The sequence below is a fragment of the Bos grunniens genome, chromosome 29 (assembly GCF_055505025.1).
Source record: "Bos grunniens cultivar Pamir isolate PY7600 chromosome 29, Bosgru_T2T1.0, whole genome shotgun sequence".
NCBI lineage: Eukaryota > Metazoa > Chordata > Mammalia > Artiodactyla > Bovidae > Bos > Bos grunniens.
Window position 1 is genome coordinate 13,746,888 of NC_141193.1, and position 63,871 is coordinate 13,810,758.

The 63,871-nt window shown below is 48.3% G+C and overlaps 1 protein-coding gene across 20 annotated transcripts; it reads right to left on the reverse strand.

The window, feature by feature from the left end:
- Positions 1 to 5,005: 5,005 nt before the first annotated feature.
- On the reverse strand, positions 5,006 to 50,725 carry CD6 (CD6 molecule). 20 transcript variants are annotated; one of them, XM_086383067.1, is made up of 13 exons: positions 50,492 to 50,725; positions 18,434 to 18,502; positions 17,127 to 17,477; positions 16,266 to 16,577; positions 15,245 to 15,547; positions 13,678 to 13,743; positions 10,934 to 11,074; positions 10,490 to 10,585; positions 9,143 to 9,265; positions 7,495 to 7,566; positions 7,005 to 7,271; positions 6,617 to 6,721; positions 5,006 to 6,099 (listed from the first exon to the last, which is right to left on the reverse strand). In XM_086383067.1, the coding sequence occupies exons 1-13, from the start codon at positions 50,550 to 50,552 to the stop codon at positions 6,035 to 6,037; spliced, it is 2,031 nt and encodes a 676-aa protein (XP_086239193.1). In that variant the 5' UTR covers positions 50,553 to 50,725; the 3' UTR covers positions 5,006 to 6,034. The 20 variants fall into 20 exon arrangements, with proteins under 20 accessions (XP_086239193.1, XP_086239200.1, XP_086239196.1 ...); XM_086383074.1 differs by having other exon boundaries at positions 6,617 to 6,718; positions 7,005 to 7,205; positions 50,492 to 50,694; XM_086383070.1 differs by having other exon boundaries at positions 6,602 to 6,718; positions 7,005 to 7,205; positions 50,492 to 50,694.
- Positions 50,726 to 63,871: the final 13,146 nt, after the last annotated feature.

The following is a 63,871-nucleotide window of genomic DNA, read 5'->3' on the forward strand; positions in this document are numbered from 1 at the left end:
CTCCGAGAGGGTCTCAGAGAGGGGCGGAAGTGGAAACCACAGATGGGTCGATAGGGAGGGATGGGGAGCTGGGTGGTGGCTTGGCAGATGTGCGTCCAAGGTGAGGTTTGCAGTGGAAAAGGTTAGGAACCAGAAGGTAATGCCCTGGCCAGGGCTGGGAAGCCTGAGCTTGCGGTCCTGAGAGTGGTCTCAGAGCCTTGAAACCACGTTGATGTGGCCCAGAGAGCAGGCAAAAGCTGCAGAGCCTGTTGGATAAACCAGCCCAAGGGCCCTTCTGGCTTCATCCCTGGGCTGACCCAGATCAGGAGGACATAAATGAACCTTGGGGAAGAATGATAAGATGCTCACCTAGGCATTCTGATATGTAAGCACAGAAATGAGCCACAAAAGTGTGGACCTGACCACTTCAGGAGGCCACGTGGAGCCTGGCCACACCATGATGGGCTGGCAGCTGTGGGGAAAACTCAGAAGCATCCCGAGCCTCAGTTTTCTCAGCCTAAGATGGGGATGACACTAATACCCCACAGAGCTGCTGTGAGCACGAATGACTCAGTACCTGTAATACACTCTGAATGGTGCCTGACTCAGAGTAAGTACTCAGGGATGGAAGCTCTTATTAATGTCACTGTTCTAGTCCATCATGGCTGGAGGCTGCTGTGCTGAGAAATCACCTCACGTGTGTTTGTGACCACTCTCCAAATCGTAGAATCCTTGTCCAAATCATAGAATCCTTCCCCATCCCTGAGTCCCAGACACCAGAGCTCCATGGCTACCTCTCAAACCCACCTGCACATTGCAGCAGTCATCTTTCTAGAGCATCCATCTCATTAGATCAGTTTCCTGCCTTAGAAACTACTCAGGATCCCCCAGTGCCTTTAGAACAATGACCAAACTCCTGGGCAAGTGTCACAGACCCTCTGAGATGCTCTGCAGTGGCCTTTCCCACTTACGCATTCCCTGCCCTCCGGGCTTCAGCCAGCATTCACCACACATTGTCATTCTCTTCTCTGTCCAGCAAACTCCTATACATCCTTTAATAGCCTATTCATTTGTTCCCTTTTTGTCATGCTACCCCCAACAAACTTTGGTTGTTCTGGTGGCTTCTTTCCCTCTGTTCACATGGCCCTTGGTAGCAAAGTGCTGGAATCCTGAATGAGGCAGAGGTTGTATGCCTGGGTAGCACGTGGGTCACAACTTGATTATGGTCAATGTTACTTTTGAAAAATCCCTTGAAAAGTTAAAGAAGCAAAGTGCTTAGAAGTGTGTATAGAATGCCCTTTTTTTTTATAAGGTTGTGGGGCAGTGGGGGAATTAAGAGGTATTCCTATTTGCTGGTGTTTGAACCAGAGAAATAATAGCCTTTACTTGGGGCCTGGGTCGGGGAGAGGGTAGAAGGTGGGTAACAAGATTTTAATGATATGCATTTTATGTTGTTTGGAATTTTTAACCATGTGAATATATTTACTATTTAAAAGAAGGAAGGAAAAGTGAAAGGAAGGAAGGAAGAAGGGAAGAAAGAAACAAGGGGAAAGAAAATACAAGCTCCCACAGGAAGGTTCCTGCATTTCAGTTCTCCATTGCTGCCTCCAGCCTAGATGGAGGCAGGTTGGATCAACAGAGAAGCTTCGGGCTTTCATTTCAGGCCCATCACGTGTGAAAAATGTGAATCATTAGCAACCGAGATCCCATCCAGTGTGGCAAGATGCCACACTCAGGGAATGATTTCAGGGTCTGAGAGAACAGAGTCCTGGCTGCCACATCTCTCCTGCCTCCTGGGTGCTTGTTCACTGAGGGATGTTCTGGGTTCCTTATTCTTTTTCTTTCTCTTTTGCTGCTGAGTAGAGACATTTAAGTTCCTGTGGTTTTAAGTGTGCCCATGATGCGCCCCCACTGTGCAGGGTGGTGGTTTCACCTCGGGGCTTTGGAGTCAGGTAGAAAAGTTGTACTACCTGCCAAGCTATGTGACCTCTGGCTAATCACTTAACCTCTCTGGTCTGGGCCCCAGTTTCTTTATTTATAAATTAGAAAGGATACTAACTTCTCAGAGAACTCTTATGAGGATTATAAGAAATAATACATGCTTGGCACATAGTAAGTGCCACTCACTGTCATCTTTATCACCATCATCGTCACCGCCACCACACCCATGGGATATACTGCAGTTAATGATCCCTTTGTCTGTCTCCCTCAGGGAAGGCCTAGGTTTCATTCCTCTCTGTGCCCCAAGGCCAGCATAGAGTCTGTTGCCTATGGTGCCCAGACTGTGAGTTATCCCATCCCTGAGTTTAGCATCCAAGCACCCAGCAGGTACCTCTGCTGCTGGTGGACAGACGGGCTGGTGTCTCCAGATCTCAGAGCTCAGCTGGTGCTCTGTAACCAGCAGTGTGGCTCCAGGCGGGTACAGGGACAGGTTTCTGCCGGAAGTGCCATGGTTAATGCTCAGACTCTGAAGTCAGATGGCATGTACTGAAATCCTAGCTCTGCCACTTTTTGGCTGTATGACTTGGACATTTTACTTAACCTCTCTGGGCCTCAGTTTTCTCATCTATGAAAGAGAGTTGATGTGAAAACTGGTGGTCTTCAGCCTCTTCTCTTCACAGGCTGGGCCAGCCTCTACCTTGAAAGACACCCAGTTTCTTGCTCTGTCTTTGCTTATGCGATGCCGTCAACTTGGAATGCTCATCCGTCTCCACTCCCATGGCTAACTCCTACCCATCTTTTATGACCCAGCTCAGCATCACTTCCCCAGAAAGCCTTCCAGGATGGCCACCCTCCAGCAGGGACAGGGGCTCTCCTGGGCCCCATGCGTTCCCTGTGCCTCATTCTCTCCCTGTGCTCGCAGAGCTGGAAAATTGCTGGAACGCCTCCATTTCAGATATAGCCCCTCCTCCAAATCAGTGTTTCTGAAATTGGGATTCAGATCCTCATCCACTTAACATCTTTGTATTTCTTCTCCCAGATCCTTGAGGTATATACAGGGTAAGGTCTCTAAAGTGTGTGAGTGTGTTAGTCACTTCGTTGTGTCCGACTTCTTGCCACTCCATGGACTGTAACCCTCCAGGCTCCTCTGTCCATGGGATTTCCCAGGCAAGAATATTGGAGTGGGTTGCCATTCCCTTCTCCAGGGGATCTTCCCATCCCAGGCATCAAACCTAAGTCTTCTGCATTGCAGATGGATTCTTTATGATCTGAGCTACCAGGGAAGCCTGGTCTCCAACGAGTGTGTAGGGCTTCCCTGGTGGCTCAGTGGTAAAGAACCTGTCTGCCAATGCAGAAGACATGACTTTGATCCCTGGGTCAAGAAGATCCACTGGAGAAGAGAATGGCAACCCACTCCAGTATCCTTGCCTGGAGAATTCCATGGAATAGAGGGTAGCACACTTGATTATGATGGTGACTCCCCTGCCAGGCTTCCACTCCTTCTGGTCAGTGCGGGATGTCATTCATCCCAGCCTCTTCAGTTCCAGCTCAAGGTCTGACTCTGTAAGGAATGGTCTGAGTGCCCTGGAGGCATAGAGATGGGGGAAGGGTCTTCCCTGGGAGGAGCTCCCCTCACCCAGCCCAGGAGCAGGAGGGTTTGTGGGTCATGACACCAGCCCTCAAAAAGTCCCTGTCACGTGTGACCCTGGTGGTCCCAGGCTGCCTGAAGGCTGGGAGAGAGCAAGGAAGACATGTCTCACAGTTTCCCAATTTCTCTGAGACTGGTGTGTGTGTGTGTGTAGAAAGGAGGGGCCCGAGGATAGGGAGGTGGCCCTGGTGAGAAAAGAGGGAGAACTCAGAGGTAGCACCCTCTTCCTGTCTGAGCCCCAAGGGACAATGCCTGGGAGGAGTCAGGGCCAAAGTGTGAGTCAGCCACTAACTCTCTGAGTGACCCTGGACAAGTCCCTTCCCCTGGGAGGGCTCAACATCCCCACCTGTGAAATGAGAGTGAGACAAGTCTCCTCCAGCACCAATGCACTAAGACCCCATGAAGACCACGAGAGGGGTCTTCTCATCCCCTCCTCCTTCTTTCACAGAGATCTCTTGCCTCTACTGGCGAATCTACCCATTCGATTCATCTATTGCCAATAGGGAACATCTATTGCCAAGCTTCTAACCTTGCCACCACCTATGTGGTGCCTTCTGCTGCCGTGGATGCGGACGAACTTTATAGCAAAGGCTCAGAGATGTTGAGTGACTTGCCAGAGGCCACACAGCCAGGGCAGTGTGGAGCTAGGATTTGAACCTTAGCTGTCTGCCAAAAAAACTTTCTACAAACCGACCTGGGAGTCTGACCCTGCCCACCCCAGCACTGGCTCCTCCCCTAGGAATCCCCCACCGCCCCAGAAGGGTTCAGAGGGCCTGAAGAGGGGGCCCCTTCACAGCAGCAACCACATCCTGTGACGGTTGCCCTGGAGAGTGCCAGCTTTCTCTGCACCTCTGGGACAGGTGAACAGAAAACAGGCCTGCCCAGCCCCTCAGTGCAGGAGCCACTGAGTGGCCTTCTGCTCCGTCCCCCGGCTCTGGGAGCACTCAGAGAAAATCTGACCCCAGCCATCTCCCCGAAGGCAGAGCTGGGCATTCACTGGTGCAGCTGGGCTAACACCTCAGCCTCTGAGCAGCCTGGGATCCATGCCTTTTCCAGGCAGGTCTGAGGTAAAATCTACTCGTCCTCCCCTGCCTCAGAAGCTTTTGGAAGCCAGATCAAAATTTGTCCCACTGGGGAACAGTGTCCCCCTGGCCCCACTGATCCAGGGCTGGTTGGCAGATCAGGGAGGCAGGTGATATGAACTCGCAGGCGTCTGTCCATCTCCTCCAGGAGAGCAGGCCCTGTGTCTGCTGTACCCCTAGCACTTTTCACGGTGCCGGGCCACAGTACATTTCCAATTTGCCCTGACATTTCCACCTCAATGGACAGAGCTGTCCCCACCCAACACACACACACACACACACACACATACACGTACACACATACACACACAGCCTGAGTTCTGTGAGTTCAAGGACTTGTCACTGCACGCCCCAGTCTCATTCAGCAATGAGTTTAATCTTGGGATACTCAGAACAGGACACCAGAAGCTGGCTCTGAGCCCTCAAGCCTCTCCCTGGAGGCTGCCTGGATGCATTTACAGCTCCAGGAGTGACATTGATGACAACGTTCATCGGGGACGCTCCCATCAATCCAAGCAGACAGGTGGGGACCCAGGGCCTAGTGCAGCCTCCGGGCCCCTCCTGGAAGACGTCTCTATGCTTCTGCCCCCACGGGGGCTGGGCCCCACTCTGGGCCTCTGGGGATAGAGGTGAGGCCTGGACAGGACCATCTTTGTAAACTGTAGGAGGCTCAGAATAAGAATCTGCTGTCCAGGGATGGTCACTGCAGAACAGAGCTGTGTCCCTGGTGGGCTCCAAGCATCTCTAGAGGCAGGGCTGGCCTCTAGCCCCAGCCCTGGTGGTTGGGGAGGGGCAGTCGTCCTGATTGCTGTCAGTTGGCTGTGCCCAGGACGGCTGGACTCCTTGCTAGATGCAGGCACCAACCTGAGCTTAGCCTGGGTCAGCTGATGCCCCCCTCTCCAAGCCCCAGCACCCACCTGTCAGAGCAACACCAGCCCAACAGCTCCTGCATGTGAGGCTCCCCTGCCTCCAGCAGTACCTTTGAACCCTGAGTTGTCAGACACTCAGGCAACCAAAGCCCCAGACACACGAGAACTGGAAGGGGCCCCAGGAATCATCCAGCCTAGCCCCTCCACATGCTCTGCCAAGAACTGGCCCAGACTCTGCTGTTGCTCACCCCCAAGGCAGAGAGCTCACTACCTCTCAGGGGTAGTGCCTGTGGTGCCCTGGGGCTGCTGTTTGGGCTGGAGGAGGGCTGTGCTAGTAGGTTCTGTTGATGGATGGAGGCTAAGCTGTAAGAGGTGTGGACTTTCCTTTCCTGTCTCCAGGGGAGGACTATCAGCCCCTTGGGGATGATCGGGGAGGATGGGGGGTGGGGCATGGAGCAGAGGGAGTATGCAGAGCAGGAGTCTGGAGAGAGGGAGCACACAGAGCTGAACCCGGGCTAGGCTGCTCCGATATCATCATATTCTTCATCAGAGGAGGAGTCAGGCTGGGGAGCATGGGACCCTGTGTGAAAGGGAGGCTCAGGTCAGCGAGAGGCCCAGTCATTGCCCCTGCTGAGCAGGGACAGAGCTGAGCGGATCTGGACCCACCTCGTTCTCCCCCATGATGCTATATGAGACCATCTTATCATCTTGTTCGTGATTACTGCCCTCGATAGAATGTCAGTCCTGAAAGCAGAGTCTTGTAGAGCAGGGTTGTGGTCCCTAAGTGCTGGGAGCCGCTCTGTGACCACCATCTCCCCCATGGGGCCATCTGGCTGCTTCTGCTTGAATGCTTCCACTAATGGGGAGCTCACTTCCTATTAAGGTATTCTCTTTGAATCTCTCTCCATCCCACCTTCATTCATTTTCTCTACCTCCTCAAATTCTTTTTTGTTAAAAACAAAACAAAAAAAAAAAAACCTTACTACTTTTCTTCTTTTCCCCTTGAGCTGATGTATCCAGAGGTCCTCCATTAATCCACCCTCCAGTCCCTCTCCGTGTCCCCTCCCAGGATCCTTCCTCACCCCCGCCACTGGCACCTGGACATCCAAACTGCTCAGCAGAAAGGGGCTGGGGCGGCCGCTGGTAGTTCTGGTACCACTCGCCAGAGGAGGTGCTGGAGCTGTCATCAGCTGAGGGCCCTGCTGGAAAACCCCAGAGCCAGTCACCCTCTGCCAGGCTAGTTCACAAAGTGCCAGAGCTAGAAGGCCCTCAAGACTCGGTAAAGTCCTCAGCTTGACAACTGAGGAAACAAAGGCCCAGAGAGGGCGAGAAACTTGTCCACGGTCACAAAGCAAGTGGCTGCTGAGCAGGGACTAGAATCCTGAACTCAGCCTGGCTCAGGGCTTCCAGCTTTACACGTCCTCCAGTCGGGTCACACATAGAATAGGAGGCTGGAGGAGGTACACAGTCCTGGGCCTACCTTACCTGGAATAGTTGCCTGGGAGCCAGCCAGCTCCAAGTTGGGGGGCTGCTCCAGGAGGGGGTTCCTCTCTGATGAAAACACTTGAGAGCTCCACAGAGGTCGCTTGCTGCTGGGGCTATTACAGTACATCTCCCCCGAAGATGTGCTGGAGCTGCTTTTGCTCCTTGGAGGATGTGGAGGAGGAGGGTCCAGGGAGGGAGGGTCTGCAATGCAGTGTTCAAGGTTGGCAGGTGGGACCTCGGAGGCATGCACCTCTTCCAGTCCTGGGCCTGAAAAAGAGAATGGTGATCAAGAAGATGCAGTGCAGTAAGAGGGCTTTAAGTTAGACCTGAGAAAGAACTTACTGCCAATGGGAATTGGTTAAAGTCAGGAAGGACCTGTTGAGGGAGATTGCACCGATGCTTCTCGAAGTGAGTGAGCTGCTAGGTCCGGAGGCAGTGCTGGAATCCTAGTCACCTCCCTCCCTCCACATGCCTCCCCAGGCTGACTCACCTTCCTCCAGTGGGGGCATCTGGAACCTGTTCTGCTGGGCCTCCTCCTCTGTGAAGCGGTGCCGCTGGGAATCTACAAGCAGAGGTGGCGGTGAGGAAGGAGGTGGGGAAGCCTCCACCTCCTTGACCAGAGGAGCCCAGAGCAGAGGCTAGTGTTCTGTGGGATTCGGGAGGCTGAACAGGGCAGGAGGACCACCCTGACGTATGGAGGGGCTTAGTCTCTTTCATCTGATCCCAGGCTCACATCCTAATCCAGGCAGACCTTGAACCTCAATCTTAAACCAGCCCGGGGACAGGCTGCTTCTGGCCAGAAAGTGGAGCTTTCCCAGAGCGGAAGCCGAGGGTCTGGAATCTGCATCCTGGGCTATGGTACCTCCATTTCAGAATCAGAGAGATGCAGATTCACAGCATCTTAAGGACTTCAGTGTCATGAATCTGGGAGTCAGCTCTTTCAAACGTGTTACTACTGACTTTTAGTCTCGGTGTCATATTAATAGCATTTTGGACTTGCAATCTTTGATCTTACACGACTGGGCTCAGAGTCTCAGATTCTAAGGACACTCCTCTGTGGCTCCCCAAGGTTGGTCCATGGCCCCTCAGACTGGAATCATCCACATTGCCCCTCCCGAGGCCCTGGTTCAGCTGGGGGTCCAGGGGGAGGCAAAGATGGCTCCTGTCCCCGGTGTCCATCCTGCCCACCACGCAGTAAGAGATCTCTGGCCTTCATCTGGACACTCAGCTGCCCAGGGCAAGAGCTTTGTCTCCCTGCCTCTCTTGTAGCTGCTGGGTTTAAGTTCTGGCAGGTAGAAAGTGAGTGGGAGCCGTGTGGGTGTCCCTGGCATGCTGCTTTACAGGTGGGGCATGCCTTGCCTCCCCATTGCCTCAGTCTAGAATGCAGACATGGCAGTGAGCCATTCTGGACCATGAGGACAGGGCAACGTCTTAGGGACTGCAGAGCAGCAGGAAAGGAGCCTGGGCCCCTCCAGCTTATCCGGATGATGTCATTTGGAGGCTGTGTCCCACACAAACAAACTCTCATCCTAGCTTATAAAGTAGGTCACAGGTGGGGCTCAGGAAATTTTGATGAGCTCCCAAGGGATTCACAATAGCTGTGAGAGTCTCTGCTTTCCTCCGACCTCCTTGCATCACGTGGGCTCTGCCTGAGCACTGTTCTTCCTCCTCCTACATCCCCAGCAGGCAGAGAGCAGAGCTGGAGAAGCCAGCTAAGGGGTGCGAGCTGGGCTCATGGTGGAGGTGGGAGAGGAGGTGAGATTGAAGGAGCAGAATGGGACACAGAAGGGGTGTGAGCGTGCGAGAAGCCATCTGAACCGGAGTCCCTCATCTTGTACAGAGATGCAGCCACATTTAGGTGAATGTCGACGGACTGATTTTGAGACCCTGCATGGTCACAAACACCAGAGAAAAGGTAATCCAAGGGGAAATGCCTTGAGATGTCTCCAGGGTCACAACACACTTGGAAAACATCAGTGCAGGACCACTGAGAGTCAGTCCAGTGGTCACAACAATGGAGGTGCCACCCTCGACAAGCAGGAGTCACTGAGGGGAAACCTACTGCAGTTCCCCAGCCAGCTGGGCCCTCTCCCTGGAGCCGGAAGGTGGGCCCTCGGAAGTCGGGCCCAGGCACTCACTGTAGAAGGTGGTCAGGGCCACAGGAGGCTGGGTTCTGAAGTCATAGTGCTCATAGTCTGAGTCCGAGCTGGAATTCGAGTCTTCGGGGGGCGGGGCCTGGACCTGGATGGGCAGCTTGGGAACTGGGGAGAGAACAGAGTTGAGGCATAGCAAGGCAGAGCACAGAAAGGAGCAGAGAGAGGCGGCAGGCAGCATGGATGGTGAGGACCAGAGACGGAGGGGCGGGGAGCATGCCAGGCAGCCCACCTTGTGCAAGACTGTCAGGCCTGGGTTGTCTAAGCTCCCCCCATCCATTTCAAACACAGGAAACTAAATAACAATTTTTTTTTAATTTAACAAACACATAGTAGTCACTACAGGCCAGGCACTATTCCAACATTTACAAATATTGGGATGTCCAAAAAGTTCATCCAGGTTCTTCCATAAGATCTTACAGAGGGCTTCCCAGGTGGCTCAGTGGTAAAGAATTTGCCTGCCAATGCAGGAGATCTTATGGGAAAAAACCCTAATGAACTTTTTGGTCAACCCAATATTATCTCATTTAGTGCTCATAATAACTCTGTGAGGCAGCTACGTTAGGGTCCCCATTTTACAGCTGGGGAAACTGAGGCACAGAGAGAGTCTCACATAGCCCAGAGAAGAGGCAGTGTGGGCTCTTAATCTCTACACCATGATATTCAGTGAGTGGCCGCTCTGAGCTTACCCTTGTGCTAGGTTCTGTGTTCATATTCTCTTCTCAAATATAAGGATCCTGTGTGCAAAGAATCTTTATAATATTTCTCTGAGTTTTGTATTGGTTTTGTGTCATCGAACTCTTTCAAATAAAGGTGATTTAATACTTTCATAACACCATGGGATTAAACTCGAACGCCTTCACAAGACTTTGAAGAGATATACATCAGTATATCATTAAAGATGGATGACTGATTCCTTTTTTTATTTGGAAAATATGAAATACATTTATGTTCCAGGAAAACTTTGATGGGGCTCTGCAGACAGGCTGATTCTGGGCAGACTGTTAGAAGAGGTGATGATGTCACAAACCTACTGGCCAATTAGCAGAACAGAGCTCTCCTTGAGAACTAAGGTCCAAAATGCCTTGGGCCTGTTTTGGTCCAGAATTCAAAAGCCTAGAGCTCTAGAATGAGTGCACTGGAAAGTCATCTGCCCACTGAGGCCCAGACTGAGGCTAGACTTGTTCAAGGTCCCATGAGCATGCGTGGGCTGGCCCAGGTCTCTTCTCCAGCTGGGGCACTGCTTTGACCTAAGCAGTACTGACCCTCCAAAAAGTATTCCCTTTTTGACCTCCCCTGCCCTCCCCAACCCCAGGATAGGCGACATCCTACCTTCTTTGGCAATGGTGATGGGGACCTCTTGATAGTTTTCCATCCCTGCCGGGGTGGTGGTGGGTGAGTGCTGGTGGTTTACCACAGCGGGGAGGGCTGAGGGAGGGGAGGCAGAGATTCTACAAGTCACTTTGTGTGCCTTTCCAGTCTTCCTGGTTCTTTTCTGATAGAGACACTTCCCTCCCACCTTCCCCGCCCCCATATGCCCCTAAACACACACATATACAATGTGGTCCTCCCGTGGACCACTTCTGAAGGGCATGCTGGGAAAATCCTTCCCATCAGGAGGTGCTTCTTGGGACCAGGGCTGGATGGCCATTGCTGGATCACCTTCACTCCTGCTGGTGACCCCCATGGCTCACATCCCCCTGGGAAGACTGCACCTCAGGTCTGCTTGTTTTCATCCCTGGGCATTTCCTGTGGCTCCCAGGACTCTGCACCTACCGTATTTTCCTTTCATTCTCAAGAGGATGATGGCTATGAAAACAAGTGAGATGAGAAGGAGAATTCCCAGAACGATGCAGGGGATGAGGAGCATTAGCTCTCGAGATTCCCAGTCCTTCGTTTTCACAATCACAGAAGAGTCTGGAAGAAAGAACCCCAAATCAGGGAGAAAGAGGAATGGACATGGACTTTTCCTTGTCTGTTTTACCTCTCCTTCCTCTTTGCACCTGACCCACTTCCCTTTTGGACCTCTCCTCTTCCTCCCTTCTTTTTTCCCAATTTTCCGATCTGCTTTTAGGTGCCCTGTATATAGTGTGTGTTCAGTCATGTCTGACTCTTTGTGACCCCCTGGACTATAGCCCACCAGGCTCCTCTGTCCATGGGATTTTTCAGGTAAGAATACTGGAGTGGGTTGCTATCTCCTCCTCCAGGGGATCTTCCCAAGTGAAGTCGCTCAGTTGTGTCCGATTCATTGTGACCCCATGGACTGTACCCCGACAGACTCCTCCGTCCATGGGTTTCTCCAGGCAAGAATCCTGGAGTGGGTTACCATTTCCTTCTCCAGGGGATCTTCCCAACCCAGGGATCAAACCCACATCTCCTGCGTCTCTAACACTGGCAGGCAGATTCTTTATCACTGTACCACCTGGGAAGCCCATCTGGTATATAGTAGGTGCCTGAGAAATGCATACTGAATGAGTCATTGAATGAAACTTTCTCCTGGCCACCAGCCCACATGGATCTGTCTCTGCTCAATAATCACTGAGCACCTACAATGTGCCAGGCACTAGACCTGAGGAGACAAATAGGACAGTAGTGTCACAGGCCTTGAGGGTCTCTGTCTCTGTCTAATGGGAAGATGGATGGACAAGCTGACTCAGTCCAATTCAGTGAGATGCCTGGTGTGATGAAAGTATGGACAGGTGTGCATCCCTCCAAGCGACACTGATTCTCTGTGGGTTAGACCATGGCTGGATTCCCAGAGAAGGTGGCTCTGAGCCTCTGCAGGCAGGGAACAGATCATCAGGAGAGAGAGATCTCCTTCCCTTGGCCCAGATGCATCCCCCCTACTGGAGGTGCACTCCCTGAGGGCAGGAGTGAGGGCCAGAACTCCAGAACTTCCGGCCCTGAAGCCCTGGTGTGACTGTTTGCCTTCCCCTCCCTCCTGGCCCCACCCCTGCTGAAAATAACGCAGAGCAGAGAATGGATGGAGGCCACAATGAAACCCTAACCCTCATCACCCCAGAGACATGAAGCATCTCCTGCTCAGTGCAGAAGGCCTGGGGTGTGCAGACTGCAGGGCTGGAGGAAGGGGAGTGACAGTAACATGGGAGGCTGGGGGGATGAGCTCACCCAGGCCCCCTGACTGGCAGCAGTGTCTGCTCCCACTAGGAGGATCACCCCTCTCCCCGTCCTCACTTTCTCCCCTCCTCTTGAAAATGGAGCAGTTTGGGCCAGGGTGGGAACTGGATGTAGCAGCAGGAAGAAGGTACAAGGCAAAGACTGGGCTAGGGGTCTGGGGGAGACCTGTGAACATGAGCCAAGAGGGTCAGGGGCTGAAGGAGGGGCTGCTGGATCATGGGCTGGAGTGTGGTCCTTGGAGAATAGGTCTCCATAAGTGCTTTGCTCCTCTGAGGGTAGCGTGGTCCCCTACCCCAACCTCAGTAATTAAAAGTGTGAGAGGGTACGTGTAGGGGTCCTGATAGGAGCTCACCCTAAAGCTTTTCATTCCCTCTCTATGCCTTATCCATAGCCAGGTTCTGTGGCAGGACTTGATGGCCTTCTGTCCCCTCCCCAAGCTACCCATTGCCTCTGGAGAGGATCTGAAAGAGGGAGCCAGGAGCAGAGTGAGGAGTAAGCCTATGAATGAGGGCTGACCCCTGTGCTTATCCTGGAGCTGCCAAGGGGCTCCACACCTGGACTAAATCAATAAACAAGAATAACTGATGTCCAGGTAGTGCTTACTGTGTACTGAGCCCTGTTGTGAAGTGTGCTCTTCACCAGAAACTCACAGCAACAATACTAGGTGAGAAGTACTGTGATTCTCATCTTCATTTTGTAGTCTAGGATCTGAGGCTCAGAGAGGTTAAGAATTGCCCAGCATCACACAGCTAGCAAGAGGTACAGCTGAGGGTTGGGCCCCAGAAGTCGACTCCCGTGATGGCTAAGCTACACACAGCTGGAGGACAGACCAAGTGTGGATTTGGAGTTAAGAGCCTCAGATGCAGGTTCCAGGCAACGGTGGCAGGCTGGCAACCCACCCTCTGAGCCTGAGTTGCTACTTCTGTGTAAGGGTTGCGGGAAGACCTCCCCAGGGGGCTGCTGGAAGGATTAAAGGGTTGGGAAATAATGATGGTAAAGCCCTGGCCAGTGCCCAGCACATTATAAACACACTGGCTGCTACCCTCGGCGTCCCCACTCTCTGGCTGGTGTCAGATCAGCTCTGACTCTCTCTAGCTCTATCCTCCTGCCCTATTCGCGCTCATGGAGAGTGGGAAGAGGACTCCTGCCCATGGAATGTCAGGATTCACGGAACTGTGGAGCTGACATGCAGAGGCAGATGAAATGAGCAGAGCACAGAACACCCAGAGAGCCCAGGGACAGTTGGGGAGTCAAGTTCATTGTCTGGAAGTGGGGGGTTGGGGGACAGACCATCAGACCCCTCTCTCAGACACACACACACATACACACACCATGCATGCATGCAAACAAGCTTCTGAAAAACTACCCCCAGGGATACTCACCCACAGTGACCGGCTGACCACTTGCAGGGACTTCAGTAATGGACAGATTGAGCAGACTCCGGGCACCTGTTAGAAAGCACCGCTCATTCACTCAGCACATGCACCCAAACACCTGGGTGGTTGGGCTTTGTGCTAGAAAGTGGACAGGACAGACAAGTGGCCTGAAACTGGGGGCGTGTTCCCACTGGGGCACATGGCTGAGTCCCACACCCCACAATAAAGAGGATCTGATGGATTAAATGCAAGGATGATTCTTTGGTTAAAATAAAGAGCTAATGAAAGAATTAGCCCTTCCTTCTGTACAATCTGCTAGAGAACCCAAATATTTCCCCTTTCCATCTTGTATTGAGTTTGTTCTTCACACCTGCCTCAAGAAGTGGGAAGCTGACAGTCTCATCATTATCATAATCATTTGACTGGTAAGGGAGGGGGTTTACCACATTCCATAGTGGATACTGTCTGATTTCCTAGCTACTCTGTGAAATGCCTGGTATCAACATCTGCATATTCATGAATGAAGCCTCCCAGCTGGTAATCAGCAGAGCCGGAATTCATAGCCTGGTGTCTGAACTCCACAGAGATGCTGACACTGTGTTTGTTCAAGTCTAACGCTTTTGCTTCTTCACATTTTAACACCTCGGAAATTAGGGGTGGTAATATCAATCAATTCAATTGATGGCATATCAAGAGTTTATTTTGGCAGCGTTTTTGTCCCCGATGGTGCATAAAAGAATAACTGTGAAAGTGAAAGTGAAAGTTGTTCAGTCGCATCCAACTCTTTGGGACCCCATGGACTAGTCCATGGAATTTTCCAGGCCAGAATACTGGAGTGGGTAGCCATTCCTTTCTCCAGGGGATGGCTTCCCAACTCAGGAATCAAACCTAGGTCTCCCGCATCGCAGGCAGATTCTTTATCAGCAGATTCTTTATCTTTATTGAGCCATCAGGGAAGCCCAAGAATACTGGATGGGTAGCCTATCCCTTATCCAGTGGATCTTCCTGACTCAGGAATTGAACCGGGGTCTCCTGCATTGCAGGATTCTTTACCAGCTGAGCTACCAGGGAAGCCCAATAACAGTGTGATTTATGATCAATGCCATCTTAGACTCGGTGAAACCCAATTCATAGAGCAGGTAGGAGGCTTTGCTGAAATACATACCAAGTCCCAAGGAATGCCTGGCACCTGATTAGGGCTCCAGACACTGTAGCCCTATTATTAGTGTCTTCTAATTTTTCTTTTTACAGTGATCACCAGCCCTAGGATAGCAAATTGATTTTGTTTCCTGAGCCAACTCCAGTCACTAGGGAACACTGCTTCATATATAATAATGCCTTAATAAAGATTGGATTCATGATTCTGGGGCTGTGACAAGGATCTGGGGAAAAGAATACCTGATCAATACTGTGTACCCTGGGCACGGTAAGGGCCATGGTCCCTCTTATGCCAGTATTTGTCATTCCTAATCTAGCCCAACCTCTGGTCCTTGGGCTACAAGTTCTCAGGTTGTGGATTCAGATGGAATTCCTGGGGATGGGACAGTGGAGTGGGGAGGAGGAGGAGGGGTACCTGAGCAGAGGACCCTGGCTGCCTGGGACTGTCTGCAGAGGTTGGAGTTGTTGAACCGCCAGAAGCATTTGGAGAGGGTGGACTCCTTTCCCTTGCATGAGTAGAACATCTTGCCCGACAAGGAGTGGGGCAGCCCCTTGGGCACCCGGGCCACGGTCCCACAGCCCAAGTCCTGGCAGAGCACGTTGGCCTCTGAGTCGTACCACTCACTGTCACACACTGTGTTCCAGACCCCTCGGAAGTACACCTCCACCTGCCCCTCACAGGGGTCAGTGCCCCCGGTCAGGCGCCAGGACTGGTGCTCTGCAGGGGGTGCGGGGGGTCAGAGTCAGGTCAGGATCCTTTGGGTGGAAACCCCCACCAGCCCTGACCTACAGATGCAGACTCCCCAGAGCCAAGGGGTCTCCAGATGCTCTCCCTTCTGCCTCTGCACGCCCCTCTCGTCCACCCCGTCTGCTCTGGCTGACCCTGTGCTGTCTACATCTCTGCTGCTCAAAGCGTGGTTCAAGGACTGGCAGCTTCGGCATTACCTGGGACCCTGTTAGAAATGCAGACTCTCAAGCCCTGCCTCAGATCTACTGACGCAGAATGTACCTTGGACAAGATTGCTCCTCCCTCTCCATTCTCGGGCTCGAGAAGCCCTGGCTGGACCAGAACCTCATTCCTCATCGGGGGAGCCGCTGACGGCCTCCTCAGGGCCTCCCTGCCTCCAGCTCCCCTTGCTGCACTGAGCCAGGTGACCAACTCTCACTCAGGAAGAGTCTTGTCTCTAATGTCACCCATTCCAGGAGGCGGGCAGGCTTCACCCTCCGCCTCTGCGCTGTCTGCTGCCTCTTAACCCCACCTGGCTGCCTTTCGTAGGTCATGTGCCACTCTCTCTCCTGGATTATGTTTGTTTGGGTCTCACCTTCCCTTTGGACTGGGACCTCCCACGGGCAGGGTGGGTCTCTCCAGCACTCATGGAGGCCCAGCAGGCCTAAAGTGAGTGCTGGATGACCCTGGTTCAGCATCACCCACTCACCTGAACACACCACTCCGGCATCCTCCTTGTGGCCACAGTACCCATTTCCGGGCAGCCCCGGGCAGTGCCACAGGTAGGTCTCCAACCCGGTGCAGTTCACTTGGTCCCAGTGGATGCGTCCTTGGCCAGGGGCGAAGTGCAAGCCAGGCAGGGCCTGGACGGCCCAGCCGCAGCCCAGCTGCCGGCACACCACGTGAGCATCCTCCAGGTCCCATGTGTCGTCACACACCGAACCCCACTGGCCGTGCTCCAGCATCTCCACGCGGCCCTCACATGGGCTGCCACCACCCACCAATTTCAAATCGCGTTTATCTGGGGATGGGAGGAGAATGGGTTTGGGGATTGGAGGGAAGTAGAGGAAGGGAAGGGGTGAGAAGATTGTCGGGACTGGGCAGGGGAGTGTTTCCCCAGGGTTGTAGACCCAGGGAGAGGGGCTTGAGAAGACTGGCTGTCAAGGCTGGAGACCTAGGGTTGGGGAGCCAGTGGGAGGGGCTAGTAGCCTGGTGGGCGGTACTGAGGAATCTCTCTGGGCCGCGTGGGCTGGCTGAGGGGCAGACTAGTGGGTGGGGCTAGAGACCCGGTGGGCGGGGCCTGAAAAGCCTAGGGGAGTCGAAGAGCTAAGAGATGCTGGGAACCTGGCGTATTTATGTACTAGGGGCTAGGGGCGCTGCTGGCGCCTCCGGTGTTGGAACCAGTTGTATAGTTGTATTTGCGTCGCTGGTGGGTGGGGTTTCAGTTCAGAGGGCGATGCTTGGGCCCAGGGACCAGAACTGAGGACAGGAGGGAGGGGCAGGGGCCGAAGGCTTGGGAGGTGGGACGGGCAGGGGGCCTGGCGGCCGGTGCGGGTTGGTCCGCTCGTACCTGTACAGTTGACCTGGGCAGGCCACTCGTCGCTGCGGCAGTCGCGCTCCACCACCTTGCAGCTCAGCCATTCGGGGCCGCTGCACTGGACGGCAGGGGCCAGGACACTTGTGGTGTTCGGGGCCCAGCTGGCGTTCCCCGCGGCTGCCCAGGTCGGCGGCTCCGGGGTCTGCAGGACCGGCAGTTCCAGCGGGTGAGCCCGGCCACAGTCCAGCGAGCTGCACAGGGCGTGGGAGGCATCGAGCTCCCAGAGCGCCCCGCACACGGGCTGCCACGACTGCTGGAACCAGACCTCCACTGTCCCTTCGCAGCGGGTGCTCCCATTCACCAGACGGACCTGGAGTCGCTCCCCTGGAAGCGCCAGACATCAGCTGAGCCTTGGCAGATGCTGATGCTGCTGACCCCAGGGATGGAAGGGGGTGGAGGGGCGCGGACAGCGGCCAAGGGCTTCACCAGGGATCTGCTGCTTAACCTTGGACGGTCCCCTACTCCTCTGGACCTCAGCCTTCCTGTCTGCAAAATGGGGGCTGGGCTGGCTCCTCCCCTGACCCTTTGATCCTCCTTACAATCAGGAGAGGGTAGGGCCGAAGGTGATTAGAGGTTAAGATGAGTTAACCCTGGGGTGTCCAGTCCCCACAAACTCTTCTCTCTTGCCTCCGCCTCCAGAGTTACCTTGTGTGAAAGGTGGTTGTGGGCTCAGAGACACCCCCATCCCTCCTCCCCTCTCCCACCCCCACCTCCTCCCAGTACTATGGGGCCATATTTCCCCTCCCAGACTCCTCCACTATTTTGAGGGTACTACCAAGGAGGATGGGATCATGACCCCAGAACCTTGAAAGATGGACTTGGGGCTGATGATGGGGTTAAAGATGGGCCATTTCAGTGGATGGCAGTTCCTCTTCCCCTGAGCCTGCCTCCTGCTTCTGCCCAGAGTTGCACAAGACTTTGCACAGAGTGGATCCTTAAACATCTGTTGAGTTAAATAAGGCCCCATCTGATGGAACCCCAGTACCCCTACCAAGAGTCCTTTAGCTTGTTCTCAACAAATCCTCTTTAAATGCTCACTGAATACTTTGCCCACATGTGCATGATTTTTGATCAATAGCCTCTCAAAGATGGTAGCACTAAGATCTCAAAGTGAAACTAGTAGTGGAACTTCAGGCATTGGGTCAGGAAGGAGAAGTGTTATCTGAAGTTAGGGAACCTCCCTGGTACCATAAAAACCCATTTCCCTTTTCCATCACACCAGCAGACCACCTGCTTGGTCTCAAAAAGCTGCCTATGAGCCCAGTAAGATCTTTCCTCACCTGGCTCCAAGGTCTGGCTCTCTGCACTGGTGGTGCTGGGCTGGTCAGATGGAGTCAGAGATGGGTGACCTGAAATTAACCAGCAACAGCTGTGGTGGGTGAGTGAACTCCAGCCTGAGGAGGGCACACAGGTGAAGGGTAGGGGGCACTCATTGGAGCCTGCAGTGTCTACATGGGGCCTCTGCTAAGACAGGGCCCTCAACCTTGGGTGCATTTACCTCCTTCAGGGCACAGAAATTCTCAGCATCCCCCACTTCATCTATTATTGTGCACACATGCTCAGAAATCAGAGGAGAGCAGAAAGAACAACTGTGGCTTTGGGGCCAGACCCACTCACTGACTGAGTGAGCACAGAGGGGTTACTCACTGCTCTTGGCCAGAGTCCCAACTTGTTTACAATAACACTTAAGAAAGTATTATAAAGCTAAAAGGAGACAATACCAGTAAAATACTTCACATATATAAGTAGCTCGAAAATGGGAGTTATTATTAGGAAAAACACTTTTGGTTTGGAAAATTTGTTTGAGAAATTCACACCAGACTTTAGCGTAGTTGGCACATCCTGGACTGGGAGCGGTTGGACTACGAAGTACCTTCAGACACTGAGAAACTAACATTTGCCGAGGGCCGATTATATGCCAGGTCTTTACATACAGTATTTCATTTTCCTTCAATAACACAGTGAGGTAGGTATTAGCATCCACTTTTTAGAAATTAGAGAAGGGAAGCCCAGAAAATAGAAATCAGTTGTCTGTGCCAGACTGTGTCTGTTTATTCTTCCAGAGCCTCTGTCCACTTTGCCCTGAGAGGCTGACCTGTTTGGACTACATCAGCAACTTGTAGGGCCCTTGGGCTTCTGTTGGGCTCAGCCAGTGGTGAGCCCCCACAGAGAGACGAGGGAGGGGAGGAGTGGAGTCGTGGAGTTATGCTCCTGACTTCCTTCTCGTGAGATCCCTTGGGTAGCCTGATCCTTCATCTGAAGGTCATTGCTTATCTCCAGGGGCTCACCTCTGCTTGACTTTCTCCTTCTGGATCTCATTGACTGCTCTGTGGTCTTGTCTCCTCTGGCTAAGGGTGGTGACAACTCAGCTGCTCCAAGCACCTGGTTATCACATTATTCTTTCCAAGTAAGACCCCTTCAAACTCCTATTTTGAAGGTGCCACCTGTTTCCCGTTGGGATGCTGGCTGATACATGGCCTGAAGCCAGCCAGCTAGCAAGTGACAGAGCCAGGATTTGAACTGTCTCTAAGGAATGGGCTCCATGCTGGGCATGGATATTCTGGTTTGCAGAAGCGTAAAGGGGAGATATGGTTGGGACTGTGAGCTTACTAAGGAACTCCTCTGAGGTTCCAGATTCTCCTGTCCTTAGTTTGGAGCCCTTGATGTCTAGGCAGAAAGACGTGTGCCCACTGCCAGGCCAAGGTAGGTAAGAGTCAATGAGCCTCCTCCATCTCTTTCTGCTCTGTTGTGGCCGAATTAGAGATCCTGGATTCCAGATTCAACCACAGGATGGAGGGGGATGTTGACCCATCTTGAATTTTGTGTAAGAAGTGAGGCTTTTTAGTGTTAAGCCACTTAGCGACTCAGCAACAACTAAATGAAGAGTTTTGAGATGTATTTATTATCACAGCCTAGCCCGGCCTGGCCTGAATAATACAAGAGCTGAAGATTCAGGCATGACTACTACACAATCTCAGCCTCATCTGAGAATATTCCATGGACTCACTCCTGGATGAGCATACACGCCTGTGCATGTGCACACACACACACACACACACACACGCATGCGCGTAACCTGCAGACATAGCTCCCCTACAAGCATCCAACTAGGCTACTCCATCACTCAGACAGAAAACAATCAGACCTTTAATTGCCTGCTCTCACCAACTCCCTGGTTGGCTGCCCAGCCTGACCTCCTGAGGGTGAAATGACTCAGAATTCAGAGCACAGACTCTGCTGCTAATATCAGAGTCGGAGCAAGAATTCAGATACCCTCAAGTTAGAATTGCAGAATCTCAGTTCCCACAGCAATGGTCCCAGAACTCCAGTGTAATTGTTATTTCTGTGTGTGCTGGGGAAAGGGGGAGTGGATGGGGGAATTGGAATGCTGGCTGCAGTGCTTGAGTGTGTGATTGTGGGGTGTGTGTGTATGTGTGTATGTGGTTGTGGCAGTATGTGTACCCTGATGTGTATGTCTTTGCACGTATATATGAGTGTGTATGAGGCTGTAACTGTATGTGTGTATTAGGGGGGCTCTAGCTCACTTCTCTACACCTCTCTGTGGGTCTGAGAAAATATTTCTCATACATAAAGGCACACATGTTTTCAACTAGATCAGAAAACCCTGGAGGGCAGGGCCAAAGTCTGGGTCAGCCCCACATCCCCCAGGGTGCCCAACACAGTGTTTGTTGATTAACTGACTGAGTGAAACAGTGAGCAGGGGGTGTCAACTCCAAGGACAACTGTTGCCAGGGCAGTTTATTAATACCAGCGATACTCTATTTGTTTTCTGTGTCACAGGCATTTTCCTGTCCCTTATCTCAACAAGTGAGGTTGACTTTTGTGTTTGGACTTCTGTGCTGCAGAAACAAAAGCAGACATTACCTCTCAGCCTCCTTCCATCCGGGCCTCAGTTCACAGAGGGCCCAGTGCAGGATCCGCACTTCCCAGAACTCATTTCTGCCTATGTTTCACATTTTCCCATAAATTTGATTCACATTTTTTCTGCAATAAATTCATTTGAAAAGGAAACTTTACCCTGTCTTAAGATTTCACTTTACAATGCAAAGATGCCTGAATGTAAAAATATTCATTACAGTTTTTTGAACAGCAAACAATTGGAAAAAGTGAATGCCCATGTGTTGGGAAAATTGCAGAATAAAGATGGTCCATTTACATCATGACATCTTATGCAGCCTTTGTAAAGAATGAAATAGACTTATACCATTTGGAGGGATTTCCATGGAAATTGGTATGATTATGTGAACATGGAGGAACGTATGGAAGAACACAGACCAGGTTATGAAAACGGGCGGTTAGGACTCAGTGCTTCCGCTGCCAAGGGCATGAGTTCAATCCCTGCTGGGGGAACTAAGATCCCACAAGCCAGGTGGCCTGTGCCCTGCACTTAGAAAAGTCTTGGACTCGGTCTAATGCTCTGTTGTCTCCATCTCAACATTCTTAACAATTTTGAAGCATAAGATACTGCATTTTCATATTGCGCTTAGCCCTGCAAGTTATGCTGCTGGTCCTGCCAGTGGGAGAAGAGAGGAGGGAGAGAAAAAAGAAACAAGTGATGAAAGAAAGAGAAAAAAGGCTACACTTCAAAAAATCATGTATATAGATGATTGTACACGATTTTATATAGACTCCATCTATATGAGATTAGGTACAGAGGTAGGTATGCAGAAAAATTAGAAAATATAGCAATATAAATGGGTATTTTGTATTGCTTGCCTAAAACAGAAAGGAATTGTAAAAATAAATACACTAAAAATAAAGCCACCTTAGGGACTTCCCTGGTGGTCCAGTGGTTAATGCTCCATGCGTCCAGTGCAGAGTGTGTCGGTTTGATCGCTGGGCAGGGAACTAAGATCCCACATGCTGCACAGTGTGGCCAAAAAATAAAAATGAATAAAGTCCTATATTCTCCCACATAAATAAAAATAAAGCCACATTATAAATGTTGAAAGACACACCATCATCAATTAGAGACTCTTTGAGGAGATCAGCAAGAATGACAGAGCCCTGAAAATAAAATAATTGAAAACTTTTCTTGCTAAGTAGCTCAGTGTTATTTAATGCTCAGTTCATTTACCACCTGAAACTCTCCTGTGTGTGTGTTAATTGCTCAGTCATGTCCAGCTCTTTGTGACTCCATGGACTATAGCTCATCAGGCTCTCTGTCCATGGGGATTCTCCAGGCAAGAATGTTGGAGTGGGTTGCCATTCCCTTCTCCAGGGGATCTTCGCAACCCAGGGATCAAACCCAGGTCTCCTGCATTGCAGGCAGATTCTTTACTCTCTGAGCCACCAGGGAAGCCTCAAATTCTCTTGTATACCCAGAAAACAGTCTTGAGTTGAGCCCACATTCTGGAAACTTATGGATCAAGAGGGATAAGGAAAGGAGGGGAGGATTTCCCAGCAAGAGGAAAGAAGCTGAGAGAGCTACCTCTGGCCCAGGAAGGTGGCAGCTTTTTTAGGCTAGTCCCAAGCAGAGTGGGGCAGGACGTTACCTGGGGTGGCAAGAGGAAGATGCCAGGGAAGGAGGAAGTGAAGGAGACAGAGGACGGGGAAAATGAATGCACTGCAGAGCCACCTTTCCCAAAGCCCAAGAAAATGGGCCACTCCTCCCCTTCCTGGGTCACCCAGGCCCGTGGGATTGCCCCTTGGCTTCTGGGAAATGAGAGACACAGGGAGGGAGGAGGTACAGACACTGAGGGAAAGGGGGGTGTTTTCCCAGTCGATGCCCCAGCTGGCCAGCCCAGTGTCAGAACAAGGCCTGCGGGGAGAGTTTCAGGTCCCTGTAGGGGCTGTGGGAACTCAGGCCTGGCCACACCCGGCACACCCACATAGGGGAGTGAGATAAACACCATCTACCGTAGCTGAGGGAACCTGCAGCCCCGGCGCCATCGATGTCTCAAGGAACAGGTGGGTGCATGGTAGATGCTTACTGAGTGGATGATGGATGGAGAGATGCTGTGCAGAAGCGAAAGAATGGTGGAGAAGGACTTTCCTGGTGATTCAGTGACTAAGATTCCAGGTGCAGGGAGGCCAGGTTTGATCCCTGGTCAGGGAGCTAGATCTCACATGCTACAACCTGGTGCAGCCAAATAAATAATTTTTTTTTTTTTTTTTTAATGAAGAAGAAGAACCAGTGTGGGGAACATGGAAGGTGATATTTGCTGAAAGCATATCTTTCTTTCTTTAATATCAGTGTAAAGTGTTTGTGAGCACATGTGTCAACAGCCTTAAAAATAAAAAACAAACCAGGCCCTTCTGATCCAGTAATTCCACTTCTGGGAACCTTTCCTAAAGAAACGATCAGGAATACAGTACTACATAGTAGTAAGCATCCCCAAGTCGGAAATTGGAAAGTTCTCAATTATTTTTTTCTGGCTGAGCCCATTTGTAACTATGTGACTCGGGCAAATCATTGACCTCACTGAGCCTCAATGGCCCTTCTGTAAAACAGGAGCAACAAGCACTCACACAGCAGGCTTACCGTGAGGATTAAGGGAGATGATGCAGCCAGGGAGCTCAGTGCCTTGGAGCACCTTGAGCTGCTGCCCTATTAAGTAAAAAGTCTGAGGCTATGTAGTTTCTAATAGTAAATATAATAACAACAATAACAACAACAACAACAACAACAAAACCCAACCGGAGACCACTCATTTGTCTAGAAAGAAAGGGGAGATTGGTTAGGAAATCACAACATGTAAAAAATATTTGCAAGAAAAAGTAACCAAGAGTTTTTAAGGACATGTTGCTAGGTTAAGTGATCAACTTAAGCAGGGAAAGATCAAAGGCCGGAGGAGAAGGGGACGACAGAAGACGAGATGGTTAGATGGCATCACCAACTCAATGGACATGAATTTGAGCAAGCTCCAGGAGATGCTGAAAGACAGGGAAGCCTGGCCTGCTGTAGTCTATGAGGTCACAGAGAGTCGAACACGACTGAGTGACTGAACAACAACGAGCAGGAACACAGTTCTCTCTCCCGCCCAGTGCCCGCCCTGCCCTTGGCTTTAAGCTTCTGAAGGTCTTCCAGAACCCAAATTCAACTCTCTGTTCTAGCCTCTCCTCACACCCTGGACTTTTCCTCTGTGACCCCAGCCAACAGGCAAGTCTGTACTTTGTGAGCAGTTTCATTGCCATAAGTCCTATGAGATTCTAAGCATCCCATGTGTACCCCAAGGCCCACAGACCCCAGTGCAGCGTTCTCCCCAGCTGTTGCTCTGGGGCACTGCTGCGGAAAGGGCAGAGTGCGCTCCTCTCCAGGACTAGGACCAGGCCCCTGGGGCTGCAGAGCCCACAAGCTTTGGGAGCAGCGTGGGCCTGATGGCCTGGACATCACCATGAATCATGTTCATGCAGACCCACTTTTGTTACCTGAGAAAGGTGATGAAGACTAGTTGACCCCAGGATGGCTTGCCTTCCAGGCTGGAGCTGGGGGCCCAGATATTCACAGAGGGCAGCACTGGTTCAGAGAGCGGTCCAGAAATGTCCAACTGACCCCTGGCCCTGAGAGTCACTGGGTGGGCCCTGGACTGCCATTCCCAGTTTGCAGACGGACATTTGGGAGACAACCAGATGGGCACCTAGTGTTCTACTTGCAACCTACACTGAGAGTCGTTGCCCATCTCAGGGATCTCAAGTTCAAAGGATAGGGAATAAGGGAAGGACATTGTGGTTCTTCCCATTGCTCTGATGGGGAAAGTGGAGGCCCCAAGACATGCCGAGTACCCCCTACAATCTCCAGGCACAGCTCAGTGATACAGTTGACATTTATTCACTACTTTCATACACCAGTCCTTTTAAAAATACTTTAGATGAATTAACTGATTGAATTCTCATAGAGAGTCCACAAAGTAGGGAAACCAAGGAGCAAAAAATTTAGTAGTGATTTGCCTGAGTTGACACAGCTAGAAAATAGCAAAGCTAGAAGTCTAACCTATAGAATCGGACACAACAGCAACTGAGTGACTGAACAAGGATTCGAAACCAGGCTGACTGTTTCAAGAACCCACACTCTTAACCAGTCTACTCCACTGGACTTGAATCCAGCATCCTGCTTTCTGGTTCAATAACCATGCCGAGGGTAAGGCGCAGAGATCTCTGACCACTCAGGTGGGCTTCCAAACTCCTCCCAACTCTACCATGCTCAGCCAGCCCTGAACTCAGATAGCCCACCCCCAAAGGTGATATATCCCGTTGTCTCCCACATGTCTAGGGGTTAGGATTCCTGGGTTTGACCTAGGCAGTCCGGTTTCAACTCCCCGTGGTGGAGTACCACCCTTGTGGAGAAGGAAACGGCAACCCACTCCAGTATTCTTGCCTTGAAAATCCCGTGAACAGAGGAGCCTGCCAGGCTATGGTCCATGGCGTCACAGAAGAGTTAGAGACGACTGAGCAACTAAACAACAAACGAAGGTGATACAACTCAGCAGCCAGTCAAGCCTCAGGGACCAAGTCCTAAAAGGGCCCTGACTGTAAAGATGCGCAGAAGGGAGGAAACTGTCCTTTCCCAGGGCCGGAGCCTCTGGGATGGCTTGTGTCCCCTGGCCCCACAACAACGACAAGATGAGGTCTGGCAGCCCAGCCAAAAGCGTCCCCACCTCTTCTCCACTTGTTCTCCACACAGCCTGGCTTCAGAGCCACCTGAACTCCCTTGCCTCACTTCTGAGGCCGCAGGAGAACTGGTTGGAAAGGAAGAGCCAATCAATGACTAATACCCCCAGGGAATTTAGGGGGAGGAGCCTGAGCCGAAGAGTATGGAATTCCAGTGAATGTTTTTTTTGTTGTTGTTTTTAGAAAAGTCCTTTGAGGTTGTTGATGGAGAGCAATTATTTTTGTTCTTTGTTTTCTAAGTTTAATACTAGTTTTATTTACTAATAGCTAAGAAAAGCCATTGGAGAAGGCAATGGTACCCCACTCCAGTACTCCTGCCTGGAAAATCACATGGACAGAGGAGCCTGGTAGGCTGCAGTCCATGGGGTCGCTGAGAGTCGGACATGACTGAGCGACTTCACTTTCACTTTTCACTTTCATGCATTGGAGAAGGAAATGGCAACTCACTCCAGTGTTCTTGCCTGGAGAATGCCACGGACGGGTGGGCTGCCGTCTCTGGGGTTGCACAGAGTCGGACATGACTGAAGCGACTTAGCAGCAGCAAGAAAAGCCATGACAAATCTAGACAGCGTATTAAAAAGCAGACACATCACTTTGCCAACAAAGATCTGTATAGTCAAAGCTGTGGTTTTTCCAGTAGTCCTGTCCAGATGTGAGAGTTGGACCATAAAGAAGGCTGAGCGCCTAAGAATTGACGCTTTCAAATTGTAGTGCTGGCAAGACTCTTGAGAGTCCCTTGGACTGCAAGAAGATCAAACTGGTCAATCCTAAAGGAAATCAGCCCTGACTATTCACTGGAAAGACTAACGCTGAAGTGAAGGGCCAATACTTTGGCCACCTGATGCAAAGAGCCAACTCGTTGGAAAAGACCCTGATGCTGGGAAAGACTGAGGGCAAGAGGGGAAGGGGGCAACAGAGGATGAGATGGTTGGATGGCATCACTGACTCAATGGACATGAGTTTGAGCAAACTCAAGGAGATAGTGAAGTACAAGGAAGCCTGACATGCTGCAGTCCATGGTGTCACAGAGTTGGACATGACTTTTTTTTTTGTTAAGTCACTTCATCGTGTCCGACTCCGTGTGACCCCATAGACGGCAGCCCACCAGGCTTTCCCGTCCCTGGGATTCTCCAGGCAAGAACACTGGAGTGGGTTGCCATTTCCTTCTCCAATGCATGAAAGTGAAAAGTGAAAGGGAAGTCGCTCAGTCGTGTCCGACTCTTCGCAACCCCGTGAACTGCAGCCTACCAGGCTCCTCCGTCCATGGGATTTGCCAAGCAAGAGTACTGGAGTGGGGTGCCATTGTGACTGACAACAACAATGATCCTTAGTGGAACAGTAAACCTCTAAAATTCTTTGTTTTCTTTTATAATCTTTATTTTAGGGACTTTCCTGGTAGGGCTTCCCAAGTAGCAAGTGGTAAACAACCCGCCTATCGATGCAGGAGACATAAGAGATGCGGGTTCAGTCCCGGGGTGGGGAAGATCCCCTGGAGGAGAGCACGGCAAATGCACTCCAGTATTCTTGCCTGGAGAATCCCATAGGCAGAGGAGCCTTGGGGGCTACAGTCCAGGGGGTCGCAAAGTGTTGGCACAACTGCAGCACACATGCACACACATATATGTATCTATTCTTTTTCAAATCCTTTTCCCATTTAGGTTATTAGAATATTGAGTAGAGTTCCCAGTGCTACACAGTAGGCCCTTGTTGGTTATCTGTTTTAATTTTTCTCTTAAAATATGGTTTTAATGTCTAAAATGTTATTTGTGTACATATGTTTTGATATCTAGTGTTGGACATTTGTTTTCAACATTTTCCTTTTATAATTAATATTGAGATGAATTGCACATTCTTAATTATTTATGTAGAATAAGTCCTAGAAAGGGAATTATTAAATCAAAGGTAATACCCGTTTTTTAAGCTTTGTTACATATTCCTTAATTGCTTTCCAGAAAGTTGCATCAGCTATCTCAGCAGCAAGATTTGAGAATGCCTGTTTCCTGTACCTGCTCCAACATCAGATATTATCGTTTCTCAAACACCATTACCTGAAGCAGGTCACCCTCAGCTCCCATCTGGATGGCTTACAGCAGTCTCTTAGTGGTCCCCAGCCATCATGCTCCCCACCCGTATCAATTCTCCATACTCCCCTCAGACTGATTCTCCTAACATTCCTTCTTAAATTCCATGGCCCACAGAATGAGACCTAAGTGTCCTCATGGCCCATGAGCGTCTTCATGTCCCTTTGGGGTTTCTTTAATCATCTCATCATCCCCTTCTATGCCCCGAACATACTGAACACGTTTCTGCTTTTAGAAGTCCTTCATTTCTCTCTCCGTCTCTGTCTCTCCCCCTCCTTCTGCTTTCCAGTCTCTGCATTTGCAACTTCCTCAGGTTGGAACACTCTTTCCCCTGTTCTCTGGCCAACTGCCTCCTCTTGCATCTAAGCATTTGGGCTTCTTCTTTTTTTCTTTTTCCTTTCTTTTTTTTTTTACTGGAGGAGAATTTCTTTACAATGTTGTGATGGTCTCTGCATGACTACAGTAATCAACAAGAATTACTCATAGTTGTATATATATATCCCTTTGTTCTTGAGCCTCCCTCCCCCTCCATTCCACACCTCTAGGCCATCACAGAGTGCTGGGCTGGGCTCCCTGTGTTATACAGCAGCTTCCTGCTACTTCTTGATTTTACACATGATAGTGTATATATATCAACGCTACTTTTTCAATTTGTCCTACCCTCTCCTTCCCCACTAGCGGTGTGTACGTGTCAACCCTAAACTCGATGGAAGGCAATTGTTAAAACAACTGGAAAGAAAACCCAGAGAGGCTGTAATTCCATTAAAATTAGAAAGAAGCATGGTTGGTTCACACAAGTAATGTATGACTTGATTCAGAGGGAAGAGCTGTGCCCCATCTTTGAAGGGACTTAGAGAGGTTAGGCTGAGTTTATCACAGAGACCGAGGCTGTCCTGGGGGCTCAGTTGGACAGTATGGCTCATGGCTTCCAGAGGTGACCGACATCCATGACTACAGTGAACAGACCAGGCGGCACCCCCTGGGGCCTTTCTAAACCCAGCAAGATTGGGCTGAAATCCCCTCCCTCCAACCCCCTGGAAAAAGACAAAGTCAGCAACTTGGTGTCTTAAATGTATTTAACTTATTTTACAAGATTTTTGTTTGTTCCATCTCATTCTCTCTCACTATACTTAGGAAGGGCTTAGGGACACAAGGAAAACTCAAGGCACAGGCTATGGATTGAATATTTGTGTCTTCCTAAAAATTGGCAATGGCACCCCACTCCAGTACTCCTGCCTGGAAAATCCCATGGATAGAGGAGCCTGGAAGGCTCCAGTCCATGGGGTCGCTGAGGGTTGGACATGACTGAGCAACTTCACTTTCACTTTTCACTTTCAATAATTGGAGAAGGAAATGGCAACCCACTCCAGTGTTCTTGCCTGGAGAATCCCAGGGACTGGGGAGCCTGGTGGGCTGCCACCTATGGGGTTTCACAGAGTCGGACACGACTGAAGTGACTTAGCAGTAGCAAAAATTAATATGTTGAAGCCCTGATCTCCACTGTGATGGTATGAGGAAGTGGGGCTTTGAGAGATAACTTGGGTGAGATGAGGTTATGAGTGTGGGGCCCTCATGATGGGGGAAAAAAAGCGAGAGACCTAAGATCTCTTTATCCTGTGAGAGTATAGCAAGAAGGCGGCCGTCTGCAAACCAGGAAGAGGACCCTTACCAGACACTGAAGCTGCTGGCACCTTGATCTTGGACTTCTTAGCCTCAGAACTGTGCGAAACAAATGTTTGTTGTTTAAGCCACAAACATTTAAACCGCCCAGTCTGTGGTATTTTGCTGTAGCAGCCCAAGCTAAGACAGCACATGATTGACAGAGCAAGGTGATGGCAAAGGTTTCAAGGGTCCCAAACCCGAAGGTCCTCAGTCACCCAGGTCAAAGAAATCAACCTTTTTGACTGTCTTTTGTCACCATATTGTACAACCCAGGATGCTCCCCTGCCTGACATCCTCCCTTCATGCCAGACTAAATTCCCCCACTTTCCATCACCAAACCCAGGGGAGGTGAAGGACAACAACTCACAATCTGCATTGAGAGGAAGCTCAAAGATTAGATCAAGCAACACCACCAGCTTTGGGGTATGTTCAGTTCCTGGAACTCCTCTTTTCATGCTCAAGAAAGTGAGGGCGTGTGAGCGACGTTATCCTGAAAGCTGAGAAATTAGTCTATTGCTGGTCCACATTCAATTCCATTAACATGTGCCGAACTCAGACCATGTGCAGGGCCTGGGGCAGGTATTAGGGAGGAGAGAGTGAATGGGATGATCCCAGGAATGGCAGAATCCACAGCCTCCCTAGCACCGAGGCATCTGCTTCACAGTCAGCACCCTCGGGAAATTCTTTTTTCAGGTTCCAACACATTTATTGTCTTGTAGCAACACAGTTACTAGTAGCAAGTTACTAGTGGAACAGTTACTAATATAAGAACAGACATTTTATCAGACATACACATATTCGATGTGAACACAAAAATGAACACAAAAACGTTCAACATCATGAATCATTGTGCTGTACTGTGCTCAGTCGCTCAGTCGTGTCCGACTCTTTGTGACCCCATGGACTGTAGCCCTCCAGGTTCCTTTGTTCACAGGGATTCTACAGGCCAGAATACTGGAGTGGGTTGTCATGCCCTCCTCCAGGGGATCTTCCCAACCCAGGGATTGAAAGCAGGTCTCCCACATTGCAGGCAGATTTTTTACTGTCTGAGCCACCAAGGAAGCTCAAGAATACTGCAGTGCATAGTCTATCCCTTCTCCAGGGGAACTTCCCAACCCAGGAATTGAACCAGGGTCTCCTGCATTGCAGGCAGATTCTTTACCAGCTGAGCTACCCAGAAAGCCCTATAAATCATTAAGGAAACACAATCAGGTGCTGGTGAGCCACGTCTCCACACTTTTAAAACAGGCAATATTCAAAATACTGATAGTGCCAACCAAGTACTGGTGAGGAATACAGGGGAACTGGAATGCTCCTATAGTGTCACTGGGAATGCAAATAGATACAGTCATTCATTTTATGAAACCACATGTTCATATAAAGAGTTTTATGTATATGTTCATAGTAAGCTTATCTGTAATAACCAAACAAGAAACAAACAGGAAGTTCTTTTTTCATGATTTAGAGTGGGGACTTTGGGAACAGACAGAATAGCGATCTGAACCCATCCCTGTCGATCACCAGCTGTGCAACCTTGGGAAAGTCTCTGGGCTCTGTTAGATGGGTTTTAACCTGGCGCTGGGCATAATACATGGACCACATCGGATTGCTTTGAGGAGTGCATGGATGGCATATGTAACATGTTTAGGACTGGTACAGCTGCCATTGCATCCCCCACTCTAAAGCTTTGATCCACTTTCTCCTATTCAGTCCTGAATGGACATGGAAGGGCAGCTGGCCATTGACTATCTTTATGTTCATCCCAGGCATAAAGATGGATCTGAGGGTGCCTCAGTTTTCTCTGCAAAGGGACAATTCCAGTTCCCCCCAAACATCCTTCTTTCTTCCTGCCTCCCCACCTTTCTTAGGAAGCTTAGCAGAGCTGCCTCACACTCACAACTCACTATTCCCTTCCCCACCTCTACGAACATGTCATCCAGCATTCCTAGAGATGAGATGGGGACTGCAGTTTCCATGGTAACGAGTTCCTTTAAAAGCAAAGGCTCTCTGGTCTTGGCCGCAAGGCTTGCTCAGGCTCCCATGCCAGATGATACCTTCCCTGCATCTACCAGATGGTAAGATGGGACATCAGAGAGCATAGAGGATTGTGAAAAAAAAAAAAAAATTCCCAAGGCATAACAGGAAGGATATGACTCCAAGTAAGCCCAGCAGGCCAGAGACACTGGCCTTTTACTAACTGCATCTTCTTGATCCCCCGTAAGAATTCAGACCATGGCAAGAGGCGGACATCCCAATTCAGTTGGTCTTGGATGGGGTCCTAGAATCTGGTTTGGGTAGAACCATCTACCAGGTTTTCGGCAGCAGAAATAGCACTGGATTGGAACTGAAGAAACTCGGGTTTGAAAACCAGCTTCTTCCTTACTGTGAAAACCTTGGGTGAATCTCTTCATATGCCCAGCTTGCCTCCCTCACCTCACAGGTAATAAAAACCTCACAGGACTAAAACAAGATCACATAAAACTCCAGTACCTTGGCCCCAGTAAGTAACCAAGAAGACCCTGCAGAATCAATAAGCACAATGTATGTGTGTGATAGATGTGTGTGTGCATGTGTGCAATAAGTGGTAAAAGCTGAATATAAATAAAATACAAAGGGTGAGGGCTTCCCTGGCAGTCCAGTGGTTAAGAATCTGCCTTGCAGTGCAAGGGACACTGGTTCAATCCCTGGTTCGGGAAGATCCCACATGCCGCAGAGCAACTAAGCCTATGAGCCACAACTACTCAGGCCCATGCACCAAGAGACTTTGCTTCAAAACAAGAGAAACCATCGCAGTGAGAAGCCTGTGTACCACAATGAAGAGTAGCCCCGCTCACCGCAACTAAAGAAAGCCTGAGTGCAGCAACAAAAACCCACCACAGTCAAAAAATAAATTAATTAAATAAAAAAAATATTTTTTAAAAATTAAGCAAAAAATACACAGAATGATCACATTCTTATAACTATAATGTGTAGAAAAAATGGCCAATGAGACCTCATAGAATTGAAGATGCTGATGTCTTGACTCCAAAATGATACCTTTCTATTTATAGCTTAGAAAAATATTCGCTGACATGTTCACACGCAGACATGCACAGGGATTTTTACCACAGCACTGCTTGTAATCAGAGAAAATTAGAAGTAATCAACAGCTCACGAGCAAGAAATCATTAAAGAAACTGTGCTCTATTTATAGAACGAATTATTTCATTAAAAAAGTGAACTAGATCTATATCTACCTACCTGGCTAGATCTTCGAAATGTATTCTGAGCAAGAGAAGTAAGTTGTAGAACAATATGTCCAATATGATACCGTGTATAGAAAATATGGTGGACTTACTATCTATTGGGTATTGATACATTTTTGTGTAATAAAAATATAAAACATGGAAGAGAAGGGACACACCACATTTTGGAGCATGAGTGTTCTGGGGAGGGAGGGATAAGAAAATATTTCAACTGCATCCATGTGGTTTTCTTCATTATTAAAATAGATCTGAGAAAACATGGCAAGAATGTCAGCATTTCTTCAGTCTGGGTGGTAGGAATGTCTAGGGGTTGTGCAAACACTCTCAGTGCACTTCCGCGTGTTTGCAATATTTCTGACTAAATGTCTGGTGGTGGTGGTTTAGTCGCCAAGTCATGTCCGACTCTTGTGACCCTATGGACTGTAGCCCACCAGGCTCCTCTGTCCATGGGATTCTCTAAGCAAGAATACTGGAGTAGGTTGCCATTTCTAGAAGGCTCTATAACAGGGTAATAACAACAGTTTTTATTACAGGTAGGTTTTTTCCTTTGTATTTCCGACATTGCTAAATTCTGTAATTTTACATTGTATGTAATGTAATGATGAAAATGAAAGCAACACTTTAAAAAAATGACAACACACGTGAAAAAAGCTTTGTGAATCGCTTGAATCATATCACTGCCCCTGCCAATGAGTCTTGTGTGCTTACTCGGATGTTTTTTAAATTCTTTTGTTTTCATCACGATGCTCACAGATAAGTACTATTATTCCCACTTTACAAATGGGGAAATTTAGGGTCCAAGAGAGGTGGAGGAACTTCCCAGAACCAGGGCTCATAAGAGGCAAAGCAGGATTGGAACCCAGACAGAGGGTTTCCTAGACTGCCTGCTCAGGAAGTTACTGCAGGAGAGGTGACTTTTGAGCCAGGCCTTGATGGTCAAGGGACATTTCACTGGGGCATATTTACTGAAACAAGAGCTTTATATATGTTGTCACACAGAACCCACATGAAAACCCTGTGAGGAGGTGCTATTATGAGACCCATTTACTGACAAAGTGGCTCAGAGGAACTATTACTAACCCAAGGTCGCAGAGCTTGGTGGTGACAGAGCCAGAATAGAAATCCAAGTTTGTTCTCCAGTCACCCTTCCCACTGTGCCAGGCAGTGTCCGCAAGTGAGAGGAGGAGAGGGGCATTCTGGGTAGGGGGGCACAGCACGTGCAAAGGCCCAGAGGCAGGATAGGGCCTGCCATGTTTAGCTAGAAACTCAGGTATGTGAAATGCAAGAATAAAATCCCCCAGAGCCCAGCCTTCTGTACAAAGGGCAGGGTTGGGTTTCAGTAGAAGCTGAAACTCTGCTGGGTCATGCAGGATTTTCCAGGGGGCCCGTCCCCACCCACCAGCTCACAGGAGTGACTCTGGGTCAAAGTTGCCGAGAGCTGCTGGAGCAGCAGTTTCTGGGTGAATGAAGCTTGTGTGTGGGCAAGAGGCGAAAATCCCCCCAACTCTCAGGGAGTGATGCTGACACCTTCCTGAGATGGTCTAAAGCCCCCTTAAGAGAAGGGCGCCCTTAATGTCAATATCTAGAAGCTGTTGGAAGTCACTGGCACCCTTCCTAGGAAGGCGACACAGTCCTTCTCAGCAGGAGGTATCTCGGGCTTGGAACAGAATGGGGACCAACCCTGGCTCAGCATGTGCCCATCAGCCCCAGGGGGCCCCACCCCTCCCACCATCATCCACCTCCACTCTCTAAACAAATCCAGACCCAAATCCAGGTTCAGAGGGGAAGCTAAGAAGACACGGGGGAATGTTCAGCCTGAATCTCCAAGGCCATCTTGTGCCATTTAGCAGCCGAAGGCCAGAGCGGTCAATGGCCACGTGGCCAACCAGACCCATGAGTTAAAGTCCAGGAAATAAATTTGGGTTCCCTGGGTGGTGGTAGCATGTGTGTTTACCTGCTTTTACATACAGCACATGCTCTCTAATTACTTTCAGTTGGACCCACTGAAGTCTCAGTTTTCCAGATGAGAACTCAAACTGACTTGCTCAAGGTCACAGTCACTAAGAGGTAAAGCCGGAATTCAGCTTCTGGTTTCTCTAAATTCAAGCCCACATCTGGGCTGTGGGGTCGTAGCATCACCCTACACTCCCCTTCATAAGTCTTGTTGTCTAGGAAGCTTCCAAGGTGGCTCAAACTCCTTTCACATTCTTGCTTATCCCAAACCTTAGTCAGGAAGGTGCCCTTCCTCCCTTCCTTCCTTTCCTCTTTTCATGACTCCTTCTCTTCTCCCTCCCTTCCTCCCTCCCTTTCAGCCAGGCTCTGTACCAGCCCCTCACCATGGTGGGGGACAGAGGTATACTCATAGTTGATTATGATCAAGTAGAAGTGCTAATCCGGGCATCAGAACAAAGTGCTTTGCAAAGAATAGAGATGAGAGGCCATAACTTTGACAGGGTCAGTTGAGAGGGGTCTTAGAGGATGAGTAGGAGTTCTCAAGGATGAGAATGTGATGGAGAGCAGGAGATATCCAAGTCTTTGCCAAACAACCTGGGGAATCTAACATGTATCTTTCCAGAGGGTGAGCGGGCTTGGAGGCAAGAGCACGTGGGGCAGTGAACTTTCACTCTCCATGTCACCCGTTCTCCTCACCAGTAGCCTGGCACCACAAGGCTTCCCCCATTCTTCCTCACAAAAGTGCTTGAGCCCTGACTTAAATGCTGAGAAGACATTGTTGCTTTCTCAGCCCCTGAACTCCAATGATGGGTAAGATCTCTGGCCAGTGTCTCTCCCCATGGTGTCAAAAGAGGCCTTCAGGACTTCCCTGAGTGGTCCACTGGTTAAGAATCCTCCTGCCAATGCAGGGGACAAGGGTACAACCCCTGGTGCAGGAAGATTCCACATACCACTGGGCAAATAACCCGTGAGCCACAGCTACTGAGCTGGCGCTCTAAAGCCCTCAAGCAGCAACTACTGAAGCTCACACACCCTAGAGCTCGTGCTCTGCAACAAGACAAACCACCGCAATGAGAAGCCCACGCACCACAACTAGAGAGCATCCCCTGCTCACCACAACTAGAGAAAGCCTGTGCTCAGCAGTGAAGATGCAGTGATGCCAGAAATAAACAAATTAAAAGATAAATAAAGAAGCCTTTACACTGGGGCAAGCAGGGAGCCAGCTGAATGTCTAGTCAGTGCCAAAGTATGCTGGACCCTTGGGAAGTTTTGCAGAGGTTTAAGGTGGGCATCCCAGGCTCTAGCAACCAACACCCACTGCTTTGGTATAAGTGTCTGGCTCAGCCAACTGACCTCCCAACCTATTCCCAGCTGCATCCCACCCTCCCAATCCACTCCGCGGCTGGCGACTCTGTTTCTAAACTCCAGAGTCCCAGGGAGCAGAGAAGCCAAGAAGCCATCTCTGCACGGCCGGGGTCAACATGGCAGAGTTGGAAGCAGGTGGGCTTCCCAGGTGGCTCTGGTGGTAAAGAACCCACCTGCCAATGCAGATAGACGTAAGAGACACGGGCTCGATCCCTGGGTTGGGAAGATCCCCTGGAGGAGGACACAGCAGTCCACTCCAGTATGCTTGCCTGGAGAATTCCATGGACAGAGGAGCCTGGCGGGCTGCAGTCCATGGGGTCACAAAGAGTCGGACACAACTGAAGCGACTTAGCACACTCTCACAGGCTTTGAAGTCGAATCTCATCTCTTCCTCTTAATACTAGGATCTGGATTTCTTGTCTTTTTCTTAAAAAGAAATTTTATTGGCCTACAGTATTGACTTAAAATGTGGTGTTAGTTTCAGGCATACAGTAAAGTGAATCAGTTTTACGTGTACACATAGCCACTCTCCCTTAACCTCTAGTATCCTCCGCGACCTTTGTCCACGAAAGTGGTGACATTAACAGCCACCTCCTGGCGATGCTGGGAGATTGAAAGAGAAAACGATTGTCATAGGACCTGCCTCTCCTTAACTACTTGGCACTGCGCTTACACAATCCTTTACTGCAGTTCTGAAGCCCTCAGGTACCACTGGGGTTTTCATAACTCTGTGAGTGGCCTTCCTGACCTGAAATGATGCAGGGTTGTTTCATGGTCTTTATTCTGTGCGGTATGAAAAATCATATATTTTGCTGCAGAAATGTTAATGTACTTGGTTACAGGGGCTGCTCAGGCCCCTGCTGAGACATTATATAACATATGCTAATACTTCACTTCAGAGAGCAAGAGAGCTGACATTCCGGTCATACTCATTTTCCCTCAGAGAGGTTCAGAAACTTGCCCAAGGTCACAGAGGAGGTGGTGGAGCTTGAGAGCAAATGCTGGTCTCTGAGACCCCAGGATTCACTTTCTCACAGCCATTCTGATAAACATTCATTGGAACCAACACAGTGCCCCTCAGCGCACCCACCTCCATACTGATGAGACTAAACACCCACCACGCCCCGGAGCCTCACACAGTCCCTCTTCGAGAACGAAAGGCCGTGTTGTGTGAGGGTGCTGGGTGAGATCTCTTTTAATGTGGCTGTTATAACATTTTTACAATAAGGATGACTAATGCTTACATCGTGTCTGAATTCTCAGCTGGAACTGGGCGGGAGTGACAAGGAGAGATGGTAGAATACAGACTAGCCATTATTATGACCTTGGGTGAGTCCCTGTCCCATTTTGGGCCTCAGGGTCTCCAAGGTGAAAATGGGTGAGTTGGGCAAGCTGGGGTCAGCCAGAGGGGATTAGGTTCTGTTGCCTCCAATGGCCCCTGATTTGAGGCTGCCGAGCAGACAGTGCTTCAGAACACAGCTCCCGCTGTCCCCACCACCTCCACCCAGCTGTGCAGTATTTCCTAACCAGATGACATTCAGATTCAAGATTAAATTGTATTGAATCCCATAGTAAGCAAATGATTCCTTTTCCAGTTCTTCAGTCCTGGGGATTGCAAGTCTTATTGTCATGCTTCTCTACTTTTAATGTCTAAGATTTTTTAACACAGGGAGAGCTGACTTAGGTTTGGATAGCAGGCTAGTGAATGACACAGTCGTTCTGAGGGACTCATCTGTTTATATGGATATAATCAACTTATTGAAGTAACATTGGTTTGAGATACAGGAAACTTGGAGACTTTCAAGGTTTAAATAAACTTTTTTAGATCTACATACAAAGTTGATTATAAAAAATATGTGTTAAATAACTATATATACATAAGGATTTTCCCGATGGCTCAGCAGGTAAAGAATCCACCTATAATGCAAGAGACACAAGAGATATTTGTTCAGTCCCTGGGTCAAAAAGGTCTCATAAAGAAGCAAATGGCAACCCACTGCAGTATTCTTGCCTGAAAAACCCCATGGACAGAGGAGCCTGGCTGCCTACAGCCTAAAGGGTCAAGAAGGGTCAAACAGGACTGAGTAAGCACAAGGGTGAATCATATCACATCCTTGTACACTTAAAACTCTCTGATTTCCCATTTCCTCTGGATTAATTCCGAGTCCATACTGATGTTTTCCTTGACACTGCCAACCTTTCCATCTCCGGCTCCCCCTCCCTCTGTAATCTCCTCCAGCGTGTCAAACTAACTTCTGCCTCAGGGCCTTTGCACCTGCCATGTCCTCTGCCTGGAATGTCCTACTCCCTGATCTCAGCAAGGACGGCTCATTTCATCAGTCAGATTTCTGCTCACAGGCTCTCAGAGGCCTGTCCTAAATTCCCATTCCAGTCTCTCTATCTGCCTTCCTTGGTTCTACTTCTTTTATAGCACATATTCCTCTCTGAAATGATACTGTTTTTTAAATGTTTTGGGGGAGTTCACCTCAAGGCATATGGGATCTTAGTTCCCTGATCAGGAATCGAACCTGCACTCCCTGCATTGGAAAGCGAAGTCTTAACCACTGGACTTCCAGGAAAGTCCCAATACTAATTTTTTAATGTGTTTATTTGTTTGTCTATTTTCTCCACTAGAATATAAGCTCCTTAAGTCTGGAGCTTTGTCCCACTTCCTCTGTGGCTGAAAACAGTGCCCACTCATAATAGGAGCTCCACAGATGAATGGCAGGAAGCTGTAAAGGTGAAGGGAGGGTGGCCAGGGAGCAAAGAGGAGCCCACCGGGCGCCACAAGGAGGCAGGCAAGATGGTGGCCGTCGGAGGCTCAGCCTGAGGGCTCTCACACACGGCCCCATCAGCACCAGCCTTCCAGACACTAAGCCAACTGGTTCCCGCCCACTGAGCCAGCAGAGAAAGCCATGTCAGCAATTACACCTGTAAAAGAATGAAGGCTTTACAACATCACCATCAAGACACTATCATGATAATAACTGATTCAGACTGGAATCAGCCATAATATTACTATGAGTGGATAAAGATTTGAAGAGGACCAAAATATTTATATATTCTCCGAGACTCTGCCCATAAGAGACATATTCATTACAAAGGAAAAAGTGACTTTACCTAGCAGACAACACCTTAATCCAAGCAACCCGAGTGAGACCACTGGTAATGGGATGAGCTGATACTATGTCCGAGAAGGACTCAGCTTCACTTTTGTGACACTCCTGACAAAATAAGAACAACTAATCATGAGGGACCTTCAGACAAGCCCTGACGAGGAACATTTTATAGAAAAACTAGCCTGCACTCCTCAAAATGATCAATATCATGAAAGAGAAAGAAAATCTGAGCAAATGCTCCAGAAAATCAGCAGAGTGAAACACAATACGTTCCATAGAATTTTCTTTTGCCTCTAAGACAAATTGTTTTGGAAAAATCTGACAAAGTTCTGTAGATTATTTTTGTAGTGATGTTAATCACCTGATTTTGATACACGTACGGTGGTTACATAAAAGAACGCCTTTTTTTTTTTTTTTTTTTTAGGACATGTTGACATATTTAAGAGAAAGGGCCATTATGTCTACAACTTGCTCTCAAGTGGTTTAAGAAAAAAATGTGGTAGGAAAATAGAGAAAATTATAAAAAGTATTAACCAGTCAGGGAGTCTGAGTAAAGAGCACAAGGAAAATCTTTGTATTATTTTTGCAGCTTCGCAGGAAGTCTAAAATTGTGCTGAAATAAAAATAATAATAATAATAAAAAAAAAAAAACCTAAAATACTAAGCTAGAAAAAAGGCTAGGAATTGAGGAGCCATTGAGATGGTGGAGGCAAAGTGGCTGCAGGAAGCCAGCTCCTCGCCTCACAAGGCTGACATCTTAGAGGCCACGGTCAGTTGTGTTCACCTCAGACCACGTCAGCCCACAGTGCTCCCCTGACATATCCACATCGAGGTGGGGGAACTGAGGACACATGTGGGCCCTCTGGGTGATGTGTGGAAGGGACCCAGGGCACAGCCTGCAGAGCAAACTTCTCACCCCTGACCCTGGGTGCCTCACTCCCCACTTTGCGCCTCAGTTCCCTCCTCTGACAAATGGGTAGATGTCAATGACTGGCAGCCCTCTGGCGATGAAGTCTTCCAACTCAGCTTGTTGTTGTTGTTCAGTCACTAAGTCGTGTCTGACTCTTTGCGACCCCATGGACTGCAGCATGTCAGGCTTCCTGTCCTTCACCATTTCCCAGAGTTTGCTCAAACTCATGTTCATTGATTCGGTGATGCCATCCAACCATCTCATTCTGATATTTCTAGAATCCCATCTGGAGAATGCAGCATATCTCTCCAAGAAATTTGATTCATTTGGCAAGTATGTTTACTTTAGCCGAAGGAAAGACAGAAAAGTGGTCTCGCTAAGCAGAATGAGGAATGAACGTTCTCCCTGTCTTGGACACGCTTCTCCACCTCTGCCCCAACTCCCCCACCCCAGCTCTGCTCCCAGGCACCTCTCCTGGAAGAGATGAACACAACTACCAAAAACTTCTACCAAAGTATAGAGAAAATCTTTCCTGAAGCCCTATTTCGGAAGAGGCAGCTGGTAGGGATGGGTTGGTCAGAGACCAGAAAGCCACTCTGGTCCCAGTTCAGTCGGCAACTGTCTGCGTGGCTCCAGTTTTCCGAGCATCACTTTGTGCTCCTGCAAGATGACAGAGCCATGCATAGCTTTGCACACAGCGACTTCACCTCTGTGTTCTCCTCGGCTCAGGGCTCAGTAGGTGATTTTCAAATTGAAAGCAGGGCACTCCCATAAGACCCTCAGGACACCTTGAGAAGCTGTCATCTCTGAGGAGCCCCTCATTCAGGACCCCACAGCCCAGGCCCCCAACCCTCGGCGCAGACTCCCTGGGCTGGTCTGGCCCTACCTGGAGAGCCCAGCCCAGTTCAGGGTCACAGTGGAGTGGTCAGGATGACCTGGAAACTTAGAGCCTGGAACTCCTAATGCGTTCTGCCACCTCTGATACACAGTGGAGATCCAAGGCATCCTCCTTGCAGGGGAAAAAAGGGGGGTCTTTTTTCCATTACACTACCCTAATCCAGCATACCCCAAGGCCCCCTCAGGCTCCTCCCCAGCCCATCTGCCCTGCCTCCCTGCCCGGGCTGGCTTCCTGGGGGCTGCCTCAGCTGCCATTTTTAGGCAGAGGCAGTTTGGCCGCAGGAGTTTACAAAATGGTGGGCGGAAACCCGGGCTTCCCTCCGCTGTCCCTGTGAGCTCCCGCCCTGAGGCCCAGCTCCACGCCCTGGCTGTGGGGCTCTTTGGGGCCCCAAGGAGCCCTGAGTTTCCCCAGGTACTTCACAGCTAACATCTTATGCAGCCTCATCCCAACCCTGGGCTCTGGAGGTTACCACTGATCCCACTTTACAACTGGGGAAACCGAGGCTGGGCAGAAGCTCGGCTGGCCAGGAAGTGGCTTCTGACACATGAGTCCCTTCTAGAGTTTCTTCACACTCGTTCCATGACAGCCCAGCTGAGGTGAAAACTCTGCAGAGAATGGGAGACCTTTCCTAGAAAAATTGATGTGGATGGGTTCCCAAACCCTGCCATCTTCCAGGGCAGGGAAACATTATGGATTTGGAGTCCCAGGCAGCACAGTGGATAAGAATCCGCCTGCCAGTGCAGGGCACACGGGCTCAATCCCTGGTCCAAGAAGATTCCACATGTCTCAGAGCAACTAAGCCCATGCACCCCAACTACAGAGCCCTTGTGCTGCAACTACTGAAGCCTGAGAGCCTAGAGCTTGTGCTCTGCAATAAGAGAAGCTGCCACAATGAGAAGCCTGCATCCAAGAGTTGCCTCCACTCACCGCAACTGCAAGAGAAACCCCACATAAAGCGAGAAAGACACCAATGCAGCCAAAAATAAATGAATAAATAGAATTTTAAAAAAAGATCTGGCACCTAATAGTTAGCTGCGAGCCTTGTTGAAAACAAGGGGCCCCAGATGGGCTTGCTTATGCTAAGCCGCACATCACCAAGTCGAGACTTTATGGTTTCACCTGACCAGGGCTAGTTAAGTCATCTGCCTGTTAGACCCTGCCATTCCTAAAATAAAGCAATTTTGTGATAACCAACAAAGACCTACTGCATAGCACAGGGAACTATACTCAATATTTTGTAATAACCTATAAGCATAAATAATCTGAAAAACATAGACATATATGTATGCATAACTGAATCACTTTGCTGTACACCTAAAACTAACACAACATTGTAAACTCTGCTCAATGTTACGTGATAGCCTAGGTGGGAGAGGGGTTTTGGGAGAAAGGATACATGAATTTGCATGGCCGAGTCCCTTCACTATCCACCTGAAACTATCACATCAGCCATACCCCAATACAAAATTTAAAGTTTAAAGTTCGAAAATAAAATAAAAATCCCCTTATATACCTGTCCTTTCTGTCAGAGCGCATGCTGCCGATTATAACTGCTTTTTGCTCTTTAGAATTTTTACTGCATTAAAAGATTTTAATATGCCTCAGTTTATCTTTCAACTGACTATTCACTGTGCCATCTGGGAAAAGTCACTTCACCTCTCTGAGCCCCTGACATGTGGCGCTCATAATCAGACTTCACAGGGATGTAAGGAGGGCAAGACAGGTGTATGAATTTACAAAGCACTGCCCAGTTGGCCTGGTGCAGGCAAATGTACGGTCTGTGTGGGCCATCTCTGTGCCAGTCTCTGTGCCTGGCATGCTCACTGCATCCTCATGACACAGCAGTCTGGGTGAGTCAGCAGATAGAGAGCCTGGCACCCAGCTCTTCTGGGCTCTGGGGACCTACCCACCCAATAGGCCTTAGGCCTTGCTCTTCAGATTCTGCTCAAATGGTTCTTTTGCCTGAAATGCCTTTTTTTCCCTTTAACTTTTTATTCTGAAATTATAGACTCACAAGAAGTTGCCAGAATAGCACAGAGAAATCCCAGGCACAGAATAGCACAGAAAAATCCAGCTTCCCTGGATGGTGACCCGCTCTATAACTAGAGTAACTCACCAAAACCAGGAAGTCGATACCCACACAACACAAGGATCTCACCAGCTTTCGCAGGCATTCATTTTTTTTAAATGTCAAAGGAAGTAAATAAATTTTTTAAAAAGTGTCTTTGGGCCTAAGATGTCTTTTGCCATCGTATTTTGGTATGCAAAGCCTTCTTGTCCCCGTGTCCAGCCCCTCTGTGGCAAGTTCAAGCTCTCCTTATCCTGATTTCCAGCTCCCAGAAACTGAGCAACCCAGTGATGGAGAATGTGGGTTTTGGAGATCTAAAACCCGTGTTTTAAACTCAGCATCATGGATTTAAACCCATGGGGTTAAGCTCAGCATCAGCCACAGACTGGGACAAAGTACAGAGCTTTCTGACCCTCTGTTTCCCCACCTATTAATATAAAATAGGGGCAAGCACCCCAATGTCAAGAGAGGAAAGAATAATCATGGCTGGTGCTTGGAGAATGTAAGTCCCCTGCAATGGATGGTGGTTATGACTATCATCGGATTGCACCTGTTGTCGCATCTACCCTGGGCTGACCCTTGTATGTTTTATCACCATCCCCTGTGGCTCAGCTGGTAAAGAATCTGCTTGTGATGCGGGAGACCTGGGTTTGATCACTGGGTTGGGACGATCCCCTGGAGAAGGGAAAGGCTACCCATTCCAGTATTCTGGCCTAGAGAATTCCATGGACTTTGTAGGCCATGGGGTCGCAAAGAGTCAGACACGACTGAGCCACTTTCACTTCAACATTTAACACGTTCAATGTCAAGCCTTCATAGCTCAGTACCAGCTCAGGGCCTGGCACACAGTGAGTGAGTATGAAGTCACTCAGTTGTGTCCAACTCTTTGTGACCCCATGAACTGTAGCCCACCAGGTTCCTCTGTCCATGAAATTTTTCAAGCAAGAGTACTGGAATGGGTTGCCATTTCCTTCTCCAGGGGATCTTCCCGACAGTTGCTAAATAAATGTGGATAAATGGAGCCCTCTGCTATGCAAGCTCTCCTTTGGCTTATGGTATCTCTTTGACATGGTATCTCTTTAGCTTCACTTAGATCATTCCTGGCCTGGTGGGCAAGGTACATGCACAGCAAGTCTGTGAAGGCCGAGCCTTGTGGAGGGAGGCAGCCCATTTGCTCCCATCCATCCCTTAAAAGTCTTTTGGGGGCCCCAGGATCCATCCCTGAGGCCCCTTGGGGCCATCCCTGGACCCAGTATTAAGGCTGCAAGCCTGGGAGGGTACAATATCTGGGAAAGATGCCTCATCCTTGGAAAGCAGCCAGACGGGAGACAGACCAGGCAGCCTTTCGCGGCGGAGAGAGCTCAGAGCTGCCGGTCAGGAGACCTCAGCTCAAGCCCTGGCAGGTCTTAGCCACAGACTTCGGACAGGGCTGAGCCTCGCTAAACCTCAGTTTCCTCACCTACACAATGGGGTCTTTATGTGGGTAAACGAGCTTATGGTACAAACGACATTATGTTAACCACTAAATCCTGTACTTACATATATGAGATCTTTGTCCTGGCTGTGTAACATTTATAAGTTCACATTTAAGTGGTCACTGGCATGGTATTAAATACCACAGGTCTGACCAGAAATGAATAACATTTTTCCATGATGTTTATTTTCACCGTTATTACCATTCAGGTGATTGACAATGGCTTTAAGGCAGCAATATGTAGGGGTTTTCTTTTTTTTTTTAAGTAAATGTCTTTATACTTTAAAGCATCTATTAAGAATATTAAGCAAATGGTCAGGTAGAATGGCAGCTTTAGTAAACACCTAGAAGGGGCAAGAATGTGGACCCCCCAGAAAATGCTGCTCTTCTGACACACCTCGCCCTGACCAGATGTGGGGAGGAGGGCAGTGATGAGGGTGCGATAGAGGAGTTGGAAGACCCTGAGACTGGGGAAAGCAAGGGATCTCAGTGCAGGGCTGAGGACCCAGCAGGGAATTTAGTTGTGGTCCATGCAGGGGGATGGCGAAGGCTGCATGCCAGGGTGTGTGTGTGGTGGCGGCAGGAGCGGGGAGGTCCTTCTCCTCCAGGCCCCTATCCCAAAGCTTCAAATGGACCACCTGCTTCCTTGTCCCAGGGGGACAGCTGATGCTTCAGCCTCAGAATCCGACAGCTGGGGTCTCGATTTAATTCTCAAAGGTTTCTGTAAGAAATGAGGCTGACTCAGAGCAGGCTTCAATATATGTGAACTGAATGAGGGATGCTGTGGGTAGTGTTTCTCACTCATTCCGGATCCCTCTGGAATCATCTGTGTTAGGCTGACTATGCCAGCCCCAACGCCCTAGGAGCTGCCTTGTCTTGCGTTACCACCCTGGTGACAGCCACGTTAACTGTCCCCACCAGGCATATGACCAGAGAACCAGACTAAGCTGGGAGAAATATGGAGGTGGCTGTCATACATTATTCATAGATGGATAAGACTTGCCAGACAGGAAGAATGTGGAAGATTAAAAAAAAAAAAGAATAGTAACCATTTGTTTAATTTAATCCAATCAAGTGGTAAAAGCCCCTGAGTTAGGGGGAGATAGAGAGGATTAGGCTTGTTAAATTTGGATTGTGTGTGGAGAGACCAGTCCAATAAGAGGGCATGAGCTATCCATCAGCAGCACAAGAGAATGCTGTCTCATATTTTGGCAAAACAACAAAAAAAACTGTCCTCATCTCAGTCCACTGATACAGAAACTCTAGCCTGCTTGGGATAAGTCAAGTTACCTGCAGTGGTACCACTATTTTCTCCTTGGTAAGTGGCTTTTAAGCCCAGGAAGATTAGAATTTAAAATACACAGGTGATGAAAAACATAAAAACCCATAGTATTTGTACCTTTTTGTCAAGTTTAAGTTGGGCCAAATTCTGCATGTTGGTGTATAAAATCCTATATTTTCGTGTTTAAGAATTTTTGGCCACTAGAGTTTCTCGGAGAAGGCAATGGCACCCCACTCCGGTACTCTTGCCTGGAAAATCCCATGGACAGAGGAGCCTGGTGGGCTGCAGTCCATGGGGTCGCTAAGAGTCGGACACGACTGAGCGACTTCCCTTTCACTCTTCACTTTCATGCATTGGAGAAGGAAATGGCAACCCACTCCAGTGTTCTTGCCTGGAGAATCCCAGGGACGGGGGAGCCTGGTGGGCTGCTGTCTATGGGGTCGCACAGAGTCGGACACGACTGAAGCGACTTAGCAGCAGCAGCAGCAGCAGAATCTATCATGTTTGTGACTGAGTAATTGACTCCAGTTGAAATTTTAACCTAAAAAATTAAGAGAATTTGACAACATCTGTAAACATGATCAAACTACTTAAGAGAATTTAATATTCACTTTGTTTATAACTTAGTTTTTTAGATTTATAAAAATTATTTTAAATCCTTGGTAATGCTGTGTTTCTTAGAGGTATTTGAGGCATTTATAAGACAATCAAATACATTAAATTTATAAATGCAGTGTCTGAAAGAAGGCATGGCAACCCATTCCAATTTTCTTGCCTGGAGTATCCCAAGGATGGAGGAACCTAGCAGGCTACAGTCCGTGGGGTTGCAAAAGCTGGACATAACTGAAGTGACTTACAAGCACCCACGCATAAATGCAGTGTAGAATATCTAAGGCAGTGATCTCCAATGTAAATGTAATATATGCTCCATACATCATTTTACATTTTCTGTCAGCTACATTTTTAAAAAGGAATGGGTAAGCTTAATTGATGGAGAAGGCAATGGCACCCCACTCTAGTACTCTTGCCTGGAAAATCCCATGGATGGAGGAGCCTGGTAGGCTGCAGTCCATGGGGTCGCTAAGAGTCAGACACGACTGAGTGACTTCCCTTTCACTTTTCACTTTCATGTATTGGAGAAGGAAATGGCAACCCACTCCAGTGTTCTTGCCTGGAGAATCCCAGGGATGGGGGAGCCTGGTGGGTTGCCATCTATGGGGTCGCACAGAGTCGGACACAACTGAAGTGACTTAGCAGCAAGCTTAATTGTAACAGTAGTACTTTTACCTAACATATCTAAACTATTTTCATTTCAATGTGTAATTAATATAAAAGTTATTAATGAGTTATTTTCACATTCTTTCTCTGAACACATCTCTGAACTCTGCAGTGTATCTTGCATTCCTAACACATCTCCCTTCGGACGACCACATTCGGACGGCACACTGTAGTGGCAGCTAAATTAGACGTCACAGATCTAAGGGAATTAAATCAGCTATATTTGTAAGTGGTATTTATTCTTTAAGGAGGCTTACTCTGTTCAACCTGACTTGTTGAAATATTAATCAAAGAGTCCTTGAGAGCCGTTGTTTAAAAGCCACTGGACTTATAAAGAAAATGAGGTCTATGTATTTACAAGGCAAGGAAATAATAGATTTTTTTTAAATTGTTAATTTAAGAAGCTATTTTTTAAAGTGACCACATATAGCCTTTTCAAGTGCACAGAAGCAGCCCTTGAGGACCTCGCCGACCACAGTCCAGATGGAATTCGAGTCACTGGCTTCGGCTCGGCCCCGGCAGGACTGGCTAGGTTCTTTGTTCCTGCGTCTCTCGTAGTGTCAGATATGACGGATCCCTCAAGGACTGTCTGTCCAAAGCTCCCCATTCCACACAAACTGAGGTCTAAAGCTGAGAAGCCCTACTACAAGGTGACTGAGAGGCAGGGTGGCAGGGATCCATCGAGGGTCTCCTGACTCCCCCACTCAGCCCTCCAAAACTCCCCAGTCAGGGGTTTCTGGCTCCTTCTCTCCACCTCTCCACCCACCCTGGCTGATCTGGAAAGTGAGGCAGAACTGGAGGGTAGGTGGACCAACAGGTCTCTGGCCCAGGCCTCTAGGGAGCACCAAGGGGGAATTGGGAGGGAGCACCAAGGGGGAATTGGGAAGCATGGGTCTCTACACCCTGGTCCCTGCCCTGGTCGCTCATCAGGACAGACCAAGACCTGCTGAGAGGCCTGCCCAGAATCCAGGCCAGCCTGGCCAGAGAAACTGCTCTGCAAGGCCCAGGATGGAACCTGGAGCTGGGACTGCAAAGGGGAGAAGGACAGGGGAGGCCAACCCAACTCCAAAGAGTAATGACCAGGTCCACCACGACACGAGAGAGCCAGACTCCACGTGCCACATGCCTAGTAAGCCCCCCGGGCCACATGCAGCCATGGGGGCAAAGCCCTGGAACCTCCTCATGGACCTCATCCTCCCAGCTCCCCTTCCTCCCTCCCTCTTCTCCGCTGCTTTTCTTTCTTTGCTTTTCTCAAGTTCCCTTCTGCCCAAATGCCCCTATGTCAGGCCACATTTCCAAGAACTAGAATCTATACCTCTGGGCACCCTTAGGAGGGTTGAAGGGAGCAGCATTTAATGCCATTTAATCACAGAGCAAGGAAACTATTCCTGCCTAAAGGGCTTTCTCCTGGAGTAGGAAATGGCAACCCACTCCAGTATTCTTGCCTGGGAAATCCCCTGGACAGGGAAACCTGGCGGGCTACAGTCCAAGGGGTCACAAAGACTGAGCACTACAAACAAAAGGACTCTCAGTCCCCCTGAACAGTCAAGACAAAAATCACAGTTTGGAGGCAGGATGTCTTTATCACCTCCTCATCTCCCCTTTAACAAAGAGGGCTGGCTTTGGGCTCAAGGGCCGTTACATTCTTTTAACTGTCTGCTAACAAGTCGTAAGAACTGGTTTTCACTGCCATATATTTTTATGCTTATCTTTTCCTTTTATTTGTGGCAAATGATGTCAGTTTTCCATGTGTAAATTGTGACATAAAGTTTCCTTTCAAAACTGAACTTGTATTAGTAACAAGTGAGTCAATTGAGTATAAATGCAGTTTTGAAAACACGAAGTAACTATCCTGAGAGTGGAGTGGGCCGGGCAGAGCCATGGTGAAGTGTAGAGAACGGGCCCCAGGTGCCCTCTGCTCCACCTTCCTCGGCTCTGCCCAGCCCGGGTTCCCACCTCCATTCAGACACCGTGCGAGGCCAGATCCCAGGGCCTGCAGGCCTTTCAGACCCAGAGCTGAAGCCAGCCGCTCATGAAAAACAGAGGATAGAGATGCAGAGTGAGGGGCCCACCCTCAGACCATCTGTCTGTCCAGCTCGGAGGCAGAAAGTGGCCGAGCTCCGGAAGCTCCTGGTAGAGTGAGAACAGGCAAGGCCTCTCTTCCGGACACTCATACGGTGCCAAAGTCCTACCCATACCCACTCCTAGAGCTAATCAGTTTTTCCTGAAGCAGTGTGAAGTCAGAAGGCTGGAAGCACATGCCTCTAGACAGATGGAGGCAGAGAGAAGAGCCCTCCACAGCTCCCCAAATGCTCCAGGTTTCCCGATGGCGCCTTCCAGGGTCTCCCTCACATCAAACTGAAAGCACTTAGCATCTCTACTGCCAAGTGGACCCAGACTTCTGGGCCCAGAATTCTGTTTCCATCCCCATCTCCTTACCCTCCAGACATGAGGGCCCAGAGCAGCAGGACCTCTGCCACCTTGAACCCCACCCTCCGCGGGGGACCAACAAGCATCCGATGAGCAGAACCTTTCCGCCATCTCATGCCTGGCCCAGGTCACTCCAGGCGGTGCCTTGGTCCCCATGAGGACCTCAGGATCAGAAAGGAGCTGGCTCTCAAGAGACTCTCTGCTCATATGTGCCCTAAACCAGGGTCCCCAACCTCTGGGATCTAATGCCTGATGATCCGAGGTGGAATTGATGTAATAACAATAGAAATAAGTGCACAGTAAACAGAATGTGTTTGAATCATTCTGAAACCATCCCACCCCCACCTTGGTTGGTGGAAAAAAAATGTCTTCCACAAAACTGGTCCCTCGTACCCAACAGGTTGGGGACCACTGCCCTAAACTACCCCCAATGGAGTCACCAGTGGCCACCTGTCCCCTAGTCTGCTTGGCTTCCCCAAATTCTGTTACAGGATGACTCTACCATCCGTGGTACAAGCCTGGTGAACCCAGAGCCTCTGCTTTGGGGTTGAAAACGCAATCAGCAGTGAGCCTGCTTCTCTGGAAGGAAAACGGTTCCTTCCTGAAAGTTGGCAAGAAATCCTTAGCCTATGGATAGGAGGTGTCTCCTTCCTCAGACACTGGGAGCCCATTGATAAGAAGCTTGCATGCTGCCCACATTATTTGACCCTCAGGGGTCCTCGTAGGACTGTCCAGGCACAGCCTCAGCCCTTCACGGGGGTGCCTGTACCCTCCCTGGGCCCCAAATGCTGTTGGCACAGCTGGGGACCATCCTGGTATCAGACTGTAGTCTTAGCTAGAAGGCTCCAGAAACATGAGCATGAGAAAACAGCCAGAAAGGAGGCCTGGAGGGCAGGTCCCAGGCCCTCCCACAGGAATGGCAGGAGGTGAGGAGGGGGCTACCTGAGAGAGCTGCCGTCAGCAATCCAGCAACCACGAAGAAGAGCGCCATGTCTGCCGCCATCTCTGACTGCTATGCGTGCCCGGCGGTGGGAAGCACCATCCCAGGGCCAGGAGGTGGACAGGCCGCTGAGGGCCCCTCTCAGCTGCTCTGCCCCTGGCTGCTCCTGTCTGTAACTCTTTCTCTGCAGGAGACGGCACCCTTTGCACGCATGCGGCCAAGCCCAGCCTGCGAATGTCTCTCACGCCTCTGTGCTCTACTTGTGGTTTCGGTCTCCAGGAAGCCAGGCTGGTAATATAGGTGAGGAGAGCCCAGCTGCCTCTACTGCGAGGCCACCAAGCCTGGCTAAACCCTAAGAGTCTCAGAGTAAGACACACATACACACAGGGGCCCAAGGGTCTCCTGAGGAAGAGGGGAGCAGAGCGGGGAAAGCCTCACTTCTGGAGATCTGGTACATAGTAGATGCTCCATCAATACATGTTGGAACAGTGAAGGAGCGACCCAGTTCCATTCTAGTCCGTGAGCTCTGGCTCTCATGGGATTGAATCCCATACTTTCCCTTGTTCTCAGGTGCCATGATGAATGGGAAGGAGGAGAGTGTAGCTTTGCACTTTCAAGAGGGAGAGACTCCGCCTCCGCGTGAGCATCGTAAATCAGAACAGTCCTAAGAGATGGTTTTCCCCCACCTCCTTCTGCAGGCTGGAGCCACCCCCAGAGATGGCACAGAAGGCTCCAGTTCCCCCTATACCACTGGGTCCCGTTTATTGCTCTGTGGGAGGCAGGCGCGGGAGCTGGGCCCAGAAGGATGAGCAGGTTTTCAACAGGCAGCAATGCGTGAAAGCTGCTGGGCCTTGAGGAGCGGAAGGGCAGGGGGCTTTGCAGGAGCCGAGGCGGCCCCCCAGGGCTCTTTGGGAAGTGCTGAGTTGTCTGGTTGGGCTGCAAAGAAAGTTCCAAAGGAGGCAGGGACGAAGCCCAAGCATAATTAATTCACCATTGTGCTCCATAGGGGGTCTACACGCACATTAAGTCTCTTCAGGTTTGACTCTCTGCGATCTATGGACTTTAGCCCACCAGGCTCCTCTGTCCATGGGATTCTTCAAGCAAGAGTACTGGAGTGGGTTGCCATGACCTCCTCTAGGGGATCTTCTCCACCCAGAGACTGAACCTGCTTCTCTTATGTCTCCTGCATTTTCAGGCAGGTTCTTTACCACTAGTGTCACCCGGGAAGCCCAGGGGACCTACAGCTAATGCCAAATGTTGTTGAGTCAACGAAGGAACTGCTCACTTAATCTGGTCGTCCAAACAGAATCCATGAAGAAGTTGAGTCCAAGTCCAGGGGAGTCTGGTTCTCTCCTGACCCTTCCCTGATATGACTCCATCTCAAATTCACTAAGCCTGGCCTGACACTTCCCTCATCCTCACTTGTTTTCATTTCCCTACCTGTGGAATGGGGAGGGGACATCTGAAGTTGCAGGTTGTTGAACCACAAGGAACCAGGTCCCCCTGGGTAAACTCTGTCCAGCCCCACCGGGTGGATGAAGTTCTGGCACCAGCTGAGACTGCCCTCTTGTGCACGGTTATGGAAGCGCATACAGCAGACAACTGCCTCCCACTTCCATTTTCAACTCCAATAAGGAACACTTAGTGAGATCCCTTTTGGAGGAAGAGATGAAACCACAACCCTGCCCTCAAAGAGCGGGTAGTTCACAAACTCAGGTGACCAACGGCGGACCAGGATAGGATGAGCACAGTGGGAGGTCTCCTGCTGATAAGCAGCATCCTGAGAGACACATTTGGCTGGGCAGGAAAGATGGTTAGACTTCCCTCTCTGGCAATATAGGAGACGGTATGTGCTGAAAAGTTCTCCTGAAACCAAACACACACAAAAGCTGGACTAAAATATTATAAAGCAGGAGTTCCCAGCCTCTGGGCAACCTCCTGTCAGATCAGTGGCAGCCTTGGATTAGAAATAAAATGCATTAAAAAAATGCAATATGCTCAGAGTATCCTGAAACCATTCCCTCTGCCTGGTCAATGAAAAAATTGTCTTCTACGAAAACAGTCCCTGGTGCCAAAAAGGTTTAGTGATGCGTGCATGCATGCATGCTCAGTCGTATCCGACTCTGGGATCCCATGGACTGTAGCCCGCCAGGCTCCTCTGTTCATGGGGTTTCCCAAGCAAGAATACTAGAGTAGGTTGCCATATCCTCCTCCAGGGATCTTCCAGACCCAGGGATCAAACTCTCATCCCCTGCATTGCAGGTGGACGCTTTACTGCTGAGCCACTGGGAAGAAAAGAGTTTGGGGGATCACTGTATAAAGCATCTTTAGAAAAGTCTAGCAGAGGTGGCACGAAATTAAGGTTAATTGTTGGAGTTCAGAAGTGACAAAAAGCACAAATCCAAAGAGATTGCTGAGAGCAGAAGCAGAGGTTACCTGAGGTACCTGCTGATCCCAAGAGGCCAAGAACTTCAGTTTGAAGGGACAAAACCTAGAGCTTGAGCAAAGAGTAAAAGAGAATCAGGAACCTCCCGTTCAAAGCAGAACAGTGAACAACACCCACAGTGGATGACCCTGGAGAGAAAAACCTTGAAAGGGAGCTGGTACAGAATTTGCTCAGCTCAGCCTTGACTCTGAGTGAGAGAAAAAGGAACATCAACCCTGAATTTAAAAACAACAGGAGAATTTAAAGAAAGTAGATAGTTGCTCCCTAGGTACTTGGGAGAAACAAATGGGAAAATACTCTCTGGAGTAACTCAGCTTAAACTCAGGCCTCAAAGAATCCCCATAGAAAACGTTCACAGGAACAGAAGTACATACGCAAAAAAAAAAAAAAAAAAACCATAAAATTCAAAACACAAGGGTATTGATCAAGATTCTTTAGAGAAACAGAACGAGTAGAATATGATTTATTATAAGGATTGCCTCATATGATTTTGGAAGCTAAGAAGTCCCAAGATCTCAGTTGGCAACTGGAGATTCAGGAGAGCTGGTGATGAACATCTAGTCTAAGTCTGCAGACCTGAGAACCAACAGAGCTGTTGGTGTAAGGTCCAGTCTGAGTCCAAGTCCAAAGGCAGGATGAGATCAGTGTCCCAGCTCAAAGAAAGGCAGAGAGAGACACACTCTCTTACTTGGCCCTTCTCTTCCATTCAGACTTTAAGTGGCTTGGATGAGGCTCCCACTCATGGGGGACAGCAACATGCTTCACTCACTCCACTGATGCAAATGTGAATCTCATCCAGAAACACCCTCACAGACACACCCAGAATAATTTTTAACCAAATATCTGGACATATGGCCCAGTCCAGCAGACACATAAAACTAACCATCACAAGGCATTTTAAGTGAGAATTACACATAGCAATAAATAATAGACTTAAACTTTCAAAAGCTTTGGATATTGGAATTACGGTATACATAATATAAAATAAAGATGTTTCATATGCTTAAAGAAATAAAAGTTAGTAATCAATGGTATAGATGAGGAATGAGACTATTTTATTTTTGTTGTTGTTGTTGTTTTTTTAACTTTCCACCTCTGCTTTATTGCTAAGCACTTTAGATAGACAGGGACCCCACCTTACCACCAGGCCTCTGGACTGATACAGTCAGGGTCTCTGGCCATGTCACTGATGGTCTTGTAGGGAGAAATAGATCTGGAGGTTTGGACTTTCCCAACAGAACTAGGGGAGAAGGGGCAGAAACTTGCAGAATGCTTCAGACCAAGATGGAGCTCAGGCTGAGGCTGGACCCAGGGCTAGGCTGGTGTGTAGGTCTGGGCCACTCAGTGCCCAGTTCCTCCCCAGACAGTGCCACATGGAACCTGTGAGAAGGAACATTTCAACCTCACACTTTATCCTGAAAAGCATAATGAGACTATTTCAAATGACTAGGGAGATTTACAAAACAACTAAAATAATACCTCTATATTGGATAAATATGATCTTCAGAACTAGTAATCCAAAGGACAGATTAAACATCAGAATAAGATAGCTCCAGAGAGTACTCATGAGCTGGATATATATCTGAAGAACTTATTAAAAACACAGCACAGAAAGACAAACAATGGAAAATATGAAACAGAGGTTAAGAGATATAGAAGATGGAACAAGGGCTTGAATAGGTCTAAGCGGAAAATTTTCAGAATTCATGAAAGACACAGTCCTCAGATCCTGGAAGCTCCCTAACCCATGAATGATAAATAAAAAGAAATCTACAACAAACACCTATGGTAGCAAAACAGCTAATCACTGGAGAGAAGATGATCTATAAAGCAGTCAGCTAACCTCTTAATATCAATAATTGAAGCCAGAGGACAGATGTTCTTTTAGAATTATGGACAAGGAAAATAATCTTGGAAGGAAAGAATAAGATTCAAGTAGGAATTGTGATCAAAGGAATACGTGAACATGGACATAAATTAAATAAGCATCAATGATATAAAATAATTGTAAGAATGTCTAATTTGTTGGATTAGCAAAAAAACAAGATAAAAAAGAAGCAGGAAATAATAACAAAGGAATCAGTAAGGAGCAATCAGAGTTTAAAAAGGCCTGTCATTTGCAAGAGCACAAAAATTTTGACTGGCTTTTAACTTTGTTAAAGTAAATGTGCATGCTAAATTAGTGGAACGATTAGTGGGGAAAGCCTTATATAAAACCAAGAAAGGAAAGAAAAAGAAGTCAAATAAGAAAGGCAGGACACACAGGATGGGTAGGTTTTAGCAGACAGAAACAGGTGTAGGGCGCTCCTGGCAGAAGGCACAGTGTAAGAAGAGGCAGGACCAGATGGCGGGAGCATCACTGGGAACTGATATGATACACCAGATACGCCTGTGTTCTGTGTACACAAAATTCCAGGAAGCTGGAAGGTACACAAGCTCGGGGCCCAAAGCCAAGTGCTCATTTTTATAACTCTGGGAGCCAGGACTTTTTTAAATTAATCGTTTCCTTTTTAAAAAAATATATTTTTAATTGAAGGATAATTGCTTTATAATATTGGTTTGATTGAAGTGCAGTTGCCTTACAATGTTGTGTTAGTTTCTCCTGTATGGCAGAACGAATACAGCTCTATGTTTACATATATAGTGAAGTCGCTCAGTCGTGTCCGACTCTTTGCGACCCCATGGACTGTAGCCTACCAGGCTCCTCTGTCAATGGGATTTTCCAGGCAATAGTCCTGGAGTGGATTGCCATTTCCTTCTCTAGGGGATCTGCCCAACCCACGGATCGAACCCAGGTCTCCCGCATTGTAGACAGACGCTTTACCGTCTGAGCCTCCAGGGAAGTATACCTCCCCCCCTTTTTTGAATTTCCTTCTCATTTAGGTCACCACTGAGCACTGAGTAGAGTTCCCTGTGCTATACAATAGGTTCTCAGTGGGCTTCCTTGGTGGCTCAAATGGTAAAGAATTCACCTACAATGCAGGAGACCCGGGTTCAACCCCTGGGTCAGGAAGATCCCCTGGAGAAAGGAACGGCTACCCACTCCAGTATTCTTGCCTGGAGAAATTCATGGACAGAAGAGCCTGACGGGCTACAGTCACACTCTTTGGTGTCACAAAGAGTCAGACACAACTGAGCAACTAACATTATCTATTTTATACATAATATCAATAGTGTATTATATATGTCAATCCCAATCTCCCATTCACCCCACTTCCCCCGTTTCCCTCTTGATATCCATATGTTTGATATCTATGTCTGTGTCTCTATTTCTGCTTTGCAAATAAGATCATCTATACCGTTTTTGTAGATTCCACATATATGCATTATTATATGATATTTGCTTTTCTAACTTACTTCACTCAATAGGACGGTCTTTAGGTTCATCCACGTCTCCACAAATGACCCAATTTCATTCCTTTTTATGGCTGAGTAATATTTCACTGTATATACATACCATACCTTCTCTACCCATTCCTCTGGGGGACATTTGGGTTGCTTCCACGTCTTTCTTCAAGCCAGAACACCAATTTGCAAGAACACCTCACGTTTCTGCATCCTGTGGACAGTCCAGACATTTTTCACCCAGACTGCATCTCTCTCTTGACCTTGGCCCAGCAGAGAGGAACAAGCCACGTTATTGAGGGAAATCTGACTCTGACTGGAAGGAAGGGAGGCCTTGGGGCTGCACCCCCTGCCAAGTGGCATAGGGGAAAGTTCAATGCCTGCTCATTCTTAGTGAGCACTTCCTAGTGTACTAAACACTTGACATGGGATTCCCTCCTCAATTCTCACAACAACTCAACTAAATAGGTACCATCCTTAACACATCCTTGAAGACAAGGAAACTGAAGTTAAAGAAGTGGTTTGCTCAAGTTCCCACAGTTAAGAAGTAGTAGGGTTAGGCTCTGAACTCAGGTCTGTCTGACCCCAAACCCTGAGCTCTAACCACATGCAACTCAGCCTCGCTGGGGGTGGGAGTGGGGAGGCAGAAGTTGCCAGAGGGGGTTACAATTTTAATTAGGTAGTATCTTAGCCTACCCCTCTCCCAAATAGAGCTTTGCCTGCAGGTAGGTTATTTGGGAGTGGGATCTCAGGGAGCAGAGAAAGGGACAAAAAGCAGTGAAACAGGAAAAGAAGGAAAGTCAGTAAAAGGACGCGCTGTTGAGTTGGTCCCACTGTGTCCCACTGGTGCTCCATCTCAGACTTACGAGGTGGTTCTCGGAAATATTTAACCCATGTGTAGGCTCCATTCCTGCCACCCACTGCACCAGCACCAGTGTGGCCAAAGGAGATGCAGGAAAGACCCGCAGGAAAAGCCAGCATGCCCCCTTGCTTGTTAGATCTCCCTCTCTGTAGCCCTTCTCTGCCGGCCATTAACATAAGAAAAAAAGATTTGCTTGCTTGGGATTTCCCTGGTGGTCCAGTGGTTAAGACACTAAGCTCCCCGTGCAGGGGTCAGGGTTCAGTGCCTGGTGAGGGAACTAGATCCCATATGCCACAGCTAAAGATATCATGTGCCACAACCAAGACCAAGCACAGCCAAATAAATACTTTTTTTAAAAAAAAGAAAAGAACTGCATGCTTGTGCCCACTCCCACAGACTCATCCCTATGCTTCTACCCCAAGCATCCTTGTCTTTGATTTTCCAGGCTGGCTCCTTCCAGGTTGCTGCCCAGGAGTCCATGTATATCCACAGCCCCAGCCACTTTTCCTTCCACGGGAAGTGGATGACCAATGGTACTCTCACATCTCCTCCACCAAGAGTATTTCCTTTAGAATTACCTCTAAGTGAGGCTGTTTCTGTCCATTTCTAGTTCATAACAATCATTGTGCTCTCCCATTTGTGAAACAGCCCTAAGGTTTGCCACTTTTAAGAAGGGCAGCCCCCTTGAGGCCAGAAGTTTGAGTTAAAAGAGAAACGTGGAGACCACAGAGGTGGAGACCTTCTGTTCATCTAACTTACTTACATCTTCTGGGCCTGTTTGGGCCCAAAGCTGTTGTCCAGTGAATCACTGCTACCCTTCCTCCAGGTCTCACAACCCAGTGTGTATGATAATACCCAGACCATGCTGGGTGCTCAGGTTGCTTAGTCAATGGCGTGGTGTTATTTAATCACTAGGTCATGTCCAATTCTTTGCAACCCCACGGACTGCAGCACGCCAGGCTTCCTTGTCCTTCACCATCTTCTGGAGTTTACTCAAATTCACATCCATCAAGTTGGTGATGCCATCCAACCATCTCATCCTCCATCCCTGCTTCTCCTCCTGCCCTCAATCTTCCCCAGCATCAGGGCCCACAAACATATTAGGAGATGATTTTCAAATGACAAGTGATTCTCTGTGGCAGGAATCATGGTTTTATCCCAGGACCCTAAAGTTTTGGGCTGCGAATTCTCCTCCACTAGAAGTCTCCAGAGACTTCACACAGCATCCTTATCCACTGTATGGCCAGGATGGCACAGTGGCTGGTACCACTGCCTGGACCTGCTGCAAGAATCTTCTCTTGGGGGACTTCCCTGGTGGTCCTGTGGTTGAGACTCTGTGCTTTCACTGTAGGAGGCATGGTTTCAACCCCTGGTAGGGGAACTAAGATCCTGCAGGCCTCAAGGTGTGGCAAAAAAATAAATAAAAATAAAAGTTGATACAAAGAAAGAGAATCTCTAGGCAAAGTAAAAAAAAAAAAAAAAAAAAGGTTAATACAAAAAAATCCATAATGAAGAACAAAAAACAAAACTTCTCTTCTCTGAGCCCCACTTAGAATAAGCAGCCCCTCAAGTCACATGATAAGTAGTCAGAACAGAATCCTCAAATGTGATATATGTACCAAAACCCAAAGAGGCTTACCATGTACTGCCCCATTCTTACAGGGAGTAGAAATAAGGTGCAAAAGATTGCTCTTCACCTTAGAGGTAATGCCCCAGCATGCCCCAGACCTATGGATCCCCTGAGTCTTCCTTGGTTTGGCAGCCACCTAAATTTTCGTGTGGTTATCTCCCACCTTTCAGCACAAATAGCAACTCTCAACTTTTCTGGTCTCAAAACCTCCTGATAGTCTTAAACACTATCAAGGACTCCAAAGAACTTTGTTTATGTGGATTATATCTATTCATACATACCATGTGAGAAATTAAACTTAGAAATTTAAAATATGTAATTTATTAAAAAATAACAATACTGAAAAAGAATATATATGTATAATTAAATCACTTTGCTGTACACTTGCAATTAACACAATACTGTAAATTAACTATACCACAAGAAATAAATACATAGCAAAAATAAACTTGTTACACATTAACATAAGTAACACTTTTTATGAAAAATCAATATATATCCCAAACCAAAAAAGGTTATTGGGGAGAGTAGCATTATACTGAATGTTTACCAGTCTCTCTAATGTCTGACTCTGTAGAAGACACTTGGATTCTCATATCTGCTTCTTCATTCAACCTGCTGAGATATGTTATTTTAGTTGAAGAATATGGGAAAAATCTGGCCTTGTGATATGCAGTTGGAAAAAGAAGGAATATTTTTTTCACCTTTTTAGATAATTTTAGATAGTCTTCTCTGATACTACTACAAAACTTAACAAGTGATAATTTCTAAAGGTTAGTTGCAATTTGGAATCTGGAATCAGATCAATGAACTTTAATGAACTTTTAAAATCCATTGGTTTAAGCTTGCACTTCTAATGGATCTTTAATCTGCATGTGCTTTTGAAATAACATATATCAGTCATTCTGGAACATGTTGGTTCACAGAGTTATGGTAGATCTTCCAAATTTCATATATTTCATCATAAGATGTTAAAAAAAAAATCACACTCATTAATGTCATCTCTGATCCCATCAGGAAACTAAGTATAGGGAATCTGTCAAGATGACGGTGGCAAATACAAGTTTTCTAAAATTCCAATTTTTCACTTAAAAGCTCCAATCTTATCATTGGCAACAAATACCGTCAGTTGTTTTCTTTGAAGTGACAAACTCACATCATTGATTTTCAAAAAATTGTCTGCCAAATCCTTAAGTCTGAATAACCATAGTTTCAAGTAAAGATGGTGTTCTATGGAAAAAATAATAAAAGACTCAACAAGTTCATCTGGCAAATCAAACAATAGCACAGTTGCTCTTCCTGGAGGCAACCACTGTGCTGCAATACTCAGCAGTGTTCTGTACATACTCCTCATCTTGTCACATAGAATATTAAAAATTTGTGTACCTAAGAATTGATTTAATAATATTCATAATTTTAGGGAGTATGGGTTCAATCCCTAATCAGGTAACTAAGATTCCACATGCCCAGGAGAAACGTGACCCCTTGCACTGCAACAAGAAAGCCCATGCACGGCAGTGAAAGAGCCTGTGTGCTACAACTAAGACCTGATGCAGCCAAATAAATAATATTAGTGATGCTTATTGCTTCCTTCAGTTCAGTTTAGTCGCTCAGTCGTGTCCAGCTCTTTGCAACCCCATGGATTGCAGCACGCCAGGCTTCCCTGTCCATCACCAACTCCCGGAGCTTCCTTAAGAACATTCTTAAGTAAAGCTAGCAATTTTTGAGTATTTTTTACTCTGGGTGCATGGAAGTGAAGCATTCAATGGCTACTAGTTGAGTATAGAGCTTCCCTGGTGATTCATTTGGTAAAGAATCCGCCTGCCATGTGAGAGACCTGGGTTCGATCCCTGGGTTGGGAAGATCCCCTGGAGAAGGGAACAGCTACCCACTCCAGTATCCTGGCCTGGAGAATTCCATGGATTGTGTAGTCCATGGGGTCGCAAAGAGTTGGACACAACTGAGCAACTTCACTTTCAGTAGAATATAATGCCCCCACTTTGACTCATGCTAAGAGCAGCAGTTTTACCCATCATTGTTTTTGTACCAGCCAAATTAGGTCAGGAAAAAGGCAAATTATGTCTTCATACTTTTGAAATTTAATTAAAATTTTATTTTATATTGGTGTATAGTTGATTTGACTGTGTGGATCACAATAAACTGTGGAAAATTCTGAAAGAGATGCGAATACCAAACCACCTGATCTGCCTCTTGAGAAATTTGTATGCAGGTCAGGAAGCAACAGTTAGAACTGGACATGGAACAACAGACTGGTTCCACATAGGAAAAGGAGTACGCCAAGGCTGTATATTGTCACCCTGTTTATTTAACTTATATGCAGAGTACATCATGAGAAACGCTGGACTGGAAGAAACACAAACTGGAATCAAGATTGCCAGGAGAAATATCAGTAACCTCAGATATGCAGATGACACCACCCTTATGGCAGAAACTGAAGAGGAACTCAAAAGCCTCTTGTTGAAAGTGAAAGAGGAGAGTGAAAAAGTTGGCTTAAAGTTCAACATTCAGAAAACAAAGATCATGGCATCTGGCCCCATCACTTCACGGCAAATAGATGGGAAAACAGTGTCAGACTTTATTTTTCTAGGCTCCAAAATCACTGCGGATGGTGACTGCAGCCATGAAATTAAAAGACGCTTACTCCTTGGAAGGAAGGTTATGACCAACCTAGATAGCATGTTCAAAAGCAGAGACATTACTTTGCCAACAAAGGTTCATCTAGTCAAGGCTATGGTTTTTCCTATGGTCATGTATGGATGTGAGAGTTGGACTGTGAAGAAGGCTGATCGCCGAAGAATTGATGCTTTTGAACTGTGGTGTTGGAGAAGACTCTTGAGAGTCCCTTGGACTGCAAGGAGATCCAATCAGTCCATTCTGAAGGAGATCAGCCCTGGGATTTCTTTGGAAGGAATGATGCTAAAGCTGAAACTCCAGTACTTTGGCCACCTCATGCGAAGAGTTGACTCATTGGAAAAGACTGTGATGCTGGGAGGGATTGGGGGCAGGAGGAGAAGGGGACGACAGAGGATGAGATGGCTGGATGGCATCACTGACTCGATGGACGTGAGTCTCAGGGAACTCCGGGAATTGGTGATGGACAGGGAGGCCTGGCGTGCTGCGATTCATGGGGTCGCAAAGAGTCGGACACGACTGAGCGACTGATCTGATCTGATCTGATAGTTGATTTACAATAGTTGTAATAGTTACAATAGTTAATAGTTGTAATAGTTAGTTCCAGGTGTACAGCAAAGTGATTCAGTTACGTATATACATATATCTCCTCTTTTTCAGATTCTTTTTCCATGTAGGTTAATGCAGACTAATGAGTAGAGTCCCCTGTGCTAAATAGTAGGTCCTTGCAGGTTATCTCAAAGCTACTTTCTTTATGAAAAGAGTTATGACCTCACAGATTCCTGAAAGGGTCTCAGGTACCCATTAGGGTTGGTTTGATCAGAAGGTCTATGGTACCAAGAGTTGAAACCCAGCATCCTGAGTATCCTGGTTCTCCTCGTAAGCATTGCTGGTGACACATAAGCCCTCACGGAGGAGCAGCCTTGTGGAGATTTGACACCGGGGACATGCCCCATTGTCTTTCCTCTCCCACAGGCAATGTTTCACTGATCACTCCCCAGTGAACCTTGCAGTGTGGTACCTGCTGAACCCAACACTCCATATCGGGCCTGATCAGCCCAGAATCAAGCAGAATGATACCCCCAGTACCAAATTTAACCTTTGTGAACAATCAAAATCTTAGAAGCACTGTAGAGAAACTCTCTGGAAAATTAAGAAAAGGGGGGGAAACTATAATCTCATCATCTTGACAATCACTGTTAGGTTGTGGCCAACGGTGACCACAAACAATGTCATTTCATTCTGAATTTACCAGTGATGAAAATCCCCAAGCTTTTTTTTGTCCTACTAGTGCTAAGCCACGTCATCCTGGCCCTTTCTAGCTGGCTCTGGGACCCCAAGAAGAGGACCTGACATTCAAATGTGTTTACTTTATCCACATAGAGCTGCTTTGCAGACACATGTGGGGTCTGGAGTCCAAACTGGCTAAAGTTTTCACAGTTCTGTGTGATTTTCAAATGGGGGTCACCTTCATTCATATCAAGAGCCTCTTTCATAAATTCTCCCATGGAAATGTGAACCTTGGATTGTAACGTTTAACAGTGAAACCACACTCACTGATGACATGTCCTTTCTATATTTGTTTCCTGTGGCTGATGGGACAAATTCCCAAGGATTTGTTAACTTAGACAACAGGAATTTACTCACATGGTTCTGGAGGCCAGAGATCTGACATCAAGGAGTCAGCAGGGCCACACTCCCACTAGTGGCTCTGGGGGAGAATCTGTCTCTTGCTTTTTCAACCTTTTTGTTTTGATTTGCTGGTTTGCTTTAATATTCATTTATTTGGCTGCACTCAGAATATCTAGTTGCCGCATGTGAACTCTTATTTACACATCCAGGATCTTTCCCAGACCGGGTATCAAACCCCAGCCCCCTGCTTTGGGGCATGGAGTCTTCGCCTGTGACAACAGGAGTTCCTTGACACTCTTTGTTGCTTCCAGCATCACTCCAGTCTTTGCCTCTCTCTTCCCAGTGCTGTCCCCTCTGTGTGGGTCTATCTAATCTCCCTCTGTCTTTCTCTCTTTTTTTAATTGACCACCTTCACCCATTTCCCTCACTTCCCACCCCCACCTCTGACAACCACCAGCCTATTCTCAGTTTCTATAAATTTTTTCTTTTTTTCAGAATCCACATATAAGAGGAATCATATAGTACTTGTCTTTCTCTAACTTATTTCACTTAGCACAATGCCCTCAGGGTCTAGCCATGTTGTTGCAAATAGCAGCATTTCCTTCTTTTCATGGTTGAATAATACTCTGTTGTGTGTGTGTATATATATACACCAAGTTTTCTTTATCCATTCATCCATTTATTTATCTACTCATCCATCAGTGAACATTTAGGTTGCTTTTTAAAATTTTATTTATTTATTCTTTATCTATTTTGGCCTCTCTGGGTCTACCTTGTGGCTCAACGGTTTCTCTAGTTGTGGCGTTAGGGCTAAG

Excerpts from the sequence above, each read along its gene's own strand:
- CD6 (XM_086383065.1), bottom strand. The coding sequence starts at position 50,552 with ATGGCGGCAGACATGGCGCTCTTCTTCGTGGTTGCTGGATTGCTGACG. Across the intron at positions 17,478-18,433 it reads GAGCCAGACCTTGGAGCCAG|GGGAGCGACTCCAGGTCCGT; the intron begins GTGAGGAAAGAT and ends TGGCGCTTCCAG. Across the intron at positions 15,548-16,265 it reads TGCCGGAGTGGTGTGTTCAG|AGCACCAGTCCTGGCGCCTG; the intron begins GTGAGTGGGTGA and ends CACCCCCTGCAG.